The sequence below is a fragment of the Athene noctua genome, chromosome 1 (genome assembly GCF_965140245.1).
Source record: "Athene noctua chromosome 1, bAthNoc1.hap1.1, whole genome shotgun sequence".
In the NCBI taxonomy this organism is placed as follows: Eukaryota; Metazoa; Chordata; class Aves; order Strigiformes; family Strigidae; genus Athene; species Athene noctua.
In genome coordinates this window covers 232,041,386-232,095,214 of record NC_134037.1, presented here as the reverse complement: position 1 = coordinate 232,095,214, position 53,829 = coordinate 232,041,386, and the positions used below count along the sequence as shown (strand labels likewise).

The following is a 53,829-nucleotide window of genomic DNA, read 5'->3' as shown; positions in this document are numbered from 1 at the left end:
ATGCTTTCAGAAATGGGGGTAAAGGAAACATCTTTAAAGGTGAAATCCTTGCCTTGTGAGGTGTTTTCTTGATTAGAAGAAACTTTGATTTTGTAAACATAATTTCTGGGGTTGAAGAGAGATGTAAAGGGAAAGTCTAATACTTACATGAACTGTTTATTTTCCTGTCATACATTCCCACACTTCCCAAGGTTTTGCTAAGCACTTTAAAGTTACTGTGGGATAGGGGACAATTGGTATTACCACTATAAAATCTTCCCCTCAGTCCTCCACAGCATGAATCAGAAGTATAAATTGCTGTGCCTAAGTGGGAGAAGTAAGAAATAGACTGTTCCCACTGGAAAGATAAGTGACTGGAAATGAGCCCAAAAATTTGTGTTTAGGAGTCTCAAAGCTGGAATACTGCTAGAGTGAATTACCAGGGAAACCAGCAATGAGTAGGAACCAGAGCCTAAACATCTGACTCTGTTTGCCTGGCATATATTTTGGAGAGATGTAGTGTGCATAAAGACCTTGGATTTACTTCACTGCATATCTCAATAAAGAGATATTTTCTACTAAATTGCTGTAGAACATAATTTCTCACCGATTCAACTTTTGGTTTCTTAGGAGTAGTGTGCTCCTGTGTACATCCGATGACCCTGAGTTATAGCAAACAGCATCTTCTTTTTGCCTACCTGAACACAGTGGTATGGTGAAAGAGGGGGGGGAAGGAGGAATCTGTGCCAATTTAACTCCTACTCCTTATTCTCAGTGACACAGAACCCTCTACCTGTCTTCCTCTGCCCAGTGATGGAAGTGGAATGCCCACCCACCCTATATTTCCTCTTTTGAAAAATATTGCCTGTGGGCCAGCCTCTTTCCAGCAGGCAATTATAGCAACAGTTCCTCCTTGTCATCTCCCCCTCTCTGTCTTTCTGCTCTCTGAAAAAAGAAAAAATCTTGTTACTTTTATATTTTCTAAATCCCTGCTACATCTTTTGGGTTTTGTAACTTCAGCTGGCCTTCAATCTCACCTTCAAGGTTTTTTTTTTCCCTACACTTACAAGAACTGGAAATACATTCCAGAGAAGTGTCTTAAAAAACACCAAGGACCCCAAGATGACCAAGCCCAAGCGTTTGTGCATATATATACATATGCACACACACAGCTTCTCTGCAAGGTCTACTATGAATGCAGAAATTGCCCTAATTCTGAGAAACTCACTTCTAACCCTCCTCCACACTCACACATACTCTAATGCACTCCTTCTTGTACAAATTCACCCTCTCCCACGCTGACATATATATTCTCTCTTTCCTTCACCACTCTCTTTGCCTCTGAGCTAAATTACTCTACTGTGGAAATTGCCATCAGCAGTTTTCACCCTCTGCTGCTCTTTCCAGGGGTGGTGCAGTCATGATGTTCAGTTAGCTACTTGATACCTTTTGAGCTATTTTCCAGCTATTTGCACCCGTGTGTTATAGGACAGCAATGTTTCTCATGGCACCTCCATGGACTTAAGGCATGGACTGAACTGGGTAAGGTTGAACTTTCATGTTGATTACTTAGGCTCAGATGGATGTTTTGGGGATGACATAGCTCCCATGATAAGGTCTCTGCCCAGCTACCAAGCACTCACATGTTAACTCATGTATGGTGCATGCTTGCATTTTATGGGAAGAATGTTAGTTCGGAGACTAAAGCAGTATCCTAGGAATTGGAGGGAGTCTCAGATCCTGGGTGCTATCACTAAGGGAACAGATGTCTTTCTGGGCTTTTTGCTAAAGCACGTAGCACCACCCAGCTACTTGTTCCCATCCTACCAGTTCATGGTGGACACTGTGATGAACGGATTGAACACTCTGAGGCTGTTTCAGTGTACAGTCAGGCAGGCCGTCTTAGATCCAGACATATCCCATCAGGACACTTCATTATTCCCAGGTCAGAGATGTGAGAGCAGCTGTGAACAATTTTCCTTAAATGCAAGCTTGAAAGGAAGTGAGAGGGTCCTGGATGATTTCATGGTTTGAGCTCTTGACCCCTTATGACTTTCCCAGGTGTCCATGAGAAAAGTCTTCTAACTTCCTTGCACTTCAGTTTCTCAGTTATAACAAAACAGCACTTTCTACTACATGTGGAAATTCTGAGGAGACTGTGGGCATTATTACGCTAGAGTAATGAAGGACATGAGCGCCCAAGGAAAATTTTGCTTTACATATGTGAGAAAAAAATGCAACTAAAACGGATTAAAAAGCTTATATTTGTGCTGGATGGGGGAGTGTTATAAGGCTTGTTTATTACTTATCTGCGGAGCTCTGAGATGCTGTATAACCACTTGGTGTTAGAATTATACTATGATCTACTCAGTTTGATGAGCTGAACAAGCCCTGGCAGATGATTTTTTTATACATATACTTTAAAGCCAATCCTTTAGATTTATTCTTTGTGAATCACAAAACCTAAACAAATGCATGTATATGAGCGGTCTTAAAGAAGAAAAAGTGCTGTGGTTTGACAAAGTACATGAATCTTTATTTCACGTTAAAATGGTGGGTCCTTCATATTAATTATTCCCAGGCAATAACCTTGGTGGTTATATCTAAGAAGCTGGGCCTAAGCACTCAGTTGCTGAAGAATAGTAGGGAAAACTCATTTCTCACCTAGGGACATGTCAAGAAGTGGGAATTTAGGGAAAACATAGCTTACTGAAAATTTAGACGAATATCTAATTATCACCTTGAAAAAATCTTCCTCTGACAGTACCTGTTTCTCCCCACCCCCTGTGAAAAGCTCATGCTGCCAAGAACAGCTTTTTGTTCATGAGAAATGCTGATTTTGTGGGATGTGAAGGGAACCTTTACTCAGCTGTTCTGATCTTTTAAGTAAATATTTATTTATTTTCTGTATGAAGTTACAAAGTTTCTTGGGAATACAGATAATGTAGCAGGAGGAAAAGTAATTACTGTAATTTTGCCTGTGCTTTTGGAAAATAATCCATCTGATAAGCACCCCATTTACATTTTGTGAATTGCACAGCTCAGCATACGAGCATCTTAAATAGATGCATGCAGTCCCTATTTATCAAATGCTATCATTCTCGTGCTAACAGAAGTGCTTGTCTTGGCCTTTTTGCTTTTCAAAGACCATGTGATTAAGATGTCACTGACATTAAGCATGTCTTGCATCCGTTTCTTGAGAAACAGGATGGTCGCGGCTCAGAAGTGCTCACTGAGGGTCAACGATGCTTTGAAATGAGAAAGAACCACAGCCCATAAGGGCAGTCAGACACCAGATAGTTGCCCCTTCTTTTCAGCATAGCTTGCAGAGACGCAGAGCAGATCCAAACACCTCCCCACTCTGGGAAAGGGATGGTACAAGCATTCAACAAGCTTTTTTCCTTCATCTTCCTAGAGGTTTATTTTCTAGCAGAGGGAAATATCTGTCCCTCTGACTTTCTGGGGATAAATGAGAAGGCTCTGAAAGAAAACCTCATTAAGTCTCTGTGTTACAGATGACATCAAGTAAGACATTCTTTAGGAAGTGAAGTGGCAGTCTGTGAGGCAGAGGGGAATGAGAACTGACCTAGCAACCATGCCTGCCAGGTAGCCTGAGGACAGTCAGTTCCCATCAACACGAATGAGTACTGAAGGTGCTCAGCACCTTGCATGATTAAGCCCAAAATGAAAGCAGCCTTTCTCATCAAAACTGCACTGCCTTCCTCCTTCCCAAAAGACACGTTAATTTCTAAGAATTTGTTATCTTTGGCAGTTGTTTCCAACCGTACTCTTTTGACCTCCCTTTCCCATCATTTGTTGGGAGAGCGAGACATGCATACACATCAGCTAAAAGCTTCAGAATTCTTCAAAGGCAGCCTATAGCTATTTCCATTGCCCATACCACCTTTTTTTTCCTGAGGAAAGTGCTATTTGGTCAGGTATAGTTCTGAGAAAGGTGGGTACCTTGTCACAGGAAGAGTGGAGGTAGGAGATGGGCCTCCTCCCCCACACCAGGGTGGCCATGATGACATTCCCATCAGGAAGGCCATGCAGTGGATGGAGGGAATGCAGGAAAAGTATCATCCCATGTTGACTCAGCATCAGCTGTGTCTGCTTTTTCCAAGAAAAGCCTGTGAAAGGGCCAAGCAGGAGCATCTCCATCACAGCTTGCTGCTTCATTCAACCATGGGTTCAGGGTCTGCAAGGATACCTGTGTCACACGCTGTCCGAGCATTTGAATGAGAAAGGCAGAATGCCATCTGCTTGGAAGGGTCTGAGGACTCCTCTCTTTCCCCCCCTTTCCTCCTTGTCCCTTTCCTACCAAGCCTCAACCTTCATAGCAGCTGAGCTGTGGCTTCTGATGTAGGTTGCTAGCAGGAGAGTTATTACATTTTGTTATGTTTTGTCCAGGAATCTGTAACTCTCAAACAGCATTCATGTGACATACAGCAATACATTTTTTTTCACTGAATAGTTTCCCCTTAAAAACACTTTCTACCCTCTACACAGAAACACACAATATATTTCTAAGGCATCAGGCTTGTTACACAGACTTTTCCTCACTGCTTATATGCCAAAGCATTTCACAGTGGTAAAAATTATGAGGCTGCATAGAGTGAAATGTAAGGAAAGCTGTTGCAGAATGACACTGCACAGCATGAGTAGAAGAGGGAAGGAGGAGTTAGTCATGAGACCAACAACTGAAGGAGAAATAAATTAAGAGTCATAAAACAAACTGCCATTCAAAACTCCCTTTCCACAGCAAGACCATTACTGTAGTTTCTGACAGCTTCACAAAATGAGGATAATTTGGGAACGGTCCTGAGGATACATTTCTGCTCCTGTACTGTGTGCCACAGGACATGTCAGACCTATTCCATAGCCACACTCTGAAATCCAGCAGAGTGCTGGAATGGGATACTCATAAAGATAATGAGAACAGCTGTAGACAGAGCAAATGGATGAAAAAGGAGAAGGGATACAAAGTTTGGCTTCAAAGCAAAGCCCTTTGCTTACTGGGAGCACACTGAAAGCCCACTGACTGGTGCCTCCTTGCCTGGTGTGTAGCTGTAAGATACACGTTATTGGAGACTGGGTAGGCAACACCCCTGGCTCAGTTTGGTGGGACACCTGCCCTATCTGCTCTCTGTGTTTATACATACAGGAGTCACCAGGTGGATATACAGGTTTTGAAAGGGTCCCACCTACCTCAGACAGGGCGTAAAAACATGAAGTTACAACTGGATGAGCTGCGTGGTATGTCACTGCAACAGCATGGAATACCCTTACATATTGATATAGGGTGGTGAGACCTAAAAGAGGAATGCAGACTGGCCAATAATAACACTAACGTGTGGTGCGAAACACACGTATCCCACCCCGTGCTTTTTATTGTCTATTTGCAGATATAGATGAAAATACAGTTGGCTCAGCTACCCCACCTTTTACTAACGTCTGTCTGCTTCAAAGTGTGTGAAGAAAATAGTGGTCAGAAAATGGTATCATGTTAACACCTATCCAGTGTTTTCTTCCCAAAGAGCTTCCATTTGCTACTGCCAGTGTTGCAGCACAATATAGCTCTGTAAAAACACTTTTTGTAATATTTGGTTTTTATCTTGATTGCACTTGCACGTAAAGAAACACACACCCAAAGTACTGATTGCTTTGTATGAAGAAACGGTGCAAAACACAAAATGGAGAAAACTGTCAATGCAAAATATAAAATATATGTGCTATTAAGTGTTTTCAAAACAAAAGGAGCCTGCATTTGTTTAATTACCTCTAACCTTAGTCTTATAACAGCTCTTGTGACACTAAGCAAACAAAATACTACGTATCTCCCATCAAAGTTCACATCTTTTCCTAGATTTCATGATGAATGCCATGCTCAGTAAAAAAAAAAACACAAAAAGGAAAGCACCTGCTGGCTCACTATCCAGACTCTTATCCATTTCTCTGATGCATTAAAATATAAAATCACTTGAATCTTGGAGCATATAACACACAAATTCAGATGCTGTATCCAATCAGCTTTGATGCTGCTGCTGAAGCTGTCAGCAAGATGGTAATTTACTTGATTTTTAACGTGTAAAATGTTAGAAGCTGTTTGTGCTTGCATTGGTGTCAAAGCACATGGGGCCTCTTGCTTCCTATGAACTGCATTTAGCCCACCTTGTTGCATGCGCACCAACCACTTCAGTGCATATTGCTATGATTTGCTATTTCTGGTTAACCAAAACTAATTTCACTAAATTCTTTGTGCATCAGCACAATCAAGCACTTTGCAGATGCAGAACTGCAACCTGCATGGAGAACCTGCATCACACATGATGGGTCAAACAGGACTTCCCAGTAGGTCCATGCAAAGCAGAGATATGCCAGTGTGTTGTGCAGATAACAAGGGCGAAAGATGTAGGTCTCTCCTCAAGTGGTGGAAGCTGAGATTCCTGTTCTTGTTTCAAAGGTCATTGCTGTATTTTAAGCAACTAGTCTGGAGCAGAGAACAAAATCCAAGCCTTCCCATCTCTTTCCTTGACATGGGACATGTTCTGTGGGACATTTCAAAGAGATGCAGAAGGTGGGTTTGAGACCCCTTGAGTTAAACACAAACAGATCAAGGGAACACTTCCCATTTTGTTTTGAAAGATACCCACACCTGTTAAAATATTTTGTGCAGCACACTAGGCATCCTCAGAGTACATCTAGCAGTGAAGACCTTTGGTATCATGAAACACCTAATATGTACTCAGTGTGGCAACAAACTTACAGCGCTGTAGATGGATTTTCTAGAGGATTTATCTTCCTTCACAGGGGAAAGAGCAGAGGGGAGGTTCTACAAAGGGTTACAGCATTGGTGGACAACTGATGTCATCTACCTGGACTTGTGCAAAGTGCTTGACACTGTTCCACATGACATCCTTGTCTATAAATTGGAGACATGGATCTGGATGGTTGCACTCAAAGAGTTGTGGTCAACAGCTCAACGTCCAAGTGAAGACCAGTGGCACTCCTCAGGGATTGGTATTGGGACCGGCGCTGTTTACCATCTTTGTCAATGACATGGACAGTGGGATTGAGTGCACCCTCAACAAGTTTGCCAGCACCACCAGGCTGTGTCGTGAGGTTGACACGCTGGAGGGAGGGGATGTGCCATCCAGAGGGACCCTGACAGGCTGGAGAGGTGGAACTGTGCAAACATCATGAAGTTCAACAAGGCCAAATGCAAGGTCCTGCACATGGATTAGGGCAATCCCAAGCACAAATACAGGCTGGGCAATGAGTGGGTTGAGAGCAGCCCTGAGGAGAAGGACTTGGGGGTATCAATGCATGGAAAACTGACTATGAGACGGCAATGTGCACCTGCAGCCCAGAAAGCCAACTGTGTCCTGGGCTGCAATGAGAAAAGTGTGACAAGAAGATTGAGGGAGGTGATTCTGCCCCTCTACTCTGTCCTTATGAGACCACACCTGGAGTATTCTCTTCAGCTCTGAGGCCCCCAACACAAGAAGGACATGGACCTGTGGGATTGAGTTCAGAGGAGGGTCATGGAGATGATCAGGGGCTGGAGCACCTCCTTTATGAGGACAGGCTGAGAGAGTTGGGGTTGTTCAGCCCGGAGAAGAGAAGGCTTCAGGGAGACCTTATAGCAGCCTTCTGGTACTTAAAGGGGGCTACAGGAAAGATTTTTACAAGAGCATGTAGTGATAGAACAAGGGGTAATGGCTTTAAACTGAAAGAGGGTAGATATAGATGAGGTGTAATTTCTTCCCTGTGAGGGTGGTGAGGCCCTGGCACAGGTTGCCCAGAGAAGCTGTGGCTGCCCCCTCCCTGGCAGTGTTCAAGGCCAGGTTGGACGGGGCTTTGAGCAACCTGGTCTAGTGGAAGGTGTCCCTGCCCATGTCAGGGGGGGTGGAACTAGATGATCTTTACAATCCCTTCCAACTGAAACCATTCTATGACATAAAGAACAGGCATTGATAAAGACTGTGAGAAACCTAGTTACTCTCTGGAAATAGGTATCATAAAACTTCCTTATCCACTGAGTGGTCCATCTATCAAATCCATGTCTCTCCAATTCAGAGACAGCCTAAATCTGTCTTAACACGTACTCACAACTTCACTATCTTTGAAAGATAGCGTGTCTAGAAGCCACCACACAAGTTAATTAGAGGTTTACAAAAGGCATTTCAGCTTGTTTCTAATCCAAGACTCTTTATACTACTTCAGTCACTAAACATAAACTATCCTTTTTTATCTTTGTCTTTAGCTTGCCAAACACAGTGAGTGTTTGAATTCAGAAAGCCACCTCCTTTTCCCCTCATGCTCTGCTTCTCTGGATTCCTAAATCTTGGAAATGAAAAGCTACAATTTTTTACTTTGTCTGAACAGTTCTGAAGGAAAGTGTAAGGTGGTTAAAATTCACAAGATAACCATTTCATACCCTAAGCCTTGAAAAAACTACAGCACAGGGTTTAGGAAGCAGGGGAGACAAGGCTCTGGAGAATGATATTTCCTAAAGATCCATCTTAGCAGTTGCAATTAACTTCCTCAATACCCTTTTGGATAAAAGTTAACAGATAAGAGATCGAGTGAGAGAACATGATTTAGCTCTAGCAAGTCTCGATTTACAATCTGTCTTCCCTGATCTGAGTTCATTTTGTGCAACTCCTGTGTCATGTTCCTCTCTTGCAGAGATGGAAGAAAGAGTTTAAGTCAAAATAGATAAGTGTAGAGTCTCCGGAGGCCAAAATGAACTGTCTCTTAATATCATTTTTATGGCACTCCCAGGATATCACCATATCCTACAAGGCTATTATGAGGGGAATTTCATCTACTTTACTCGAAAAAGCTTTGGTGACATTCTGAAAAAATGCATAATGCAGTAATTTAAAATAGCTAAAATATTTGGTTCAAGTTTCTTGGATTTCAGCCCTGCCTGAGAAAAAGAGTGTGTGGTGTGAGGAGGGAGGTGCAGAAGGGAAAGGAGAGAATTAGAAATAACCCTCTCTCCTTTTCTCCTTTTGCTCTCTTTTCCCACCACTCTCCAACGCTCAAAATCAACCTGAGGATGGAGGGGGAGGATGCTGCTGTTGAAGAGCGCTCTCTGCCAGGCTCCTCGGTGGAGAGGTCTGATTCATGAGCATGAGCAGGAGACCTCTCCCTGATCATGTTTCCAGACCTGGATTATTAATGGTTGTATTTCCAGCCCTTTAATTGCTTCCTCTTCTGGTGGTGTCTTTTTTAGTCTTACTTCAGCTAATACATGCTTGGTATGTATTAAGTAATGAAAATGCACAATCAAGGCACACACATGCCTTGCAACTGCTGTTTATACTCAAGGATTTAAAACTAGTAACAAGGGAGGTTAATGTTATTCTTGGGAGATAACACGTTGCTATGGTGAAGACGTCTTCTGTCACTCACTGTTGGGAAGATGGTGCCTGTGCTATGAATGCTTGACGGTATTTTTGCTTTCAAGATTAGCAATAGTAATTATTCCAATGCAGATACTAACCCATCTCTTTCTGTGCAGATTCTCACATAGATGCTTTGTAGCTAAACAGGCTCCTCTTTGCCTTCTCAGTGGGCTCAATGCGCTGGTATTGATTGAGTTTTTCAGCGCCTGAAGAAACAATGGAGAACAGCAATATGTGTCTGAATATAACAATAGTCTTGCAAAAAAAATTACGTATCAGACAATTAAATTTTTGGGGTTTTGATGTATGTTACCATTTGCACCATATTCTGGAGATCTTTCAGCTTTCTAAAATATATAAAATTTCATTAGGCCTGATCTGCTGCTCACATCTCCATGATCTGCACTTCCTACTAAAATTTATTCAGGCAATAATCCACAAGAAATTGGTTGTTTTCAGCAGTTTATGACTTGTTATTTAACATTTAACAGAATGGCAGTTTATTTTGGTAACAACCAATACTGAGAGTTTTATTACCATTGTAAACCATAATCAACTGTTTGTATCATTACTAGTTTTTCAAGATATAAAAATGGCCAGCTGCATGGCAAAATTGTTTAGCAGCTATAAAAATTTGCATTGAAGATTATGTATAGGGTTATTTCACCTTAAAGGTCAAAACTATTTAGAGAAACCACTCACTTCATTGTAAATTATTCAGCAGATTGGTAAAACCCAATCCTGAAAAGACAATACTGAAGCAATTCCCAGCAATTTTTTCAATTATGGTCATGAAAAAGGAATCTGTAGGAGGTGGACAATACAGAAGATTGCTCTTTCTTTATCACAGAATCAGACCAGAAACTAAGGCTTGTTGCCTTTATAGGTGTTGCAACTGTTTTGCTGAATAATTTATTGTACTGTACTCACAAATAACTTAATCATCAAGGTTTCCCATTTCTCTCTTAGCATTAGGCAACCGGTCACAGATTTCATAATTGACATGTTTAGAAAAATTAAAAATACTTCCATTTTGATCGGAATAGGTTTCAAATGAGAGCACACATTTTATAACAGTATACCCGTTCTCCATCTTAATCCATTATAGTGGGCCAAATCTGAGTAATTCACAGTGCATAGTTCAAGTGTACAAATTAGTTTCTATTTTTGCTCTCAAAAATGTATCTACAATCAGACTGCAATTTCCTTTCTTCTACTTATTTCATTAATATTTCTTTTTACTCCATAGTTGCACAAGTAGTTACTGCAGAATATCTGAGCTGAGTTTAATCGCAATAGCTCTTCTATTGCCACTGTAGACAGATATATTTGCACAGTTCATGCAAATGTTCACTTATGAATAAAAAAAATTGTTTTCTCTTAAAACTTGTGCCTGGCTATAAAGTTAATTTTTCCAAACTGTTTGTGCTAGTAAAACTTTCATTAAGCAAAGCCACTTCACAGAGAGGGAAAATGCATGAAAAACATCCACTTAAACCTTTGAACAGGTAAGAGGAGGTGTTTTTCTTTAAATTTATGTTTAGTAGTATTCATTCACCTCTTCTCTTCAACACTGATTGGAATTTCTGGCAGAAAGTTTTAACTCATTTTTTCCTCCAGTTTTCAAACATTATGAAGCAAATTAAACCCTACTATAACTCTGGTGAATTAGAGGACATTCTAACAGAGATGCCTTTAGCACTACATTCTTTAAAATGCTTACCTGCTCATGCACACTTTTTGTACAGTCAGGGGTGGTGGTTTCTGGATTTCATTATTCACATTCAAAACAGGTGAAATATGGGAGATGAAATTGCTTTAATTCTCAGATAATTTTTGTGGGTTTCACCTACTGTAGTTTGGAATGGATTATTAGGATTGCCAGATATATGCAGCTGTTGTCACACTGCTTAACTGGAAACAGAAGTTTTCTGAACCTCCACAAAGGTGCCCGTCAAGCTGTTGAAGAAAACTGAAGAGACGTGTCCCTTGGAAGCATGGTCCACCATGTCAATCCCTTTTGAAGGGAAAAGAGAATTTCTCTTTAAAAAAAAAATCAAAAGAACAACAAACATTGCCTCCCTCGCAAGCTTAGAAATAATATATGACATGAAAGAAACTGAAACAAAGTCCTTAGGAAAAAAAAATCCAAACCCAAATCTACTGCCTAGTCATATTCAGCCTGCCTTTCATGCTGTTAAAAATTCTCTTCAGCCCTGGGCATTGGTAGCAGAACTGTAGCAATGAGGTTTAGGCAATCCTGCCTGCCAGTAAGAGGCATTAGCAATTTGCTGGTTGCAGAAAAACTAAAAAGCAGAATATTTCATAAAGCAACAAAAGCAAGGCAACCTTCTTTCTACCAGGCTGCATCGGTATAGCTATAGGCTACCACATATCAGAGATGAAGAGCATTTAGACCTGTTCAATGCTTTTTCACAAGTGCAAGAAGGGATATAGGAGCAGGCACAGAGGTTGATGGAAAAAACCCTATTTTTCAGTTTACCTTTACTGACTAAAGTAAAACTTGAAACTTGCAATCAGAATCATTACCAACCTCTGCTGGATTGATCCAGTAGAGGAAAATGTGAATCAGTGTGGCTTTTCCAGCACAGAGGAGTTATTTAATTGAAATGGTGTCTGTCTTTTGTAAAAATTTCTCTCCATATTTTTATGAAACACTGGGTCGTACAAAAATTTGAAAGCATTTGAGATCACACTTTTTGCTAAATTTCAGGAAATACTGTAAACTAAAGCTGTTGTCTCCCCCTCCACTCCGCCCCCAGCCCTTTTATAAGTGCTCACTTTTTTCTTCTTTGGTCTGGAATGACACAGGCTAACCATTGGCATCATTAATAGCTTCTGAGTCATTGTGTTTTAAACTTTTAAATTGAGCTTTAGAAGACTGTGCTTGCATGTTTATTAAGGACTACTGGTAACATCAGCTTGTATGAGGAGACTCATTTTCAGGGCTGTAAAGACATTTGCTTATAAATTCAGCACCCTCACTTGAGAACATCCCAAACCATGAGCTCAGTAGGCAGCAAGGACACCTCAGCACTCTACCTTTTCTGTTTCCTTGTCATCATGGACAAGCTTTTGAAATAAGACTTTAACAATATAGAACCCTCCCCACCTCCACTCTTAATCCAACAAAACCCAGGTGTTTCTTCAGCTAAGCTTCAAGTCAGCCTGAGTAAACAGGTCAACATTCCCAAGCATGGGCTACTCAGAAGCTAATGCTGAAGCAGTATAAGCTACTTTATATTCTGTAGGGTCACTTAAACTCTTGTGTGTTAAGGTAAAGCATCATCCAGGTCCCAGTGGGGCAAGTCTCTGAAGCTTTTGGAGCACTTTTTCTTAGGTGGAGGGTTCTGTTCCTCATTAGAATGCATTTCATAGTCTCCTCCCTCCCTCCCTCCCTTCCTTCCTCTAATTAGTAGGAGTTATCAATGCTGACATTCAAAGCATTATTAGAATTGCAGCCCCCTGAAATAAAAAGGGAATTCATACCTAGTGTAGGAGATCCTGAAAATTCAGGCATTAGACTCCAGTAGGGTCACCTTTAAAGCTTTCCTCAGCTTCAGCTCCAGAAACATGGCTGCATTTCACAAGCGTGAACGCAAAGGGAACCACGTGCAAGCCAAGGGGGCCTTCAGTAGCTGTGTGTGAAGTTGGTATAAGCACGTCATGCTGCTGCAACCTCTGTCCACAGAAAATCTGATAGACACTCCTAGTCATTTAGAAAGAGGTCTGACATTTTCATTCTGCCTTCAGACTCTGACAGAGCCAAAAAAATCTAGCTTCACACCTTTTAACCTATATCCCTTTGTGGCAGGTAGGCGGGGGTGGTGGTGTTCCTGAGGGGAAGAAAACCCTTTCCTATTTAATTCTCAGCAGCTGGTAATCTAATCAATTTGCTAACCAGCTTTATATATGTAAATTTGGTAGATAGATTCACAAGTGTGATGAAGGGAAAAAAAATACCTAAAATAAATCACATTTAGAGATTCCAGGAAGATTCCAGTATCAAAATGGAAATAGGGATAAAGTGTCCATCCAGAAGTTTAGGAGAAAAAAATAATCTCTCCCAGCGTAGTTGAAAAAGTTTTGTAGAGCCTACAGAAGTCTTCATTATAGATTATAATCCCTCCTTCCATCCCCCAAACATTTTAAAATTATATTCTCTGTTCATGATTGCCTTTATAAAGCCATTGACATTGTGTTGCATTAAGTCAGTCTCTAATATTAGAAGCAATTAAGATACGTGACTTTGAAATTGTGCTTAAAGTAAGATTCCATTTGAAGGAGTCACCTTAGATCTATGCCTTTGTAAGGCTGTTTATTGCTTTTGTGATTGTGCTACCAAGTATTCTTTGTATACAAGTACCAAGGTGTTAACAGCCAGATCCAAAATAGATAAAAGGAGCCAAACATTTGAGTAACTTGAATTCTGATGTCTGCTGTCAGATTTGTACTCTAGAAACCCCTCCACAGCTGCTTCTTCACCTTAGTTTTGAAAAGTACTGCAGCGATATTTTCGCTTAATTTAACCTCTGGTTTCCCAAAACTATGCTTTGGCTCTGCACATTCGTAGAATTAAGTCTATTAGTGCTAACTGCTCCTATGCCTAACAGCCATCAAGAAACTAGGAAATCAGATGAGCTACAGATGCTGTTGGAGCCAAAGTGATTCTAGACACTGGACATGCTGGCATCTACGCTCTTAAGTCCAGTGGAAATTAAGAGTTTAAGACAGATATTTTGTGGATTTATCTCAGTATTCTCAGTTTAAAATTTTTCCTAGACTTACAAAACTGGACCACAGCCTGATCTTTTAATCACAAACATCACACTCAAAAAGCTTCTGAGGTCATATTGTGCCATGCATGACACCGACTCGTGCCTTCTGTCTTGAATGAATGCCTGTAACGCTGCTTCCTCAGCAGCAACACACAAGTCTAATTCACTGGCAATTAACTCCACTAGGACTAGGATCCAGCTACTTCATGGTTAAAATCATGACAGCAATACAGTTAACAGCAAAAAACAAATTTAGAAGGAGAAGAAAAAAAATCAACAAAAATAAGATGTGACAAGTGCTTATTTAGGTAGTCATTTTTCAGGAGCTGAGCTGCACTTTAATACATAAATGCATTGTACCTTTAGCAAAACCTTCCTCCTGAATAGCTAATAAGTTATATTTAAGTGCTTTCACCAATGAACTGACTTACTTTAGTTACTGTGAAATCATTTTTATTATCCTTCTGTCCAAAAAAGTTGGAGGTAGCTAAAATAATTTTGGTGCACCTCCTGCAAGCTTATGAATTATAGAAGACTAGAGGTAAAGTGGCTGCACCAAGAAAAAGATGGATAGTGAGGGCATTTTCACTGTTACTGAGAAGACAGCTTGAAGGAAAGAAGGTCCGGAAACATCTGCAGGATTGTATTCTTAATTAAGGAGATGGTGGAAAAGACCGAAGCTGACTCACCAAAGATTGAAATATTTAATTGTGTAGTATCAGCATACAGAGATACCAACCAAGCACGTAAGCAAGTTGCAGTTGTTGCTTTGAGGCACAGCACCCAGCTTCCAGCTCCCTCTCCCACGTTGAAATGGTACCTATGGGCTGTTGAGAGCACTGTGGTTAAATAATACACTAATATTAGAAGAAACACAACATAGGAGCTTACAAAGGACTTTTTTCTCAGTGGGGAATCTCACTGCTTCTTCCCCTGCTGTGACTAAAGAAAATCTAACTAGGAATCTTATAGCCCTCTACTTAATTTGGGAAACCTGAGCTGATGTCAGTAACCTCAGCCCTCAGATCTTTAAGCCTCTCTTAGCTGATCAATTTGTCCCCTACAGCAAACTCCTACTGCAGTAATTCCCACTGACCCAGCGAGGGAAGCACTAAACAATTACGGGCTGGCCAGCTGCTGAACCTGCTAACTAGGTGCTCATGATTTGAGGAGATATTTCTGTCTATTTAGGCCATTGACAGTTTTACAAGACAGAATGTCTTTGCTCTCAGCCCAGTGGAGACCAGGCAGCTTCCCACCACCTGGTATTAAGAACAAAGGACTGACCCAAACAGTGACACCAAGACTGGAATCAGAGTCCTCCAGAGTGTTGGCTCTAGGACACCCCCATAGAACTGTATTAAAATATCAACATTTTGCAGTCTCCAAAGATTGAAGACTATTTTAACTATGCTTCCAAGTTCAGCTGAGGCCACAAATGTTGTACTTCAGACTTTATAAAAATCAAGCAAACAAAACCTCAAGCAAACAAAACTACTTCTAGAAACATTCCTGTAATACTTCCCTGATACGTCTATTCTGCTTTAACACCTCTGCCATTTGACTTTCCACTGGATCTCATAGGACAGAACAATGTAGCTTAGGAGTGACCTCAAGAGGTCTCTAGCACTACCTGCTACTCAAAGCAGAGGCACTTGTGGGGTCAGAGCAGGTTGCTAAGGACTTTATCCAGTGGGTCTTGAAAGACTCCCAAAGATGGAGAATGCACAACCTCTCTGGGCAACCTATGTCACTGTTGGACCGTCTTTGAGGTGAAAAAATATTATGCCTGGCCTGCACCTTCCTTTTCATTTTTTTTCCCCATTTTCTCTCAACCTTCCAGCATGCAGGACTGTGGACCCATACTTTTTATGACCTCTCTGTAGATGCTGGGGGGCTGCTGTGAGGTCCCCTGGCAGCCCTCTCTTCTCCAAGGTGAACAAGCCCTGCTCCCTCAGCCTCTCCTCACAGGGGGAATGCTCCAGCCCCCAACCATCACAGCAGCCTTTGTTGGACCTGCTGTGGTCAGCCCGTGTCTTTCCTGTACAGAGGTCCCAGATCTGGATACAGCAGCTAGATGGGGTTGGCCAACTAGAGGGGAATAGCTGCTTCTGCCAACCAAGTGACCACGCTGCCATTCATAGAACCCGGGAGGCTGTTGTCCTTCTCTGCTGCCAGGGCATGCTGCTGCCTCTTGTTCTCGCTGTGCCCCGGGTCCCTCTCAGCAGAGCCGTTCCCCAGCCCGTAGCGCTGTGAGGGGCTTTTCCTTCCCAGGCACCAGGCTGTGTGTCTGTCCTTGAATTTCATGAAGGGGGGCTGTCAGCCCATTCCTGTCAGCCTCTCCAGGTCAGTACCAACCTCCACCATATTTACTGGTTCTTGCAATTCAGTGGCATCTGCAAACTTGATGAGAGTTCACTTGATGAGTCTTCTCAGGTCACCACCAAAAATGTTAAATAGGAGAGGTCCCAGGACAGACAAGCCTCTGGATAGAGTACAACCCCTTAAGAACGACATCCTGATCCCAGTCATACAGAAAACATTTTACCCATGGAGCTGTCTATTAGAATTTTGTTTAGGTTTCTTTCATTATATTGTATTCACTGCAATGTTTAGGATCTTTACTATTCTTTGCAACAGAGTCTGTTTACTCACCTGCCAAATGTAAGGAACATCCAAGTTGCCCACATCAAGAAATCATTATGTGCAGAACCAGGCTGTATGCAGTGTTTAAATCATACATCCACTCTGGAGAGGACCCATGTTGGAGAAGAATTTTGCCTCTGTTTAAAACTAATTTATTAGATGCAATATCTGCTATATTAAAAAAAACCCAAAACCAAACCAACAAAACCCACAACTAATTAACCTCTCCTTGTACAAGCTAGTATATAAATAAGGAAACTGTAATAGCACAGTAGGGGTGTCAATGTCATATGAAACTGTATCAATTATTCTGTGTACCACAACTAATTCCTGAAAAAACTTGAGAGAGTATTATTTGGATGATGCTACCGTTGTTGAAATGATATTTCTCATTCTAAGTATAGTTTTGTGATTTCCTAATATTAAAGGAAGTAGGTGTATTGCTATCTAGGCTGATAATTCAAGTGTGATGAGAGGAGCTTCTCACCCCATGGTTCAGGGATTACCACCAGTTAATAAGACACCCAATAACAATCTAGAATTCCCTCCCTCCTACTCAATGCCCCAAGCAAGTGAATAAATTTACAAAACATGAGAAAGTAAAATACAAAAGTGTATTTTAAAAATAGCTGACATTTTAATCATTTGCTAATAGAAAACTTTATTTGGGCAACATCGTGAAAAGCTCCACCATATTTTTTTTTCCCCCCAAAGTTTTATATTCTCATTTTTAAAAAAGTTGGGGATGTGGATCTGTAAAAAAATAGTTTACATAAATACAGTATGATGATTGCAGAAGTACAGTGCCACTATTTCTTTAAAAGACTCATAATTACATTGTATGTATTCATACCAAAGCAAAGAGCATAAAATGGAGATGTCTGGGTGGTTTGTGTTTTGGTTTTGTTTGATTTTTTTTGCTTTTTAATTTGGCTTCCTATTTATGCGACAATAATAAAATTAAGACTTGTAATTTACTTTGGCTTTTTCTGTCTTTAAAAGAATGAGAGTCAGAAATTGCATATACCCACAAAGAGGAAAGTTTTTCTCACTCTCAAATTGTAATAATCTGATTTGGAAAATTAAGTCAAAAAATTAAAGAAAAATGTTATTTTAAAAGTGTACCCCAGTATAGATGCAAAATTATATATACATGTACATACACACACACACACTGTGTTGCTAAGAGCAGTCATTGAAATGACAAAGTTCAAAAGATGGTGCCGTCATCACTGACAATGTCAATTCACAAATGTGTCTTAGCAACCTACATGCCAAAGGCTGCCACTGATGACCCAAGGAAAATGTTAATTTTATCAGTATTCAACTAAAAGGTTCTGGAAACTGTAGCTGGCAATTTAGTGCCAGTCTACCATGCTGCTTGTCAAGGACAGACAGACAGACGCCCATAGAAGAGTGTGATTTAAAGCAAAGACCCTAAAGCCCAACATGTGGAAAGTGAGGCTCCTGAAGTTAGCAGTACCTTTGATGGGGAACTTCTTTAAGTTGCTTTGACAGCATTTCATGTTTTAAAGTGACCCAGAAGAGGAGACTGCAGCTCAGTACTCTAGCCCTGGGATCCTGCAGGCTTTATGAACCTTCCATTCTGCAGCAAGGCACAACTTCAGCAAGAAGCACGGCAAGTGCCATCACCTCCTCAGCCCAGTTTAACCATCAGCTTCATTTGAGTACCAGGACAGATAGAAGAACCTTCACACCAAGGCTGATGAGGCACCCTACAGCCACAGTTACCAGATAAGGCTTTTCAGGGAATATAAGACACCAGTTACCCATTCTGTAGATTTAAGGATGATAAAGGTGTTAAACTGAGCAAAGACCTGGCAAGAAGGAAGCAGTTTTACATTTATACAGAATCAGAAATCTAAGCACATAGGAGAGTAATTTTTTACCTTTAAAATTACCTAGGAGATCAGGCAAATATTTTGTGGATTGTACCATCGTATTTATGTGTCTTAATTCTACCCAAGTCCCATTTTAAGTGAGCAAATGTTTTGCAAGCGGCATTTGTGCAGGCAGATGACCAGATTTCACCAAGTCTTTTTGTGGACGTGCTCCCAAGTCTGCTGTTGCAAGGGCAAATAATGAAATTTCAGAGAAAACTCCCATGGACTAAGAGCAAAAAAAAAAAGGCAGATGAGAAAGCTGTGCTTCATTAAATAAACAGGAAATCGCCCACAGCAATGCCAAATGAGTGCACTGAATCTTGCTTGACTACTTAAGTTACAGAGGATACCTGAGCCTGGTTATCATGCAAGTACAAAACCGCCTGGGAATTCCTGAGTCAAGAAGTTACAGATGAACACTTTCTGAACATTGAAGCACACACACAAAAAAATGAGTGAGTTTGTTGCTGGCATTATGGATGGATGGAAATTGCATCAGAATAAATCAACCTCTATGCAGTTTTCTTACACAAAAAACTTCGGCATGTGACAAGTAAAGAAAACAGTCTCAAGAGGCTAAATACTTATAAGGTTATATTAACAGGCTTTATTATTTAAAAAAGTAGTATCCTGTTTTTCCTAGTCCAGCTGAGCACCAAACCAGGTGCTGTTCTGCAAGGCAGTCTCCAGACATTCCTTAGCCTGAAATGCTGACTATCAGCAACAACAAATTGAGCAGTATTTACATGATTTGCTTGACTACATCTTTCCTTTCACTGCCCTATCTTCATCCTTCCCAACATCATTTACTAGGTAAAGCAAGCTTTGCCAGTAAACAGATGAGAAAAGTTAGTTGCTTCCACAGATACATACTTATGCTATTGTATGTGTGATGTTCTGGCACCAGGCATACAATAATGATGCTTCCACGACTGTAATTCATTAGCTTCACTCATTTTACAGCATTTTCCAGAGACACAACTGGACAAAGTTAATTTGTTGAATTTTTTAATTTGCTATTTGTCAAATTTGTTAGTCAGTCTGCTCCGAAAAGAGTGAGAAAGCAGAACTAGAACTTGGTTTTATTTATTTTTATTCAGAAGGGCAATCTCAGAACTGAAAGCCAGAAAAAAAGTGTTTCATCCAAAATAATTGGATATAAATAATTAGATCAGGAAGAAAACTATCAACAATACAATCTCAAAAAATAAAACCTGCACTTCCAACAAAGACATGAGAAGTTAATTTTTAAGAACAGAACAAGTAGCCATCTTTAATGCACTTGTTTCAATTGATACTTTAGCATAGTTCTTTATACCACATTTTACTCAGGAAAAAAAAAAAAAGGCAATTATATGAAAACAACAGCTAGTCAGTTCAAAATCATTAGTGTTTTTGCTACCTACCATACACATCTATTTTGCTTTTGAACAATGATTCAGATCACTTAGAGATTCCACTTAAGAAAATTGGGAACAACTTCACCATCTCACTTCTTTCCTCCCAAAATTAAAACCTTCATGTTTTTTTTATTTTGCTATTACATACTGATATACCAGTGAAAGGAATAACTAACCTTAAATGTGCTTAAATTGGTAGCTACTCCTTTAACAAAAAACAGTTAAAAGTTACTGCATAGGAATAAAGTCCGTTGTTGTATTAGAGCTCATATAGCATGTGCTCATTCCCCAGCAGGTTTTTCCCTGCAGACTTTTTCGCTTTGTCTTGTCAAGATGTGTCTTATGTCCTGCCACTCTTAATTGTCAAGAAGTCTCTAAATTTAACCTAAAGTTATTATTTTCTTTCAGGGTCAACTTCAACTTTTTTTATCTATCTTTAATGAAAGTAAGAGAATTGTGACAAAGAGTGAGGAATTTGATAAAAAGAAAATTAATTCGTATTTTCTTCCTTTCAAGGAAAAACCCATATAATCTGGACATCCACCACTGCACATTCTAGTGGATAATACAAGGTTGGATGCTTTAATTATTTAACTGCTCCTAGCCACTCTCCTCTGGGTAAATAACCTAGGAAATGGGATATCTAAGTTTTGTATTTGTAGCACTTCAGCGAGTTGTTTGTTGTACCTCAAAAGATACGAGTTTGAATGGATACAAGAAAGTTTTTCAGTCTTGCAATGAATCCACTAGACTGTCTCATCTCATCATCATCCTCTTAGGAGAGTTAATTCACCTGCAGCCAACTTACTGGTAGGAATTTGCAGCAGTCAAGCACCCCAAATAGCACCTACTCTAAGCTGTCAATTAAAACATGTTCGCTTTAAAGTCAGAAATCCATGCCTCCAGTATTCTCTGAAGACAGCACTAGGTTGCTAGGGTGCCACAAGAGGAAGTGTGTATGATACTTCAGGAAATGCCTCATAAGGCAGAAATGTGAGAATTACTGGAGGACTAATAAGAGCCATAAGCAAAGTGACTATTATCAGGGATACAGTCCTGTTTGTTCCCTATGTCAGTCCTACACCTGGTTGACATGACTGGACTCACCTAGACAACCACAGCCTACAAAACCCACCTGAACCCCATGCCACATGGGCCTACCTTCTTCAGTTCCACTGCTATGAAAATCCTAGCACCATCTCGGCTCCTACAGAGTAAACGTGCTCTGTGACTTGAAGTAAAAGCACGTCCAAATAACTATTTGACAATTTAAGAGATCTTTTAATATGCAAAAGAAATAACCAAGACTCTTCCTTCATATCTCCAAGCCCCATAGATACAGCTAATGAAAACTGCAGTCTGTAGTCCTGTTAGTCATTTTGTTCTGAGTTGCACCTATAGAACTGCACTTATTAATAAACCCTAGTATTTCAGAAATGAACAGATTAAAGTATAAGATGATGCTGAAAACTTGCCTTGCAGGGTCTGCCATACTTCTTGTGACTCAGTAATACACTGTCATAGATTTTCTGATAAGTCTTCATCAGTGAAGAAAAAACCCTATATTTAAGACTATTTTTTTAATTTTAAAAAGTTTCAAAAGTTTCACAAGTTTCACGAAAGAAGAAACTACTTGTGAAGAAAAACCACAGACAGTAGGAGAACATTTTCAAAGCTTGTAATGGATCATAATTCAGTAAAAACACACTAAAATTGATACATAAAATTATAGAGTATCTCGAGTTGGAAGGGACCCATAGAGATCAAGCCCAACTCCCTGCTCCTCGCAGGAGCACAATTTACAACTTTACATAATTGTAAAAGATTTTGGTTTGCTTTTAAATAATCTCAAAGATTTAATTATGACAATAAATAGGAACAATCAATGCAAGGTTAAGAAACGGTGTGGAACATGTAGATATGACAACTGTTGCACGATGTATCTGCTGAATCTCTCATTTGGCAGTGGATTCCAACAAGTCTTTTGCTTCATTTATTTTTGTTGCTAAGTAAGGTGATCCACCTAAGAAGAAAAAGGGAAAAAAAAAAAAAAATTATGCATCAGTATTAAGTACCAAACTACTTCACTTGCAGGCTCCCCTTATTACTCACTTTTATTAGCTCCTCCTTCCTAAATAGATCGTTTTATACAACTGCTTAAAATATGACATTGATATGAAGTAAGCTAATTGATAAGGAAACATGAGAAATGTAATCAAAACTGAAGTCACTGAAGAATAATGCTGAACAATTTGTCTCAGAGAAGACTGAAATCTGAAATCACTTTACATCAGTGTGATTTAGACTTGCAGTGCAATGTTGCTGAAAATATATGCAAGGTCAGCTGTCTTGAACATTCATCCAAAACTAATAGCTATTATTTCCACCTACCCCAGAAAGTAAGAGGTAAAATTGTATAAGTAATTTTGACAAAGAATCATTAAGTGTGTGGACATGCACATAGACACACACACTAAGCCTCTCTTGTGCTAGATGCCTGGAATTACCAGCCAGAAACCGTCACATTAAAGCTATTTAAACATGGTACGCCTTCTAACTTCTAGTCCTGAACACTGTCATTGCTTTACGCTCCATCTAACAATCTGATTACAGTTCAGCGCGCTTTTTGTGTTTGTTTTTTTTACTCTCCCCTTGAGTGCCAACCATCTGCCTACAGTCACCAAAAACAACATTACAAGGTCTGTATCAGTAACTTACCACTTACTGTAATACACCTATATTTTTTACATGAAAATATGATTCCAGCAGTATTGTGCACTGAATAACCTTTTCCAAGGCATCTGTTCAATCATAATTTTTCATTCATCATTTCATTCATTCTATTCTGTTCAATTCATCAGAAAACATAATGACAGAAGAAACACACAGAACTAGTTGTAGACACATGTGGCAAGGCCTGTTTAAAGACTTCTTCAGGACATTCCTGCAGGAATCCAAAACATTATAAAGTCATTTCCTGGTATAATAAAACAACCGGAAAAACTAATGGGAGTTTTCTTGTTCATGTTCTGGTTTTGTTTGAATGCAGCCTTATAGGTAAGACAGGAAAGTGAGGCAGGGCAGAGGAAGGGTAGGGAATTGGCTACAGAAAAATGATTTTTTTCTTTTTTTAAACCAATTGGCTTTTTAGCCAATAGGATTTACTACACTGAGTATTGCTTTTTTCAAAGAGTAGGCAAGAGGATCAAACAAAGACTAAAAACCGAAATAAACAATGTACCAACTGATTTTAAAGTGTGCATTGATTTTCTACATGTCTAGAGTGCAAGATCTTAAAGTAAATTCAAATCTGCTGGAAGTGTTTTCACTACATTTACATCCTTAAGTGCCATATTAATTTTGTAGCCCTCCAATGAGAGGAAATTCAATCTCATGATTGCCTAAGTGTTTGTTTATAATTAGGGCAAGTCCAAAAGGATTCTCTCTTCCTCTTCTTCTGTGAGCAAATGTTATTTCATAAAATTAGTAACTGATAAATTAAGATACAATGTATCCATATAAAAACACTTTAAAACTGAACTATGAAAAGGTTAATTAGAAACCATTTTAGTAGCACTCACTGGGGATGTTATTATGCAAACTTCATATATGTCTTATTTACTTATTTCTAATAATTCCCTCTTCAGAGTTTTGGATCTCAGATAACATATGTAACTTTTAAAATCTGTAATAATTGCCCTTTATTCTGCCAACTCCATCTGCTAAAATATTATTTTAAAAGAATTCTAATGTTGAGTATTATTTTTAAAAGCACATCTGTGCTACTCATAGCCAGAAGAAACCAAGATATATGCATAAGCAAACAAGTCTATGAGGCCACATGTTAAAGATTACTCCAGGCCGTAGCTCTGCAGCTGAAGACATTACACAAGATTTTTTTCTATGGCTATGCCAGAAGAGCTTCAGGGGTAGCACAGATGCACAAATCCCTTCAACTGGCGTGCCTACTGAGAAAATGCTCCATCTTAATAGCACACAGGAGGGCTCACTATGTCCATCCAAACCCTACACTGTGCCCAGCTGCAGGTGCATTACAGCTGTAAGAGTAGGCTGTTAAAATGTACAGTCTTTGTAAAGGGAACTGCCTCTTTAGGTCTACTCAACATCTGCATGGAGATTCATGGTTCTGACTCATGTCTCTAAGTACTGCTACAATAAACTCAGAAGTTAAATATCAAAAAATTTTGACCTAATAGTGGTTAAGGGGTCTCTGACCATCATAATATATTAGAAATGCAGAACAGAATTCCTTTTCTGTCTGTTCAGCTTATAAATTATAAAAAGTATAAAAAAAAGTGAGAAATCAAATAAGTAAGACAACTTTAGAATTAAATTGAGGGGTTAAGACAGCAAAGAAAAGCATCGACTAAACACTTCCTATGGCCAGCAGTCACAGTTATTGTTTTAAATTTCTTATAATGGGGTGCTGGCAGGGAGCCCTGTAATTCTGTCAGAAAGATATAAAACCCCTCCAACTTCCCCTTTTGACTTCTGAAATACAGTGCAACTCTTCACCATCTGTTATTTTAAAGTAGAAACAGCAATGAACATATGGGCTTTCTTTCTCAACCAGCTGTAGTGTAGTTAAAGTTATAATAATAGCCTTTCTGTAAGATAAATTTACATTAAAAACCTTTCCAGTAAAGCAACAGTGCCCAGCTCTACAGTTTTTCCAAGTGAATTCCATGAAGTCAGAAATTCATCAATGATGTATTTAGTGACTGCAGAACATTTCCCCATAGAAGTTACTTCCATACATGTGACTGGTCCATCTCAGTTCAAAACGAAATGTCAGTTTAAGGTAAAAATGTGACAGCTAATCTTTTTCTTATTTTTGATTGTTTTTTTTAAAGTGTGGAAGACTGGTCCCTGAGCTCATAGTTTTAACTGAAGCAGCACAAGTCTACAAAAAAAATTAAAGAAAGATAGGTAAAACTGTGGTTCATATAGCCTAGTTTATCTGAGAGAAGACACAGAGAAGAGAAAGTCTGTAAATAAACAGCATATGTTTGCACTCAGTGTGGTTATTTACAAAATCAGTAAACTTAAAAGGACCTCATCTAAGCCTCTTCCTTTCCAGCTCTGGTTAAGAGAAGTAAAAATTATTTACCTTTATCAGGATGATTCAAAATCATGATTCTTCTATGGGCTGTTCTGATTTTGGCCTTGCCAGCAGATGGACTGCAAAAATAAATGGAAGTGCTTACCATAAATGCCACTGAGCTCAGGCTATAAATTAACAGTTTATACTGGCTTCAGAAATAATTAAAACTTGAGATTTTCACCATCTTGTGGACAAAACATAAAACTACATCTCTGAGGAAATAACAATAACAAAGGCATGTAAGACACACTGAGAAGGACGTTTTTAAAAAGCCTGTGGATTGGATACACACAAATATCTTTCAAGGTTTTTTAAAATGCAATACATCAACACATTTAAAATAAACAATTTTTGAAAAAAACAAAAAGGAAAAAACCAGCAGCTCTAGGGTATATCTAGCTAGTTATTCATATTCAAACCCACATTTTTTCCTTCTAGAAAATAAGTATTTATACAACCAGTGACAAAACAACAAATATTTAATATCACATTTTGTTCTACTGTAAATATTTTTATAGCTGCTATAAATAATTCTTCTTTCTTCTGAGGCCTAAAGAAAAACCTGTATTTGTTATTTTTATAAAGTTGTTCAATGCGCTACATTCAGGGACACGCTGATTTACAAGTGCTACATAATGTTTTCTCCCTCAATGACACATACATAAAATATGTACTTGGCCTAAATTAAATATGTACCTTACGAGACAAATAACCACTTATGGATGCTGTAAGCCAACACAGTAAGGCTATCATATGCAAAAGGACAGTCTGAATGGTTTAGTTTTTCATAATTTGTTAGCATGCAGAAATGAAGCAGTGTTTTCCACTTCAGGTGACTTCTTAATCAGTGATGATTCAATTAATTAATCTTTTTGTAGATACAGTTTGAATGCTAGATATCAGCCTAACTACACTCCAAAGGTAAACAACCTCTAATTATTATTCTGTCACAGGGAAATTAGGGTATGTTGCAAAAATAGTTCACAGAACTGCATAAGAGAAGAACAGTTCAATGGAACAGAAAGTAACCGAGAAATTAAGAATCAAACAGAAGGTGAAAGGTCTTGAAATATATAAATACAAAAATGATCTGTTACCAGACAGCTAAAAATAACAATCACCTATATTTTGATTTGTAAAACGGTTGTTTAATAATAAAAAAGAAAGTTGATACATCACATTTAGACACTCAGATGGCCAAAGCCTAACTGTGGAAAAGTTGCAGTTGCGCATTATGGAAAACCATGCAGTTCTGCTCCAAGAAGGAACTGTGTTTATGTTTATGAGATACTGCTCATGCTACAGTCAGACTGATCTCTAAAGATTCTTAATCGCTATCAGAAAAACCTTTAATGTCAAAATCATATTTTCGTTGAACTGGTACAGCGTCACAATCTGAGTCACACCAATGTCATGATGCCTTCTAACAGCACCAACTGGCTGTTGGTCTATCGCCTTGGTGGAACAGTTGATAGGCTGGAGGTCAGGACTGACATTCAGAGGGCTGACAGGAATGGGCTGACAGCCCCCCTTCATGAAATTCAAGGACAGACACACAGCCTGGTGCCTGGGAAGGAAAAGCCCCTCACAGCGCTACGGGCTGGGGAACGGCTCTGCTGAGAGGGACCCGGGGCACAGCGAGAACAAGAGGCAGCAGCATGCCCTGGCAGCAGAGAAGGACAACAGCCTCCCGGGCTCTATGAATGGCAGCGTGGTCACTAGGCTGGCAGAAGCAGCTATTCCCCTCTAGTTGGCCAACCCCATCTAGCTGCTGTATCCAGATCTGGGACCTCTGTACAGGAAAGACACGGGCTGACCACAGCAGGTCCAACAAAGGCTGCTGCGATGGTTGGGGGCTGGAGCATTCCCCCTTTGAGGAGAGGCTGAGGGAGCAGGGCTTGTTCACCTTGGAGAAGAGAGGGCTGCCAGGGGACCTCACAGCAGCCCCCCAGCATCTACAGAGAAGTCATAAAAAGTATGGGTCCAGGCTCTCCACAGTCCTGCATGCTGGAAGGTTGAGAGAAAAATAGGCAAAATATTGAAAAGGGAGGTGCGGGCTGGACACCACTGAAAAGGGAAGTGTGAGCAGATACAACTAGAGATCTCGAGGTCCGTCCTAACTTCAGTGGTCTTATGATCATGATATAGCTGTGCAGTAAGCTGTGTTTAAAAAGAAAATAAATTTTAAAAATGCAAACAAAAACAAAGCTGCAATGATTAAACCTTAAATACATTTATGTCTGCACACTTATACAATATACTGTATGGTTTTTTAATGTCATAGCCTTTTTTTTATGTCACATTTTAAGAATAACAATTTAAAAATTTTTAACTAATGCATATATATAGATTTTGTCCATTAAAAAAAATTTAAATATTTCCTATGGAATAAAAAAACATGCGTTTTGTTTCAGAGGAAATGGTACAATACAGAAAGTTTTATTAATTTATCTAGAATTTTAACATGATTTTCAGACATATTTTCTAACTTTGGAAGTTCAACATTAGGGATCTAATAATTGTAAACCATTATACTTAGGATAGCTACATTCTGCTAGCATCTATTTTGTCTAATGTTTGGAAAACACTTCTAACATTTTCACCTCCCATGTTAATCTCAGATGTTTGTCCATCTTTGCCATCAGCAGTTTCTTCTACAGATTACATAGCTGTTCACATTACTGCTATGTTTATACTGAATTTCAGTAATCAGCAACACTTCATAACAACTAATGCAAGAACATTAAAACCTAAATTTAATCAGTATTTCCAATACAGTACTTTGTAGCTTTGGATAGTTTAAATACAAATAATGCACATGCATGTTTCTACCAAAACCCCCTGCAATCTTACGAGGTGGTTAGCAGAGAATAAGATTTACATTGTGTAATGGGCCAATATATTTGAAATTTAAAAGCAACCATTAAATACTCACCTTTATCACGGCTTGTATTTATTATACTGCCCATGCATACTCAGCACTTGAAATAATGAAGAAAATCTTTGCCTTAAAATTTAATCTGACTTGGAAGTGGTAACACAGAGGACAAGTGTTACAGTAACAACATCAAGGTCTAGACAGATCTAGTTTGTAGATTTGTGCATACCCTGGCATTTTCAGCATTACTTTAAAACTCACTTGCCTTTTTTTCTTTTTTTGGTGGCATATATATATATATATAAATAAAATGCAGTACACAGTGTGTTAAAACTAGTCTAGAAAAGTGTGTTTAAACAATGTGAAAATTTCCTATAAAGATGTTAAGCCATGCTTCTATACAAGTAAATGCTCAATCCTTTAAATATTAAGAACTTTCCTCAAATCTGATTAAGTCCTGATATTTGCAAGACTCAGTCCAAATACAACAAGCAGTGTCACTGTACCCAGTGCAGACTCAAGCTATTAAAATTAAAAATTAAAGGGCACTAATTTCAGATGTGATGAAGCTTCAGACATGTACACAAGCAGTATTCCGGCTAGGTGTTGACACTGTAAACATGCTTTAATGAGCTGCCATGTGCTACTCTGAAATATCACTGAATTTGTCCTTATGAAGTGAAAATGTTAATACATTACTAAACTTAAAGGCCAAAGGAAGTATCTCTGAAAAGCATTCCTATAAATCCTTTCTTCAGTGTGCAAGCATGAAATACTTCAAATCAGAAATTGTAAAATAAAACATTTAAAATGAATGCTAAATCTGCATAATTTCCATTATGTTACAAGTAAATACAATAGTACACTGAACAGGATTTTAAGTCCCACTTTTTCACCACTGAGGATAGTTAAAAACCATTCTCCTTATCTTTTTTTTTTTTTTTTTTTTTTACCTTAAAGTTCAGAACTGATCTAAACCATAAATAACAAATCTACTACCTAAGGCCCATCATTTGGAAAGCCCTCAAATTCACCACCAGCTTTACAGAAAACACTAAGGGGTGTGCTACCACTGGCCATCCAAATGCTTTAGAAAAAATCCACTGAAAAATCCATTGAATACTCACTCAGCTTGGAAATTATTTCCCATACCTACTCTAAATGAGAAATCTCCCCAAATGTTTTTGTTTGGAATATGTCACAACTTTAAAAATCAAATCACAGTGGAGAAAGAAAAAAATAGTATTAATATGAAAAAAAATGTGCAAAATTGATTTGTTTTCCTCATTTATTAATATAATCTACAATATTACTTATCTCAAAGGCTTTTTTGGAGATCAGGCCATGTGATCGCACTAATTAGCGCAGTATGGGCTACTCTGATTATTTCTAGAGCACCAATTCTCCACTGCAATATGCTACCATGCCTTCAAGCCAAACACAAGTCGCATGTTTTATTAGCATTTTATTGTTTGCTTTTTAGCTTAAGAAGAATATTAAAATGGTTTATAAGCCATTAGAAGTCTTTTGAAAAAAAGTTATGATTTTGGCAAGAGTATTCCACATTCTCACAACATGCATCTTCTCCATTCAGTGCTTAACAAACAAAACCACATTAATGCAACACACCTACCTTACACCTAAAATAAGACTAGCTTCTCGCCTACTCATTTTCTGTTCAAATCCTCCTTTATAGTACAATGAAAGACTCTAAAAAGAAGAAAAGGGAAACAAGCAATAATTACTTTCATGTACAAGGTGCCAGGACCTAAATCGTATTTATATGACCTCATTCAGAGCATTACATTAATCTATAATTTATTTCGAATGCATGGAATGACTACAAACCAGATAATAGGAAAGGACTTCTCCTTAGTGTTAACACATACAAAAACCAACTTTAAAATAACTGTTTTTACAGTTTTCTACTGCTACTAAGAGTTATTAATAGCTACAACCATTAAAGACCTGCCTTCAGGCAAAAGAGTCCAGAAACAAAGTACATACTAGCATAGAGTGACAGAGTGTGATTGTGTTTGGGAGGGCAGGGGAAAGAAAGGGAGTTACTTGTTTAGAACAGGTTTGGTACCACCACAATAGAAAATGACAAAAGTCACAATACTTTGGCATCCAAGGAATTATGAACAATCACTCTGAAGTCCAGATATTTCTACAAAGAAAGTAGGTAAAAACAACAGCAAAAGGATAAGAACAGATAAATACACTGATGAAGAGTCAGTATATTTTTTCACATGAACAAACGTTACTTAAAAAAAATACATATACATCAAGAGTTCTTTGACAGAACACTGAAAAATAAACAAAAATTAACAACAACAATAAAAAGGCTTAGCACAAAGCCACAACCTCTATTTCAGGAAGTCACTGGGCTGGAGAACACTGGAAAGGAGCAGAGTATATGGGGAAATCCTAACCAACTTCTGCCTTCATATCCTTCCCTAGACACCAACTACTGATGACAATTAAATACAGGATCTGGGGTTAATTTTTTTAAACTCACTGGCATGTGAGACTTTAGCCACTGTTTTAAGAAAGGGAAAAAAACAAGTGGGCAAAACACATTAAAAAGAAGGAGATCGAGATGAGAGTAAATCATTACAACAATTAATTGCCATAGGGAATGGGTTGAAAGTATATTTATCAACCATAAATGTATTTTAAATTTAAAAAAATAAATTACTGAGCCACTACTGATAGTTAGCAGTGATCTCCTCACTGTAAATGTTTCTATAAGAATTAGGGACGAGCCCATTGCTACACAAATAATAGTCTAAGCTGCACAAGTCCCAAAGGCAGCAGATGCAGCTTCAAGACAGTCTGCCTTGGAAACTGGCACACAGAAATTATTCAACAAGACTAGTCTTTTCCTCAATGCAAAACCTACCAACTGGTGAAAAATAAGCTTCTTTTGTTGCTATCAAAGGGGAGTCTGGCCTGAGAGTTGAGATTATTTTTAAGTGTTCTTTTTACCCCCAAGTAAAAGTGTGCCTGGCCCTTAACAAACCACTTTTCTCACTAAATACATCCATTCGCATTCGGTGAGAATTCTGCCTTATGTTTACACAAATTCTCTCTTATATAATTTCAAAATCATTAAAGCATTTAAAAGGCTCTGTCTATGATATCTAAGCAAAGCCTTTAATTAATCTTAGGAACGACATTCACCCAAATATTTCACCTATTGTTACCATGAAGTCACACACAGCAACAGGAAACATTTTTTTGGTGTGCTGCTATGATCTGAAACTAATTTTATCTTCTTTCTTCTACCCCAAACCATATATGAAATAACCAGCACTGTAACACTACAGGTATCAAGGCTGAAACAACTGTGGACGTGACATGCCTACAACAAAAATCTGTTGAGGAGCTGCTTCTATAGCTACAGGGTAACACAAAATAGGTCTGTAACAGTGTACACCGACATTACAGGTTAGAGTATGTAACACTGAGGGAACACACTGGGCTTATCTAGTCCTTAGAGAGGAAACGATGCTAATGATTTAATGGCCACGAGATAACACCCTTGAGGAGGCAGAACCGCACAGAAATTTGCAATGATGCTGAACAATTACTACAGCCAGGAGAGAAAAGCACACTTTAATGTTCTCTGAAAGATTTCCCAGAACTTCTCCCACAGCAGCTTTGGTGCAGATGGATTTCTGAAAAGGTTAATTCTTCTCTGCCCTTCAACTCTGGCATACAACTCTAATACAGGAAGACACTGGTTCACTATTCATGTAGAGAAGAGCAGTACTTGAATTCTCTCTAACACAGCTCATCTCTGTTCTTGGTAGATTTCATCTACAATACTATTTGAAATAAGAGAATAGGGAGTGATGGCTATAGGCTTAAATTCAGAAATCCTTTCTCATGTTTTTAAAGCCTACTTCCTTGACACTGTTCTAACCTCGAGAAGCCTCGATTTGGTTCACTTTGAAGAGGAATGAACAAAGAAATTCTGTTGTCTCTGTCCTTGGCATATAAGCAAAAACAGTTTGTTGAATTGGTCATCAAGAAAAAATATTTTCTTCTCAGAAGTGAAGTACATAGCAAGAATAATCAATTCTTAAATTCAGATCTTGATCCTAAACAGAATTTAAAGCAAAAGGAAATTAGATATAAAAGCCATTTTTACCATTGGTTAAAATGAGGGGAAGAAACATTAAGTCTTCATTTTAAGAAACATCTCGGCAAATTTCTAGTTCCCTAATGAAACAACTTTTGCATGCTATTCAAATTAAAGCAATTTTTTTTCTTAGTTGTAAATTTTAAGTAACAGCTGCAATGAACTGAAACAATACTCAAGGTATTTAACTCCTCAATAAGCTGGCAGTTCTAGACACTTGATTATTTATTAACCTTGGCTATTGCAAACAAATTCTGTACTGGAAAAATCATTGAAATGAGCTCTCCATTTCTTCATACTATTTGGGGTGAGAGGAGGGACTATAATTTAATTTACTTCATTTCTTTGCATGTTGTTATTGTTTAGCAACTTATGTCAGCAAATTCTTCTCCCTGAACAAATACTATTAATAGACTGGGGGCGGGGGGGACGGGACACACAAGACAACACACACCAAAGTGGCTGGAATTGCTCTGCAAATGTCTATTCACTCTTGCAAACTTTCACAAAAGCAGTCAGCTAAGAAAATCCAATCCATTTCGACCATGACATCTTCAAGATATTTTTCCTGGCATAGTACTAGGAAAGCATAATCACTGTTTCCATGCCAGGTAAGAGATTCAAAATTCCATAACTGAGACCATCCATCATATTATATAAAGTAGTAAGTTTTTCTGAAAACTCCATGTGTTGTTCTACGACCAATACAGTCATCCACTGAAAAGGTAACAAACACTGTCAGGAAAAAAAACCAAAACCAAACTACAATAACAAAATAGTTACAAGTTGTGTTATAGTATAACCTACAATTGCCTAAGATCAACTTCAACTTCCTTAACTTCAGTTAGGAAAAAAAATAATTGTAAAATGGCGTGCAAATTGCATTATTCTCTAGAAACCTGATTTTCAATGAAGGACAAGAGAGATGGTTACTACCCTCACTTCTCAATTCGGACCTCTATGAGCCTAAGCGGAATCAGATCCAATAAGCAAAACACAGTGCAAAAATCTCTAAGGAAGTGCTATAGAAGACACCCTTTTCTTCGGGAACAAATAATTTTTAGGAATGTGGAATTTGAATATTTTGACCTTATTTTGCTTAAATTGTTTCTATCTTCAATATCTTCTATCTTTCAACCTTCAAAATTATTGATTTAACAAAGAAAATTAATGAATGCTATTAAAATACTTCCTTTTTTCAATTTCACATTTTAAGGAAATATTAACATTATAATTAACAGCATTAAGATCTGTGTGAGAAGGAAAAGCCACATGACTACTAAGTGCTATGCACCCTCTTGTCACTACACGCAGAAATAAAATAGGGTCACTGATATCTGTGACACCAGTTACAAAACTAGGCTCAAACTAAAAAAGAGTTTCTCTGGAAATAAGTGTTATGACTTATCACAGAGGGGAAATGACAGTGTTTTCTCCTATGCCTTTCTTCACGGAAAAAAAGATGGTAGAAAACTTCAGGACTAAATTACAGCAGCATTTACGCTTCATATTTCAGAATATATATTTAACTGCCATAAATGAAAGTTAAATGAGAGATAGAAATTCAGAATAAAACACAAACACTTTTACTTGCCTTTATTTACTATTTTCAACTAAAAGATGAGTGCAGCTGTTGACTGTACATGTTATTTATTTAGGTAAGTAAACAGAAAGTGTCAAATACTCAAGATACAGCAAGCAGGCATTTTAAATGATAGCTTTGTAATTGCTCAAGCTGACCTTATCCAAGTCATTTATAAATGAGCAGGAAGAAAGGATAAACAGCATCTGGATTACCTTGTGTGACTGCAATCAACATGAACAGTGATTTCTATTGAAAATGGTGGTGAATTGCAAGTGGGGGGAGGAAGAGTGGGGGCTTATAGAGAACAAACTAGCTTTTAAATAGGCAGCTGCTTCACAGTTTCTCAAAAATGGAGGTGATGAGGGACAGGGTTTGATTCTAGTAAATTAGGGTAAAGACTGAAAATTATAGCGACCAAATGAGGCACCTCCAAACACTACAGGAAACCAGCAAAGTAACACTTAGCCTAGACACTATATGTCACATGACACTTTTTCTAGTAAACAGAAGTAGTAACTGCTTGATTTCCTTTGTCAGTATAGTTTAGAGGGCAATATGCTGTAAAGAAACATGATGGAAGTGTTAATCCACAGATTACACTTAGCAGCTTCAAATTCCCCAAACAAAATGATGTAAAGTCACTAAAATAAGACATTTGGACAATAAGCACTTACATAAGATCTTTGCACATAATGTTTTCTCTATTGTTTTAAAGAAAAATTATAAACAGGAAATAATTGATTGTTAAGGGGAAAAGAAAAAAAAATGGGGGAAAAAATACAATCCAAGAAAGTAACAGCTGTAGGGTAGTAAACAATAAAAATCTTGGCTAAGAATTATACAAGAGTCTTAAATCTGGACTATGATTGTAGAAAAAAAAATATTATCACCACCCCACAAATGTAAAGCTGACAAATACATACAGTTATAATGGCAAACCAGAAGAGATAGTTTTTACTATATTCAGCAAATCTTGTCTTACACTGAAAACTTGTATTCTGCAGTTCAGAAACAGAATAGCAGAAGAGATAGTCTACTGGAAATCAACATACAATTCTGGGCTGTAAGGCAGGATGTGGAGGCAGACAGAGGATGCAGCTCCAGGGACTAGGAACACTGAGAATGCAGAAGCTCGTGGTTTGCTCTTTATGGTTGTTCAGGAATTCTGCAGGACTCTGAAAGTCACTGTGATAAAAATGAGATAGGCCTGTAATGAGCTTGGCTCAGCCAGAATACCAGTATTGAGGGGTACAGTTTCCTAGGAACAGACATCTCTCTGCGCAGTAGCATGTCATATTTCAATGTGTTAAAAAGAGTCACTGCCTGCTTTCTTATGTGAACATGTCTGAATTTAGATTCTCTAGCCTATATCTACAAATGGATAGAAAAAGAAATGCTGGAGTAAAACTGCTGGGGAGGGAGGGTGAAGATTGAAGCACTCCATAGTCTGAAGCCACATGTCCTTACTGCTAGCTACTTCTAGCAAGCCTGCAAGTCAGACTGTATCCATACCACGTGAAAGCAATTTAATTTGCAGTACCTAAAGTCTCCTATGCCGTTTTGGCAGGCAACTTGGGAATTTCTCAAAAAATTACTTTGAAAGGGAAAAACAAAATTGGTGGTGGTCTCACAACAGCAATGCAATAGAAGGACAGAAAGCAAAAACTTATCCAGGAGCACCGTTTCTGGCTGATACACATCACAATTAAAAACAAGTGTGGACCAGCCCCAAGAGGACAGCCCGTGTTTCAAGCCCTCCCCTTCCCAAGCAGCTTGCACCGTCAGCAAACGGACACGAAGTACAGATGGCAAATGAATTGAACCCTAGTGTCTGTCTATACTGTAGACAGTCTGTGTTGCAACTGGCCTCACATTAATAGGTACAATGCTAATGATCACTTTAAAAACTGACCTTTAATGTATTTTTCAGGAAATAATAATCTGCAACAACTCCTCCCTCAACACCCTCGCCCATCAGCATCAAGAGGGGAATTGTATTCTTCCACTGTGGATGCATGTTCACAGACTATGAATGCTTAAATAATACACTGCCACAAGCAGGCATCTACCTCACTGGGAATGACTTTAATCAAACTGCAGTAGAACATATTTACCAGAGGACAGTACAGCCACTGAAGCAACAAGTAAATGCTCTCAAACATTCCCTGTATATACTTCTTTCACAACACACTAGCTCTTGATTTTTTACCTCATTATATTTTTTAAATATGTAGGGCAAAACAAAGAACAAAAACTTGGTTAAAAATTCAAGTTAGCTGGGGAAGAAAAAAAGGACAACTCAAATGTGAACAAAAGGATAACTCAAATGTGAAAAAGAAAACAAGCTCCCCCATCTATATGGTGACATTTCCTAGACGTTTATCAATTTGCCTTCCTGATTTTTAGCATTGTATCTGAAAGAAAAATTACTAAATTCTTTCATTTTTAGCTTCTTGAAATGAAATTGCATGTCATCAATTTGTAATCTCTAGGAATTAGCTATTTTCTCACGGCGCACTTCAACAATTTATCATACTAACAATGAGTTATGAAGCATGGAACATCACCAGGAAAATCAGAACTGTTTATCAAACTCACAAACATCTTCTGGTATAGCTTCATGCCCAGAGACTTAAAATATACCGGGTAATATGCCAGAACATACACAGTAAGGAGCACCCCTACCCTAGAAATAAAACAATCTAAGTGGCACTGTATTTAACATTAAAAGTCTCCTTTCTAAATACTTGAAGTGAAAAATCATAAATTTAGCATAAAGTAACTTCTAGACTTACAGATGCTGAAACTCTCTTTGCTGTCTCTGTAATTGTCTGCTCTAATGGTTTCCAAAGGTGGAATGCATAACGACCTGAAAAATATTGAAGTTAAATGAAATTATAACCAACATTCAGTAAAAGGGAGAAAAAGCCTCCAACTTACGTTCATCAGCTAACAACAGAAAGAATTCTCATTTAAAATAACAAAAATCAAAATCCTTCTTGTTAATCTTTGTCTCATTTATCTGCAGCACAGCACTGCTGCACTTTACTGTTTTTCAAGATATTCTCTCAACAGCCATTTCTGGATCCTGACCAGCCGAAGTCCCACAGTAAACTTGCTATGGTTTACATTTTTCAATCTTTGTATTATTGGGGGAAGGAGGGAAGGAAGAGGTTTAGCATATTTCATCTAAGAACCTAATCATGATCTCTAAATCTAAAGATCTATTGTGTTTGGTCACAAAACAAATAGATTTAAATGCCTTTCAATATGATAAATGAAGTTATCTGCCTTGTGAACTTTAAGAAAAAGGGCAGTATGAAACATTAGCTTTGGATATACATTAATTATTAAATACTCTTTAAAGGTTATGTCTTCCAAAAAAAAAAATTAAAAAAAAATCTATGTACTACACGTTTCTTGCTGTGATGTTGTATGCTTAATCACACATTTTGTAAGTACTGCATTTTTTATTTCGTTACAAAGAGAGGATCTTCTGGGATTCATAGGCATTCAACTTCCCACCGGCAGTGAACATCTATAGCTAGGACAGCCTAGAGGGAACTCTATTAGACTGCATTCTCAGAAGTACAAAGCCTATCTATCAACCTCAGAATCAAGATTTGTGCCATGTTACTGGAGGATTTTCCCTGTAAGTCACCCCTCCCCAATTACTGTTTTAACTGTTCATTAGCAATGTAACTTACACAACACACAATGGAAAAAACCTTTTTATAAAATGTGTCTCTGCTTCATTCAAATTAATCTTGCTTTTATTCTTAAAACATGTGATGTCCACAGGTTATTTCAGTCATCTAAGCCTGTGCCTATGTTGACACAGAAGTTAAAACCACTGTTAGAATTTCACTGATGAAATGCTGTGATGTACTAATATATTACCTCACCTTCTTAACTTTCCTAGATGCCATTAATTCTTCAGCTCAACCAGCAGAAGAAAATCTAAGAGCATTGCTCTTCTGCTTCTATAGAAACACATAGATAAACTAACTGCTTAATGGGTGTACATCACCAAAGATCTTATCTCTCCTTCCCAAATCAAAAAAACAACACAACTTGTACCCACCAAACACCTGCTGCAGTTTGGTGCAACCTATGCATTTGCACATTGCTGATGATGGTTGCTTTTATATGCTAAAAACAATGGAAATTGATTTGTGTATTTCAAATCCAGAATAGGTCACAGTTATCTAGTCCAAGTAACCCAGAGTATCAATCATGTTACACCCATGCCCTGTGTTCACTAGAACATATTTTTCAGAAGAACATACAGTCCAGATGCAAAGAGTTCAAGTAACAAACAATGTACTATGGAAACAGTTTAGCATGATAATTTACTGTAGCCACTAAAACCTTCTATTTTGCTCTATTTGAATCTGTCGAGCATCACCTTCACATCACAAGATCCTGTTGTACTCTTCTGCACTAAAAAGTCTCCCCCTTGAAATATGCTATTAAATAAATGAAGTAAACTTTTCACACTACATTTTACAGACAAAAAGCAGATGGAACCTTATAGCTGCTGCCCATAAAATTAGTTTCTCCAGATGTGACTTTTCAGAAAGAATTCTGGAAAATACATCAAGGATTTCGAAGGGACAGGAACTATAACTGGACACAATTCTCTACAGCACTCTCAAGTAACCTTTCCACTATTTACAGTCATAAAAACTTCATTAACTGTTTTGAAAACAACAGCTCACAAGTGACAGTTTCACACTCAGCTGGTAATTTAGCTTACCTGCAAATGCAACAGTTGCAACACCAAGTCCAACTGCTATCATAGTTCTGGCCTAAAGCAGAAAAACGGGAAATCAGAATAACATGTGAATTCTAATTTGAAATATATGCACCTTTTACTTTAACAGCGTGTATTTCTGATGTCTGATGTTACCATTTCATATATGATTTACAACAAAGATGAAAGTAAGTTCTGTACTCTACAGGCTATTTTAGATTTTATAGTTCAGCCCCATTAACCCAAGATTGAACTTGGAACTACCCATTAGCAATCCAGTGAGGAAACACTAACAAAGCAGCACACAGTACATAATGATAAAGAACAACTATTCGGGATTACTTGAAATTATTTGTTCAGACTAGTTCAACGCAGTACATAACAGAAAGCATCAGTTTATTACAAAAACATTGCAAAGTCCTTCACTGGGAATCTCACCATGACACTGCTTGAACATGGTATTGGAACATTGACTTACATGCTACAGCCACAGATGTATATTAGTGTTTTCCATCTTTCACACTTAGACTTATGAAAGTGCCAATAAAGACATGAAGCCCAGTAGTCTCTTTTCACTACTTAGTGTCAATCACTGACTGGACTCTATCTTATAATACAAATATTTGTAAATAGGCAAACTTCTGACAGATTACAGACAGCTTTCCTTATCAGTGAAAATTCACTCTATCTAACTGGACTCTTGGAAACAAACCAATAAAAAAAGACTTGAACATCTGCTTTAGACAATAGTAATTCCTACCTTCTGCTAACTCAAAACCTCCAGATTAGATGCATGTGTTTTCCTACATAGTGCGTGAAGAAAGTCAGGCATCTCAAGGACAATAAGAAGCATCTCCATGTTGAACAAGAAGCTGCTAAAAGATATGTAATAAACCTCAAAGAAGGCACGAACTTCTCACATGGTTACAGAATTCAAGAAGGGTAATGAGCATTGCTAAGTGTTGGGGGCATCTTTCTACTTCTGAAAAGCCTACATATAATCTTTGAAATAAATAATCTGTGACACAACCTGTTTTATGATATGATAGTTCAATAATGCCTTGAAATTTCCCCCAGGAAACATGAGAAATCGTATTAGGCCTGTTTAGCTTGAATTCAAAACATAAAACCAGGGAAAATGCTTTTAGCACCAGGCTGTCTCTTCTATATATGACTTCCTTCTGCATTTATCCAGTAACTGGTTTATATGTTTTCTACCAATAAACCTGACATCTGGACTTGAAGCCCAAATTTCAATGTGAGTGCCCCAAGAAGTCCATCTGGAGCCAAGCTGCCTTTCCTACTAAGATTCCCAGGGCTAAAATTCTCTGTCTCTGATTGTACCCAATCTCATTTCTAGACAGAGAGGAAGAGTTAGGAAATACAGGTTCTAAAGCCTTCCAAAGCTGGCTTAGTAAGGGCTAGAACACAGGTCGACAGCTATCCCAGCAAACGGGCAGCTGTACAAGATGTCAGTAGGTACTGCCATCATGCCCACTGACTCCTGTGGCTTTGACCCTGAAGGCAACTATTTATGATTGTTGCCTGTATTATTGAGCTCAGTATGGAAAAAGTGGTAGCCTGCTCTGAGGTCATCTAGAAGTAGCTGTATTCCTCTACATCCAGCTTCTGAATCTTATATATTTTTACTAAGTACCTACCTCTCATCTACCCAGATGGGGCTATTCTAGCTATTTCCATAACACAATACTGCAATTGCCTAGAGGTTTCTAGTAGAAAAAAAGAAACTCACTAACATACTGAAAGTGGAGTTCCAAAGTTAAGACTGGGTAAGTTTCAGCCTCAAATATCTGGCCGTCTAACCCATTTTAGTAACCTAACTCTTCCATTTCAGTGTAGTCTTCAGTCTCGATATTAGCATTCATTTCTGAATGTAAAAATAATGTAGTAGTTTTATGTCTGTTGTTCCTTTCAGTTCCACAAAATTTCCCCTCATCTTTAGACCATGAAAAAATGTAAGTACGTTACCTTAAATGGTAGAAGATATAAAATAGCGAAGCATACAGTTCATACCCTCACTAAACTAAAATTCTCTTAATTTCTTCTCACAAATCAGTTTTCCCAGGCTTTCAATATTCAAACCTTCTAAAAAATTCCCCTAATTCCTGTTTATACAGTAGCTAGAAACTGCCCCATTTCTGAAAAATACCATAACCCTATAGAAATTCTGTATTATTCTGTTCTGTGGTTTGTGATCATGGATTTATATTCAATAGATACTTTCCTTGACTTGTTCAGAGTGACAGCAAGAATCTTTTACTAAGTAGTTACAGTCAATTAAGAGCTCAACAATGTGTAAAATAGATCACACTGGCAAAAAAATACTAGTATTTATTAGCTTGTGCTTGTCCAAATTAAGTTATACTTGCTTTGCCACCAAAAAGGTGGTTTAAGTCAGCAGTTTACAACAAGGTATGCTGCCACTAGTAAGGCATTAGCAGCAGCCACCTCACCACAATTAAGGCCAAGAATAGAGACCAAGATAATAAATAATACCTGGACTCTGTCAGTTCAGTGCAAATAGCTGAAGTCTTCTTGCACATTATTCTGGGAACACAATGCAAAGAACCCTTGAGGGCCTTTGATAGTCAGCCATGTCCACTGGGATGCATTATTTCAATCCCAGTGGAAAGCACTAGCAGTTAGTGAAAAGCTAGTGCTTCCTGGAAAACAGCAGGTAAAAAAGAAGCACAGCAGCAGCTCTAGAATAGGAGCAGTACACACCATCAACAGAAATATGAAGACAAGCCAGAAAACTAGGTAAAAGTGGTGGAAAGCTCAAGGCAGAGACACGCAAAAGACTGTCCGTGTTTTGAAGTGAGGTACAACCGCGGGAAAACTGAAAAGTATTGGTTTACAGTAAGTCACTTTACTTGCATAATAAGTAGGTTAAAGTCACTTGCCACACAGTAGCAAAAAAGTGAAAACTTAACAAGAATTTAAGGTGCTTTGGTATGACATGGTGTGAATACATCCTAACTGTAATGCATGCAATAAAAACTGACTTTTAATCGATGTACGTAAGATTGCATGGCTTGTCTTTTACTAACACAGCCTGTCTAATAAATCAGTGGCAAGTTTCACATACTAACCAGTAAGTCTTTTAAGTCCAGCTTGACTTAGTTTCCTTTTCATCACTTAACTCTGTTGAGCATTTAGAAGAGTAAGTCAAGGTTAGTTTGGTGCTTTGAAATGTAGAGTATATAGTATACAGCTTTAATTAAATGCACCCCTTTCATATAAATATTAAATGAAAGCAACTCACTGTCATTGTGGAAGGGATCAGTTCATTTACAGCATGCTAATACAACTACCACCACAACCAGTTTTGGCTCCCATTGCTTGAAAATGCCTTTTATTTCAGACTCATAAAGGCTAAAAAAAAAAAAAAAAAATACTTACTGACTTTCAATTATGATAGAACTGACCTTCCCCCCCTCAAAAAAATGTCATTAAGAAATGTCTAAGATGTACGTTTTAAATGAAAGCATTCTGTTAAGATCCAAGAGGGAAAAATAAAGAAATAAAAGATTAAAATGTAACATCTGTCCATTTCTTTATTCAATGAATCAGCTCCCAAAGGTCAACCATCAACCCTATGCTATTCTGCTGATCTCAGTATTTTAATTTTACTATGGCGTTCAGTATTCAGTAACAAACCCTCCTAGAAACAGAAAACAATAAAACAAAGGCTTGCTAAATCTGCAAAACCTGATTTTTTTTTTTTTCTTTCCAGAAACATATATAAGAAAACACATATATTAGAAAGGCAACTGCAAGATTTGACTTACCAGAGTATTTGGCAAACAAAAGATGATAAAGCATATACAGTATGTACAGAGGTATACATAATATACTGTTAGCATACAGAGATCTGTGCCCTAAACCTTTAATGTGTAATTTTCCAGTAGCCTTAATTTTTTCACAGAAGAAATAGGGAAGAATGAGATATTCTTTCTGCAAATTTCTAATCTTGTCTCTGATACCTTAGCCATACTAAAAAAACCCCCCACAAACGACTTCCGTAATTCCTAGCATTTCAGCTTCTTCTATGAAGTAAAAAAAAAGTTTAACTTATTAAAAGAATTTCAAATGCATAATTTTAAAATTCCAGTGCAATGCTATTACACCTGACCACAGGCTACAAGAACCACCCTTACAAATGTTAAAACATACCTGCTTGCATAGGAATTGTATTTTATACACCAGTTTCTTTAACACAATCATGGAAAATACCCTTCTTGGTCAAATGGAAAATATTCTGCTCTTCTCACAACTAGCTTTCAGACACTTAACAAGAGCTCTACAGTCTTTTGCTTCAGAAAGCTACAGTGTAATGGAATAAAAAGCACAGAGAAAATAATTATTTGTTCTGATGAGTTGGATAGCATTTTGTTATTAGTTCATGATTAATCAGGGATCGGTAAAATAGGAAGTATAAACTTACATTGAAATAAATACAAGTGTAAATTGCTTGCTTAACTAAAAAAACCCAACAAACCAAACCTTCCTAAAACAAAGTTGAAGTGCCGTATGCCACTAAGAAGTAGGATACATGAGTATATTAATCAAGTGTAGAAAAATATTTCTGAAACTACTTTTTCCCTTAAATAAAAATTCTTCACCTGAACTAAATGACTGTTTTGTATGGAAGCTAGAATAAGGCTTCCAATCCTCAGAAGAGTACGTACTACAGTTTATTGGAAGACTGTTTCAGAGCAAACCACCTAATTATATGGAACCAGATATATTTTGAAGGGGGATTATATTATAAACTATCTGCAACAGATTTGATTTCATAATCTAATGTTTTACTTCCAGTCCTACCTTCCTATGAAATTTAATTTATTTTCCAGTAGTGAAAGTAATTTCAGCTAGATGCTGTTCTCCCTACTCACACAATTCTCATGTCAATTTATGTCATTTATTTTGCAGTAACTTTTTTGGTTTTTGTGTAAAACTATACCCAAAGTTCCTGAAAGTTTTTCAATGGAAATGGTACCTGAGCAAGGTTCGCTAATAGAAGCCTTACCCGAAGACATTAAAATCAATCTTATTGAGTATGTATTAACTAACAAGGGCCTCTTGCAGGCATCTTTGAGCATAGACACTATGCTTCTACATTGTCTCTCCAAACTCCAAGTGCTTTTGTAAAACAACTACAAGAGGGCCCCAGATCAAGTGACTACAGACAGCTCACATCCAGGATATCTCACAACCAAGACTCAGGGTAGGATATTGAACAGAGCTCTTTCAGCCCTGAGAGATGGACACTGCTGTTAAGACTTCACTTCTCCTACCACTCTTTCCTTCCACTGTGGCAAGGAGGCCCCGCTAACCATCAGAGAAACAGATACACAGCACTGCAGTTGATCTTGCTATTACTCTGTGGCAAAATTTTAGAATTTGGTTATATGTAACTTGACCTTCTGAATTCCCTAGCCAGGGATGCAGTAAGCATAGGTACTGTCCCTTTTTACCCTATCTGTGTTAACACCCTCTAAAGAAACTCTGAAATATCTTCTACTGCCAACCACATGCTAACAGTTTACAATGTACATATGCCTGAAAAATACTGTATTCTCCACTGAAAGGACTAGCTAAAGAATAAATTTTGATAGAAATTGCAGCAATGCAGAACCTAGTCCTCTAAAACGCAGACCATATTAACCCCAGATGCAATTTTTATCCCAGATAGGTAAGCAGACTCAAAGACTCCACAAAGTTCACTAGGAATTTCCCTACTAGCATTCCACATGGACGTGACATGGACATGACAATAATGAGTTTCAGATTCAGCTTTTTAAGATTACACAGCTTGCTGTTAAATACACAGAAAGACCCTCCTGGGGAAAAAAAAAAAAAAGTCCTAGACTGCAGTAACAATGAATAAATAAGTTATAGAGAACTGTAATACAGAAAATGGTATTAAAAAAAAATTGTAAAGGTGATACAGTATATTTCACGTTGCTAGTAGCCATAGTTACCATATGGGAACAATTGTGAGGTCTTGAAGCTTGGTCAAGGAAGAAGAACAAGCTTCAATCTCCAAACCCTAGAAAATAGGTAGGCCATCCTGGACCATAATAACAACATCTGGGATTGTGTTGCAGATAAGTCATTTGACAACGTGCAAAGTGACTATTCGGTTACTTAACTTGGCAATGAAATTAACTTTTGAGTGTCCTAAATTGAACTACCTTCATTATATTAGTAAAAAACACACCCACAGGTGAAAGAGACCCCTGTCCAGGTTAAGACCCTTCCCTTGAGAATGAATAGCAGCAGAAGCATTATGTAAGGCACGTTATAATTGTATGTTAAACACTAACAAATCAGTATCTAATAGGTATGTCTGGAAAAGTACCAACCTCTGATTTTTGTGTATAAAAAGAGTATGAAAACCTGTTGTTGCTGTTCTTGATTTGTGGAAACGTCCACCAAACACCCAGGCCTGAATAAATAAAGTATCTCTCCTGAGCGTGTTAAGATTACGTTATTGCATGCCAGGCATGAATCTGCTTTTCAGGTTACAGAGGCAACAACATGCACACAATGAAAGCAAATACATACTTAAAGCCATTTTAAAAATGTGAAAACTTCACCATTCGGAGCTTTAAGCACTGACCCATGCATTTTTCTGAATGCTAATTCCTTTCCAAAGGGAGCTCACAGTCCCAAGAACTAGCTGAAGTGACCAGGACGAAGGGATGTGATGATACAGTTGCAGCACACCTCCCGTTAGAGCGCGGGTCGTTACAGGAAACTTTGGAGGCCTTTTCCCTCCACTCGACCCATCCAGCCTCTCCCACATGATAAAATGCCGGGTGAGAATGGCTCTTCTGAAACAGAGCTCTACAAAACGCTCAAAGTTGTGGTAATAAAACTTGCACAGAACGTGAAAATGTCACGGGTACCATGTCTTTCAGGCGGGGGGGTGGGCACATTTTAGGCCTCGTCTGCTCGTGCCTGTGAAGGCTGGAGCAGCACAGCGCTTTACGCGGGGGCTGAGGCGCTCCCGTGGGCCCCGCTGCCCACGCTGCAGCTCCACCCGCACCACCAGCGCCACGCACGGCCTAAGGCGAGGGGACACAAGCCTTCGCACCCCGGGCACCACCGCCCCGACCACCCTGCCCACCCCCGGGAGGGTTGGGGAACGCCTGCCCCCCGCAGTCCCATCCCCCGGCCCGCTGTCCCGCTGCTCGCACACGTTAACTCGCGGGTGTGTGAAAGCCCTGCGCTGCGAAGCAGGGCAGGTGGCGGCCTCACGGCCCGGGGAAGGGGGGTGCAATCGCCACCCGGGCCCGCGGGGGGCACCCCCCAGCGGCACCAGGCCGAGGGGGAGGAGCGACCCCTACCCGGCTCTGCAGTCAGCGAGAGAAGGAGGAGGAGGGAGAGGGGAAAGAGGAGGAGGAGCAGAGCCGGCTGTTGCCCTCCCCTCTCCTCGGCCGCCTCTCGCGGGACGCTCTGCCTCCCCCCAGCCCCCGGCGCGCTCACCAGCCCTCGGTCCAGCTCCGCCTGGCCCTTGCCGGCGCCCGTAGGGACCCTGGCGTACTCGGCGTAGCGCAGGCCCTCGGAGGAGGCCGCGGCTCCTTCCATGATGGCGGGGGGAAGGAGAAAGAGCTACAGGTCGGCCGGAGGGACAAACCAGCCGGGGACGGACAGCGAAGCTCCTCCCCTCGCCGCTCTACCGCGCGTGGGGCGGGGCCAGCGCTGGCGCCTCGCAGCGCGGCGCCGCGGCCGCCTCCGCGCAGGGCGGGTTCTGTCCCCGGCGAGGCCGGGCCCTCACGGCAGGCGAGGAGCCGGTTCCGGGGGAGGCCCTGCTCGCCCACCAGCTTAACGCTGGGTCGGAGACCGGGCACCGGTGTTTCTTTCTTCTGTCCTTCTGAGTGATGTGAGGAGCTTGGAAGACTGGAGGAGGCTGGTCGTTCTAAATCACCAGACAACCGAGAAAGAAGGGGGAGATGAAGGGATGAAAGATAATTTATGCATAGGAAACAGGATAAGAAGAAGGAGAAAACACTTGTGAGAAGGAGAGGCCACACAAATGTTTCATGTCCATCTGCAGAAAGAATGTGGGATTTTAGAAGGGGGAAAACAGGTAAAGGAAAGAATAAAGAAGAATTGATCTGGGAGGGAAAAAAAGCAAAACCGCTTAAAATGGTTTTTAATATTTACATTTCTACACCTTTCTTGATGTGTCTATATTTCAGTATATTTATATTTTGGTTTCCTGAAAATGCTGACAGGTTCATAGTTCACCCTCTTGAAATTCTTCTCCATGTGACACCTTATCTGCAGAAGTTGTCAATCACCATTAGGCCTGTATTACAAAATGTAGAATGCTCCATCTCTTCAGTACAGCAGCATAACAGCTCTTCTTTTGCCCTTATGCTGGTTTTCCTTCTCTTCTACCTGGTAGTACTGGCAATAGAATTGGATTATCTGCAGATTCCGCAGCAGTGTGAATCAACAAAAATACTCTTCTTATGCCCTATTTCAAACAGTGATTGTTCTTCTCAGACACTGTTCTGAGCACATACCATAGTTTTGTATATCTGATCGATAATCATCAATTCTGTAATGCCGAAAGGCAACTGCTTTAATTAATCTCTAAGTATCTTTTTGAAGTACAGCTGCTATTAACCATAAAGGTGAGTTGACCATGTATAGCACTTCATTAATCTTAGACAGATGTATAAATTTAACTTTCTACAGCACAGAATTCATTGGAAGTTGTATGATGATCCATTTGGGACGAAATGCATTCCTTTTCTTCACTGAACATATAATGCACAATCATACATGATTAATTTTTTAAACCTTCAGTGGAATTGAATTTCTTGCAATCCTAAAATCTATTTTAAAATCAATAAAAATGTCCCCAACTAATCACGTTGAAGTGATGCAGAATAGCATGTCACTTACTACTTTTTTGATCAGCAAATTGGAAAAATTATAATAAATTGTAAATATTGGAATTTAGGGTTTTTTCCCTTAATTTTCCTCTTCTGCATTTTATTGCAACTTGTTGAAAAAAATCTAGGTCTCTCCTGATGACATAATGCTCTTTCTTAAATGATAATTAGTCATAAGAGAAGAAACATTGTATTTGTTTTGGGGAGAAAACTGAAATAGCAGGAAATAAAAAGAAGCCAAGCAAATAAGACTAGGAGAAGGTAAAAGCTGAATCTATGAAGTGAAAGACTGCAGAAAATAATATCTGTTTTTTCCAGCTTCTGCAACATTTACTCATATTGAAGAGTACCTGCTCATAAAAGGAGCATCTTTGAGTCCAATGGGACAGTAAAGTGAATGAGAGTTACTGATTTTAGCCACCATATGTGCCTGGCCAGGCAACTGTAAGAAATACACGAGTGGCTCTAAACAAGAATAGCTGCATTGCTTTGAAAAACTCGAAATTTAACAGTGCTGGACCACCAAACAAATTTAACAATTCTGGACCACCAAAACCCAGGGTAGTTTAGAAGAATTTCTCTAATATCCAGGTATACAACCATAATTTACAAAATCTACCTAAGTAGTACCACATAAAGTCCATGTGAAATACACGAGAGTGAGGAATCCCAAAGGCTTTTCTGGCTTATGGACAACTCGTCCACCAGGAATTGCTTTCATTACCTTCGGTGGGATCAACGTGACACTGAAAAACCTGTATTTCCCCAGATCGTCTTTCTTGTACGTTCAGACAGTGGCTTTATATTCTTTCCAGGTCACCTGCCCCTGCTCCCACCTCTTGTACACTTCTTTTTTATATTTGAGTTTAGTCAAGAGCAGTTTGTTCATCCACGCAGCCTTCCTGCCACTCTTGTTTTGACTTCCTGCTGTCAGCATGGACTGTTCTTGAGGTTTTAGGTAGGGATCCTTGAAAATCAAACAATTCTGCATTCTTCTTCAGTACTATATCCCATGGGATCCTGCCAAGCAGATCCCAGAGATCCCCAAACATGTCAAAGTGTGCTCTCATTAAGTCCAGGGTTGTGATTCTGCTATTTTGCCTCATTTGCCTGTCTCATGGTCACTGCAGCCAAGTTCTTCACCATTTGTAAGTATTGGATCCAGAAGAGCAGCTCACCTTGTCAGCTCCTTGATCACCTTTGCAAGGAAGTTATCATCAATGCACTCGAGAAACATCTATCATTGTAAGGGTAGTAAATTTGGCCTTTAAAGACACTGTGTCAGAATATGGTCTATCCAAATACATCTAGGCAAGCTCTGAGATAAAAAACTGTGCTCTGAATGTCTTCCTCTTACCACCTGCTATGCTACTACTACTGCTTTCTGGGCAGTGAGACTCAAGAAGCATATAAATTAAGTAGAACAAACCAGAACATCAATAAAAGGAAAATACATCTTTTGCTAGGAGTGAAATACTGTGAGTTGTTTCCCTTGGAAGCAAGAAGTGGAGGAATGAAAGCAGCTGGGTCTTTGGTTACGGTTCTCTCCCGAAGCTCCTCTCAGCATGGCACAGCTGTGTGTTACGCAATGCACAGGATGGTGCTGGTAGAGACAATCTGTCCATTACTATTTTAATTTAATCCTAAACACTGGTATGTTCCAGCATATTGTCACTATTAATGTGTAGCAATGTTGTCCATATTTGTTATGCCATTTAAGATAATTGTCTGCATACTTTTTCTGTAAATGACTTTCCTAGACCGTCTGTGCTACAGTATTCCATGTTGCTGTCAGGATCAATGCTGGCAAGAATCTCTGTCAGGAATTAAGGAGAATCTAGAAACAGATACCAAATTAAAGCTCATGAAACTGATGACAAGGGGGAGGGGGAGGGCTTTTGGATTTACTCTTTACCACTGAGAATTTCCAAAGTACCTCTAAGTGTAGCACCTGACCAGTGACATTAGAATGGCAGGGAATGAAGTTTCATGCTGAAGATTAAAGTTTCTGAGGTCAGGCAGAGAAGAGAGTATAATTGAGAGTTATAAAGGAAATCATAAAGCGTATCATATAAAACTGGTAGAGCCAGTGCTTGAGCCTTGCTGAATTGTCATGTGCATACAAATGAATAAAGAATAAATCTTCCCAGCCACTGCACCTGGATTAGAGGTTGGAAGAGTTCATTGCTCCTAAAAGCATTTGTATGTTTCTTTAATTACCACAATATACTATAAAAGCAAAAAGAGGCATGAGCTGTGGTCTTCTATTAATTTCTTTAAGTAACGTATTCTGAAACATTAAACAATACAGAATGTAATGTTCTTTCTAGATACTATAATAATTGTCTGTATGACACCTCTGGTTAACTAGGTACCACAGGGTAGTATATTATACAAAATCCTAAACTGAAACTAATCATGGCCTTCAGGAATTGCAAGAGTACAATTATTCCTTGAAGAAAATGGTATATACAGCAAAAGGCTCAGGTATCTTGTGAATAAGAGTGTTAAAATAATTTATGCGCAAGTAATTCTCCTCTGCTTTAAAAACTGTTAAGAAAAAGATGTATTCAGGAATTTTACAAATACTATTTTAATACTGTCAGACTTCCCAAGGACTTTTTCTTTCTGGACACAGTGCTGGAGCAAAAGCTGTAAGAAGTCTTTGTTTCCGATAGCATCTGTATAGTTTCCCAGTTAATTTTGCCTTTTCCAATAGATTTCTTGCAGGTATTTTTAATGGTATAAAACATTCATTTGTAGTCATGGTTGTTTTTATAATATCAGATCTTTAAATGAGCTCTGCTTAATTATTTAATATTATTTATGTAGCAATATACATATGCATAGTACTCTCCAGGCATAAGAATACTCCTAATTTGTAGCAATAATTTTCAGGCACTACTTCAGGACCTCAATATAGTAGCTGTGGATATCAGGTCAATTATATTTTCAATCTCCACTTCCTTTTACTTTAGTAGTATTAGCTAAAGGAGAGGTGAACCTGCTCTAATGCTGAAGGATACTGCAGAGAAAGCAAGGGTCAATTTTCTTTTAGAGAGTGGAAAATGATAGTTTTTGACAGGTACTGTCAATTTCAGCTTTTTGCAATAAAATGGGAAGATTACCCAACACAGACACACGCACACGCGCTTGTCAAAGCTAATGGCATTCTTTCTGCTGAGACTGACAAATTCCAGTCCTAAATCTAAACAAGAATAAATCTTGACCAAATGTTAACATTTCACCCTCCTTCTGGGGCTACCTCTCAAGGCAGGAGAGGAATTTCTCTTCTCCAGCATCCTGAGCTGTAACAATTAGTGCAGTCAACCCAGCAGAATGCACTGTCCTCACAACGGAGTAATCTTGCTCCTAATGAACTATTTTCTGGGAAGTGCATGAAACTAGAAGTGGTACTACAGCTTTCATTCATATTATTGTTTTGTGGTTTGGGTCTACAGTGAGCTTGGATATTTTGCTAGCCATAAGCATGTTTTAGTATAACGTATTTAAATTTTTATTTTTAAAAATATTTAGCATAAAGTATTTAAAAAGTCGAGCTGAACAGTTGAGTTGTCCAGTTTAAGGTTTTCTGCTCACAACTAATTGTACAGCAAGCTAGAGTACTCAGCCAGAAAAATCTTGGTAAAGTAAAATGCATCTTTAAAAATTCAGTTTTTAATTTGCCATCATGGTATAAAAACACTCTATTCAGTGCTAATTATAGTTATGCTTCTAGATAATATTTGCCATCCCTTGTCATTACCCTAAAATACAGGGAGATGTTCCCAATGATCAATTACACATATATGCTCTGTAGTGTTTTCAGCTGTGTGTCTTACCTACTTAGCCAAAATATCCAGGGAGGAAAACTATGTGTGTGAACCCTTGAGCACCATACTCAGCTTTAGGACTAAGTATTTTAGCTGATGGCAAAGAAAAAGCATTTCTCCAGCAGTCAGAGCCTGCTGATACTACTTGCTGGCTCCTGGGAAAAACAGAGTGGGCTATAGGAAAGTTAGTCTGTCCTGGCTGTCTTTCTCAAAAGTCTCCTGCAGTTTGATCCTTTTCTTCAGGCTTTAGGCTTCTAGTCTCCTTGGATTAAATGAAAATCTTAGCTTTTAATGAAAAGTGTAGGTGGTTGTGGAAAAAAACCTAGAACTGCAAAACCTTAAAATCCATAAACCAACAGTGAAATAATGAAGAATGAACAGGTATTTTCAGAGAAGGAAAGGTAGGGGACCTTACATTGTTTAAAATACCTTTTTTTTTAAAAAAAAAAAAAAGAAAAAAGAAAAAAGAAAAAGAAAAAAAGAAAAAGTACTATTTCTTTCACAGAAGAGAGTTTTATCCCATCTGATATTCCCAAAGAAAGAATGAGGTAACTGACCAGGATTCTGAGTATCCTTTCTAGTGAGAAAGTATTTTTGATCTCTCTCATTTTTAGTATAGTTCATGGTGCTGCTGAGTTGGAAAGAAAGGTTCAATATAGAATGTTCCTCTACAGAAGTTATTTTGTTTTACTCTTTTAATTTCATGAAAAACACAGATGAGGAAGGAAATATGGTGATTCTTAATATTTCGCATGTCCATGGAAGGATTTTCTCAAAGCAAATGAAAGATCATTTTCTATCTTTCTATCATCTCCCTGGAAAAAAAAAAAAAAAGGCTGTTAATAGTTGGAGGCAACAGAGCTTTACAGACAAAAAAGTTTTATTTTACAGATGAATTTTCTCACTTCTTTTCCTATTTTATCTCCTGTCCCACTAGTAGGGCGAGAGGGAGCCACCAGCTGTGTTGGTGCTTGCCTGCTAGCAAGGGCCAGTGCACCACAGCATCAGACCTAGTTGGGGGTGTAAGACAACTATAAACATAAACCATCAGATAGAATAGATAGCAAATATTTGGTGGCTCTAGAAAAATATAAGTACTGAATTAAAATTTCTATGAACGATTTGGGAAGGGCTGAGATTTGGTGGGATTTACATGTTTCAGGGGGTTGAATACACTGACATTCTGATACTTAAGAAGAACAGACACTTTAGCATCTGTTTAGCATCTACAACACTAAATAAAATAGGGCCAGAGACTGATCCTTTGTCCTAAATCCAGCTAGCACAGACTTGCTTATATCTATGCTGCCTAGGACTAGACTCCACTAGGCTAGGAAGAACCTAAGTGGCTTGGAGGAGCCTAGCGGAGGCAATATGCCTTATTACATAGCACTTCAGCTCCAAGTGTTCTGGGAGCCCTAGGTGGTACTGCTGTGGCTAAAACATAATTATTATTTGGGGGGATATTTCAGCCCAATGTGTCTGAAGCAGTATGAGGAATGGGTTGCAGCCCATCAAAAGTTGTGCTTTAGTAGCATGAAGCTGAAAGGCTGATGAATGACATACTGTGGAGTATGACACAGAGGTACATTGGATGCTTTTGAGATGCAGAGATTTCTGGGACAGTGTTGGAGGGATGTTTAGGGTGAAGGAAGTTAAATCTGGTGCAGTCATATTCATACTAACTTTCTGAGGGTCGTGTCTGGCATGAACCATCCTCAGAGTCAGGCTGGGATGTTCTCCTGGAGAGAGTTAGTTTGGATTGTCCACAACAGAGCTAAAAAATAAAAGACCATGGAAGTGATGTAAACAATTGAGCTTCTAGTGCTTGAGTTCATTTTACATCCGTCTTTTGAGCAATGTAGATGTAAACTATTTCAGTTCTACAGTTACTCTTAGCAGCCAAAACTTCCTAAATTTCAGCAGGAAACAGATATTAGATCTGAATTTTACATAACAATGTGGGATTGAAGATACAGCAGCAGTGGCCACATTAATTATAATCAATTTTTGTAATTAAATTTGGGTTATTAACACATCAATCTGCATGGGCTAAGAAGAATCCAGATGTTGAAGCTGGATTTTTACCAAAATAGGGTGCCTGTAGGCACAGCTGTTATCCCACAAATCTTTGCATTTCTCAGACACGACTTTGTTATCATTTTGCGTTGCATCTGGTCTCTCTGCACCTCCTGTATTTACCCCGCAGTCCTATACAAAGGACTAAGCTTGATGCTTGCTTTCAATTGCCATCACCTTGTACATAATATATATATATATATATATGTATTTGTGAAGAGGAGGGGGAACCTGGTTAAGAGATCTTCCCCAGAGCCTGCCTTTACCTGTGCCTGGCAGCTCACATGAAGGAGGACAGCAAGCTTTGAACCTTCTGACCTACCTAAACACCTTCTTGGAC

At 38.7% G+C, this 53,829-nt stretch overlaps 1 protein-coding gene across 2 annotated transcripts; it reads right to left on the bottom strand.

Annotated features, from left to right (window-relative positions):
• Positions 1–19,820: 19,820 nt before the first annotated feature.
• On the bottom strand, positions 19,821–46,327 carry DNAJC15 (DnaJ heat shock protein family (Hsp40) member C15). 2 transcript variants are annotated; one of them, XM_074912583.1, is made up of 7 exons: positions 46,157–46,268; positions 41,925–42,034; positions 38,642–38,693; positions 36,678–36,751; positions 29,781–29,857; positions 25,276–25,346; positions 19,821–22,167 (listed from the first exon to the last, which is right to left on the bottom strand). In XM_074912583.1, exons 2-7 carry the CDS (start codon positions 41,928–41,930, stop codon positions 22,100–22,102), a joined length of 348 nt encoding a protein of 115 aa, XP_074768684.1. In that variant the 5' UTR covers positions 41,931–42,034; positions 46,157–46,268; the 3' UTR covers positions 19,821–22,099. The 2 variants fall into 2 exon arrangements, with proteins under 2 accessions (XP_074768684.1, XP_074768673.1); XM_074912572.1 differs by lacking the exon at positions 41,925–42,034 and having other exon boundaries at positions 46,157–46,327.
• Positions 46,328–53,829: the final 7,502 nt, after the last annotated feature.

Coding starts and splice junctions, on each gene's coding strand:
- DNAJC15 (XM_074912572.1), bottom strand. CDS start 46,258: ATGGAAGGAGCCGCGGCCTCCTCCGAGGGCCTGCGCTACGCCGAGTAC. Junction 36,752..38,641: donor TGCAACTGTTGCATTTGCAG/GTAAGCTAAATT, acceptor AATATTTTTCAG/GTCGTTATGCATTCCACCTT. Junction 22,168..25,275: donor TTTGAATCATCCTGATAAAG/GTAAATAATTTT, acceptor TTTTCTTCTTAG/GTGGATCACCTTACTTAGCA.